This window comes from Myotis myotis, unplaced genomic scaffold, assembly GCF_014108235.1.
Source record: "Myotis myotis isolate mMyoMyo1 unplaced genomic scaffold, mMyoMyo1.p scaffold_m19_p_26, whole genome shotgun sequence".
Lineage (NCBI taxonomy): Eukaryota > Metazoa > Chordata > Mammalia > Chiroptera > Vespertilionidae > Myotis > Myotis myotis.
This window is the reverse complement of record NW_023416331.1, coordinates 1,662,826-1,723,545: the sequence shown is the minus strand read 5'-3', so window position 1 is coordinate 1,723,545 and position 60,720 is coordinate 1,662,826. Positions and strand designations below refer to the sequence as shown.

The window sequence follows — 60,720 nt, the reverse complement described above, 5'->3', positions numbered from 1 at the left end:
AAAAGATGCTCAACAGCATTAGAAAAGATATAGCAAATATGAAAAACAGAAATAAAGAATGTGATAGCACAAATAAAGAACACATTGGAAGGAATACACAGCAGATTAGGGGATATTGAGGATCGGATCAGAGAATAGAAGACAGGGTAAAAAAAAAATCACTCAATCAGAGAACCAAAAAGAAAAAAATTATAAAAACAGAAGGACACCTTAAGGGAGCTGTGGGACAACATGGAACATAACAATATTCATATAGTAGGTGTGCCAGAAGAGACAGAGGTAGAAAGGGATAGAGAACATGTTTAAAAAAATAATGGCAGAAAACTTCATGACCTGGGGAAGGAAAAAGTCACAAGTTCAGGAGGCACAGGGAGTCCCAAGCAAGAAGAACCCAAACAGGCCCACACCCAGACACATCATAATTAAAATGACAAAAAGTAAGACAAAGTGGGAATGTTAAAGGCAGCCAGAAAAAAGCAAACTGCTACCTACAAAGGAGCTTCCATTAGGCTGTCATGTGATTTATCATCAGAAACGCTACAGGCCAAAGGGATTGGTATGAAGTACTCAAGGTAATGGAAAGCAAGGATCTGAAGTCAAAATTATTATATCCAGCAAGGCTATCATTCAAAATAGATGGTGAAATAAAGAGCTTCCAAACAAAAAGAAGGCTAAATGAGTTTATCACCACCAGACAAGCACTGCAAGAAAGGCTAAAGGGACTGCTATAATGAGAAGACGGAAAGAGAAACTTAGGCATACAGAATTAAAATGGCAATAAATAAGTACCTATCAAAAATAACCTTAACCCAGCCAGCATGGTTCAGTGGTTGAGTGTCCACCTATGAACCAGGAGGTCATGGTTTGATTCCTGGTTGGGACACATGCCTGAGTTTTGGGCTCAATCCCCAATGTGGGGCATGCAGGAGGCAACTGATTGATGACTCTCTCTCATCACTATGTTTCTCTCTCTCTCCATTCTTCTCTGAAATTAATAACAATATATATTTTTTAAGAATAATAACCTTAAATGTAAATGGATTAAATACTTCAATAAAAAGACATAGGGTAGGAGGGAAAAACCAAGATGGCGGCATAGGTAGACACCAGAAATTGCTGCCTACCACAACAAATTCAGGAATATAACTAAAGACAAAACGGACATCATCCAGAACCACAGGAAGGCTGGATGAGTGGAAATTCTACAACTGGAAGGAAGGAGAGGAGCACACTGAGACTCAGAGGAGGTGCAGAAGTGAAGAGGTACAGAGGCGCACCCGGAAAGGCTGGCAACTGAGGACAAGGCTGTCTTTTTGAATCGGGAGGGAGTCACGAGCTCCCGACTGCTCTGAACTCCAGTTCTGGGTGAGTCTCTGGGGACCCAGACTCATACGGGGAGAAACTGGACTGTCTGGCTTTCGGCAGAACTCAGAACTTGAGGGCAGCTTTCTCTCAGAAGTGCTTGCAGTGATTACCGGGACACTGAGACGCGGGGCCCCTTGGGGCAGGGCTGAGGATCAGCCATAGCTGTTTGCTCTGCCCTGTTGATTCCCTGAGACCCCGCCCCACCCAAGCTGTGTGCAGAGGCTTTTGCATATGAATTCCCTGGCCCTTTGCAATCTGAAAATCACCTAACAGACTTCAGCTGGGCCAGACAGACCCAGAACTTCCAAGAGAAGGCCCAAGACCCCACAGCAGCTTGCATTGCTTCACAGCTGGGCCTCATCTGGGCACCTCCAAACCCCAAACAAGGAAGGGGAATCTGCAGATCTCTCCATAGCTCCTGCTGGGTAGCCTCAGGAAGAGGCTGAATTGGCACCTCCTTAGATCCAAGAGCCAGTGTACCCAGTGGTCAGGGTGGGACCATCCAATGACAACTCCCCATAAGGGACACACTCAGGGGGCAGACTCAGTGAGCACCAAAGCCCCACTGAAGCAAGTCTTGCCTCATAAGAGTGTCTTCAGCACAGAAGTTCTCCCACCATAGACACAGCTGACTCTCACAGCCAATTGGCCTCGAGGTCAATTCCGACCAGTGATACCTACAACAATCAAGGCTTAACTACAACAAGACTGTGCACAAAGCCCACAAAGGGGTGCACCAAGAGTATCCACCTCAGGTAATTGGGGAGGCTGAGCCACTGGGCCCTATAGGACACCTAGCACACAAAGCCACTCTATCAACACAGGAAATCAGCCAAAATGCGGAGACAAAGAAACAGTTCACAAATGACAGAAATGGAGGAAAGCAAACGACTGGATATAGAGTTCAAAACCACACTTTTAAGGTTTTTCTAGAACTTTCTAGAAACCGCTGATAAATTTAGTAAGACCCTCCAAAAGACTGGTGAGACCGCCGATAAATGTAGTGAGACCATCAAGAAATCTAGTGAGACCCTTGAGGTTATGAAAAAGGACCTAATAGAAATTAAGCATACGCTGACTGAAATAAAGGATATTATGCAGAGTTCCAACAGCAGACTAGAGGATCACAAGAATCAAGTCAAAGATTTGAAATACGAAGAAGCAAAAAACACCCAACCAGAAAAGCAAAATGAAAAAAGAATCCAAAAGTATGAAGATAGTGTAAGGAGCCTCTGGGACAGCTTCAAGCGTACCAACATCCAAATTATAGGGGTGTCAGAAGAAGAGAGAGAGCAAGATATTGAAAACCTATTTGAAGAAATAATGACAGAAAACTTCCCCTACCTGGTGAAAGAAATAGACTTACAAGTCCAGGAAGCGCAGAGAACCCCAAACAAAAGGAATCCAAAGAGGACCACACCAAGACGCATCATAATTAAAATGCCAAGAGCAAAAGACAAAGAGAGAATCTTAAAAGCAGCAAGAGAAACACAGTCAGTTACCTACAAGGGAGTACCCATACGACTGTCAGCTGATTTCTCAACAGAAACTTTGAAGGCTGGAAGGGAGTGGCAAGAAATATTCAAAGTGATGAATGCCAAGAACCTACAACCAAGCTTACTTTATCCAGCAAAGCTATCATTCAGAATTGAAGGTCAGATAAAGAGCTTCACAGATAAGGAAAAGCTAAAGGAGTTCATCACCACCAAACCAGTATTAGATGAAATGCTGAAAGGTATCCTTTAAGAACAGGAAGAAGAAGAAAAAGGTAAAGATACAAATTATGAACAACAAATACACATCTATCAACAAGTGAATCTAAAAATCAAGTGAATAATCTGATGAACAGAATAAACTGGTGATTATAATAGAATCAGGGGCATAGAAAGGGTGTGGACTGACTATTCTTGGCGGGTGGGGAAAGGGGTGTGGGGGATGCGGGAAGAGACTGGACAAAAATCGTGCACCTATGGATGAGGACAGTGGGGTATGGGTGAAGGCGGAGGGTGAGGTTGGAACTGGGTGGAGGGGAGCTATGGGGGGAAAAAGAGGAACAACTGTAATAATCTGAACAATTAAGATTTAATAAAAAAATAGCAAAAAAAAAAAAAGACATAGGGTAGTTGAATGGATACAAAAATGTGAGCCAATTATATGCTGCCTACAAGAGACCCACCTCAGAACAAAAGACTCACAGAATGAGAGTGAAGGGATGGAAAAAATTTTCCATGCAAATGGAAACAAACAAACAAAAAGGCTGGGGTAGCAATACTTATATTTGACAAAATAGACTTCAAAATGAAGGCCATCACAAGAGACAACAAAGGCCACTACATAATACTAAAGAGATTGATCCAACAAGAGGATATAACCCTGGTAAATTATATGCACCCAATACAGGAGCACCTCAATATATAAAAAAACTTCTAGAGGACTTTAAGGAAGAGATCGACAACAATAAAGCCATGATAAGGGACTTTAACACCCGCTGATTTCACGGGATAGATCTTTCAGATGAAAAGTTAAAAAGGAAACAGTGACTTTAAAGGAAACACTGGGTCAGATGGATATAATTGACATTTATAGAACATTTCACCCCAAAGCTGCAGAAAACACATTCTTCTCAAGTGCAAATGGGTCATTCACAAAGATAGACCACATTTTCAGACACAAAACTAGTCTCTACAAGTTCAAAAAAATTAAAATCATATCAAGTATCTTCTCAGATCACAATGGAATTAAATTAGAAATCAACTATAGTAAAAACACTCAAAAACATTCAAACACATGGAGGCTAAATAGCATGTTATTAAACAATGAATGGGTTACCAATAAGATCAAGAAAGAAATCAAAAACTTCCTACAAACAGATGAAAATGAACACACAACAACTCAAAATCTCTAGGACACAGCAAAGCAGTCCTGAGAGGGAAGTTCACAGCACTACAGCCCTACCTCAAAAAATAAGAAAAATTAGCAATAAACTATTTAACCCTACAACTTAAAGAATTAGAAAGAGAACAACAAGCTCTTACTGGTTTGGCTCAGTGGATAGAGTGTCGGCCTGTGGACTGAAGGGTCCCAAGTTCGATTCCGGTCAAGGGCATGTACCTTGGTTGCAGGCACATCCCCAGTAGGGAGTGTGCAGGAGGTAGCTGATCGATGTTTCTCTCTCATTGATGTTTCTAACTCTCTATCTCTCTCCCTTCCTCTCTGTAAAAAATCAATAAAAAATATATTAAAAAGAAAGAGGACAACAAGAAAATCCCATAGTAAGTGGAAGGAAGGAAATAATAAAGATTAGAACTGAAATAAATGACATAGAGACTAAGAAAACAATACAAAAGATTAATGACACCAAGAACTGGTTCTTTGAAAAGATAAACAAGATTAAGGAACCGTTAGCCAGACTCATCAAGAACAGCGAGAGAGGCCCCCAATAAAAATCAGAAACGAAAGCAGAGAAGTTACCATTGACACCACAAAGGATTGTAAGAAAATACTATGAACAACTATATGCCAAGAAGCCAGACAATGTGGATGAAATGGACAAATTCCTAGAAAAATACAATCTCCCAAAACTGAGTCAGGAAGAATCAGAAAACCTGAATAGGCCAATAACAACTGAGGAAATAGAAACAGTAATAAAAAAAACTCCCAGCAAATAAAAACCCAGGTCCAGGTGGTTTCACAAGGGAGTTTTACCAAACATTCAAAGAAGAACTAACACTTGTCCTCCTCAAACTATTTCAAAACATCCAAGAGGAAGGAATACTTCCAAGCTCTTTTTATGAGGCCAGCATTACCCTAATTACAAAACCAGGTCAAGGCACTACAAAAAGGAGAATTTCAGGCCAATATACCTGATGAACATAGATGCTAAAACTATCAACAAAATATTAGCAAATCATACTCAGCAATATATTAAAAGGATCATACAGCATGACCAAGTAAGATTTATTCCAGGGATACAAGGCTGGGACATATTCATAAATCAATAAACATGATATATCACAAAAACAAATTGAAAGACAAAATCACATGGTCATATCAATAGACACAAAAAAAGCATTACACAAAATCCAATACCCATTTTTTTCTTTATAAAAAAATATATTTTTATTGATTTCAGAGAGTATGGGAGAAGGAGAGAGAGAGATAGAAACATCAATGATAAGAGAGCATCATTGATTGGTTGCCTCCTGTACTCCCCTACTGGGGATTGAGCCCGAAACCTGGGCATGTGCCCTGACCTGGAATTGAACCCTGACCTCCTGGTTCATAGGTTGATGCTTAACCACTGAGACACACTTTAGAGTTGTGAGGGTGGTGTTAGCTGGCTGGGATGGTACTGGTCAAGGTCTGGGTAGTCAAATAACTTTATAGTTATTTTAAATTTACATCTTTGTGTCTCAGAATATTTAAAACTAGAGGCCCGATGCATGAAATGCATGGATTGGGGGGATGTCCCTCAGCCTGGCCTTTGCCCTCTTGCAATCTGGGACCCCCCACTCCTAACCACCCGCCTGCTCACTCCTTACCACTTGGCTCGCAGCTCCTTACCACCCACTGGCTCGCTCCTTACTGCTTGGCTTGCTGTTCCTTAGCGCTGCTGTGGAGGTGGGAGAGGCTCCCGCCACTGCCACTGCGCTCACCAGCCATGAGCCCGGCTTCTGGTTGAGTGGTGCTCCCCCAGTGGGAGCGCACTGCCCACCATGGGGCAGCTCCTGCGTTGAGTGTCTGCCCCCTGGTGGTCAGTGTGCATCATAGCGACTGGTCGTTCTGGTTGTTCTGCCTTAACTGTCGCTGGGCTTTTATATATATAGATGACCACAAGTTGACTCTACAGATGTGCCCCTTGTCTTGCTGCTCTGGTCCTTCTGCAGCCTGCTGCACATTGAATCCGTTTTTCCAGCTCCCTGCTGGACAGTGCACAACTCAACAGTCACAGTGGTCACCAACCTTTCGGACCTTACAGACCACCAGTTGTCCGCAGAACACTGGTTGGCAACCACTGGTCTAAAAGACTCCTCCCAAGACCCTCTTGTGATGACTGGGCTTTCTCCCCCACAACAGTCCTTGGGGAGGACTAGGATGCTCCTCCTCTCTCCTTACCCCTCTGTATGGCCTGGCTCTTCAAAAACCTACCGTGAGCTGGCAGGAACATGGATGGGCTTTTATTGAGAGGTGACAGGGTTGTGGATACCAGTCCTGACACAACCACACCCAGGTAATGTCCTGGGACAGGGGCTCGGGAGGGAAGAGAAGGGAACCAGTGTGAGTCAGCCCTTGACTCAGCCCTCTCAGATGACTCCACAGCCACACATGATCAGAAGCCTCGTCACCTTCATGCAGGAAAGGAAGTGGGGGTGGGCTGAGTCACCCTATAGCCCAGCGCCGCAGGCAGCTGGTTACCTTGGAGCCCTCAGGAGGCAGCTCTGTGTTGGTTGCAGTTGAAGCTCCAGTCTCTACATCGAACACTGTGGCATTGGGAGGGGAGGACGGAAGTTTCCCTGGGCAGGAATGTCCTCCCAGGAGCAGAGCCCTGTCCATGTATGTTCTCCTGAGGTCAGCGTAGCCTTTATGGGCACTGGAGCAAACATTACCCAACCTCCTATTTGTCAAACTTCCCTCCATCTTGAGGCAGATTTGGACCACAACCAAACCCTCCCTGAATCTTATCTGATGGCCTGTGTATATCCTTCTGCATGGCCAGTGCCTTCCCAGGCTCCCCAGGTGTCCTGAGTGCTAGAGTCCTTGGGTTCTGCTCTCAGCATCTCCACTTCTCACTGCAGCCTCTCTGTGCTTCAGACATCTCTCGTAGCAACTGTTGACTTAGTTCTCCAGCATGTCCTGCTGCCTCCAGGGCTTCTAGGCAACAGATGGCAGAAGGGCTCCAATTTGGTGGCAGCTGGGTGTGAGCGTGATCTCAGAGGTGCACAAAGGGAACTCAAAGGGAGGTGGAGCCTGAGGAGCCTCTCCTGTGCAGGGCGGGCTCTGTTCAGAGGCCCCTATGGAGTAACGAGTAATGCTGGCTTCCCGCATTTAGGACTTCCTTCCAGCCAGGCACTGGGCTACTTGCTCTGTGGTGGTATTTTATTTCATCCTCCCAATGGCCTAATTAATTACTAGTTTCCCTCTGTTACTAAGGAGGAAACTGAGACTCAGAGAATTCACCCCCCTAAGTGATTCCACAACCACACATGGTCACACTCTAAGTGCCAAGGTTGTGTCTTAGAATCAGGTTGGTTCCACCAAACTGGACCTTTTGACAGTGAAGCCCTTGAGGGGAACTGAGGAATGGAGAAGCTGCAGAGATGGTTTGAGGCAGCTGAGGGGGTGGGTAGGGACTGAAGAGGCCCTGGAAGCTAAGGTCTACGAGACCCATGGACTCGCAGGGCCAGACCGAGCTGGGGACCAGTACAGGGAGCTGGATGGCAGTTGGCAGTTGCAGCCCCATACTTCAACACCAAAACAAAGAACTCTCAGCAATGTGGGAATAGAGGGAGCATATCTCAACATGATAATGGCCATATATTAACAAACCTACAGCCAACATCATACTCAATGGGCAAAAACTAAAACCATTTCCCCTAAGAACAGGAACAAGACAGGGATGTCTACTTTCACCACTCTTATTCAACATAGTACTGGAAGTGCTAGCCAAAGCGATCAGGCAAGAAGAAGAAATAAAAGGCATACAAATTGGAAAGGAGGAAGTAAAACTCTCATTATTTGCAGATGACATGATATTATACATAGAAAACCCTAAAGACTCCACCAAAAACCTACTAGATTTAATCAAGAATTTGGCAATGTAGCAGGATACACAATCAATACCCCCAAATCAATGGCTTTTCTAATACACCAATAATGAATTCTCAGAAATATAAACTAAACACTCCCATTTATCATTGCAACAAAAAAATGTTGATACTTAGGAATAAACTTAACCAAGGAGGGAAAAGATGTGTACTCAGAAAACTACAGGATGTTGAAAAAAGACATAGAGGAAGATATACACAAGTGGAATAAAATACTGTGTTCATGGATTGGTAGAAGTAACATCATTAAAATGTCCATACTATCCAAGGCAATCTACAGATTCAATGCAATCTCTATTATAATACCAACAGCATATTCCACAGATCTGGAACAAATACTTCAAATTTTTATATGGAACCAAAAAAGGCCCTGAATAGCTGTAGCAATTTTGAGAAAGAAGAACAAAGTTGGAGAAATCACAATACCAGATTTCAAGTTATATTACAAAGCCACCATAATAAAAATGGTACTGGCACAATAACAGGCATGTAGATCAATGAAACAGAACAGAGAACCTAGAAATTGACCCAAGCCATTATGCTCAATTAATATTTGAAAAAGGTGCCGAAACCGGTTTGGCTCAGTGGATAGAGCGTCGGCCTGCGGACTGAAAGGTCCTAGGTTCTATTCCGGTCAAGGGCATGTACCTGGGTTGCGGGCACATCCCCGGTGGGGGGTGTGCAGGAGGCAGCTGATCGATGTTTCTCTCTCATTGATGTTTCTTTTTTTTTTTAATTAAATCTTTATTGTTCAGATTATTACATTTGTTCCTCTTTTTTCCCCCCATAACTTCCCTCCTCCCAGTTTCCGCCCCACCCTCCGCCCTCACTCCCCACCCACTGTCCTCTTCCATAGGTGCACGATTTTTGTCCAGTCTCTTTCCGCATCTCCCACACCCCTTTCCCCTCCAAGAAGAGTCAGTCCATTCCCTTTCTATGTCCCTGATTCTATTATGATCACCAGATTATTTATTCACTTGATTCTTAGATTCACTTGTTGATAGATGCATATTTGTTGTTCATAATTTGTATCTTTACCTCTTTCTTCTTCTTCCTGTTCTTAAAGGATACCTTTCAGCATTTCATATAATACTGGTTTGGTGGTGATGAACTCCTTTAGCTTTTCCTTATCTGTGAAGCTCTTTATCTGACCTTCCATTCTGAATGATAGCTTTGCTGGGTAAAGTAATCTTGGTTGTAGGTTCTTGGTATTCATCCCTTTGAATATTTCTTGCCACTCCCTCCTGGCCTGCAAAGTTTCTGTTGAGAAATCAGCTGACAGTCGTATGGGTATTCCCTTGTAGGTAACTGGGTTTCTTTCTCTTGCTGCTTTTAAGATTCTCTCTTTGTCTTTTGCTCTTGGCATTTTAATTATGATGTGTCTTGGTGTGGTCCTCTTTGGATTTCTTTTGTTTGGGGTTCTCTGCGCTTCCTGGACCTGTAAGTCTATTTCTTTCACCAGGTAGGGGAAGTTTTCTGTCATTATTTCTTCAAATAGGTTTTCAATATCTTGCTCTCTCTCATCTTCTGGCACCCCTATAATTCTGATGTTGGTATGCTTGATGCTGTCCCAGAGGCTCCTTACACTATCTTCGTATTTTCGGATTCTTTTTTCATTTTGCTTTTCCAGTTGGGTGTTTTTTGCTTCTTTGTGTTTTGAATCTTTGACTTGATTCTTGCACTCCTCTGGTCTGCTGTTGGGTGTCTGTATAATATTCTTTATTTCAGTCAGTGTATGCTTAATTTCTAGTTGGTTCTTTATCATAACATCGAGGGTCTCATTAGATTTCTTGAGGATCTCACTACATTTATTGGCGGTCTCACCAGTCTTTTCAAGGGCCTTACTAAGTTTATCGGCAGCTTCTAGACAGTTCTTGAGAGACCTTAAAAGTGTGGTTTTGAGCTCTATATCTTCCATTTCTGACATTTGCGTCCTGTTTCTTTGTCTCCGCATTTTTTTATCTTTTCTTGGTGCACCCCCTAGTGGTCTTTGTGCGCAGTCTATTTTTTTTTAATATATTTTATTGATTTTTTACAGAGAGGAAGGGAGAGAGATAGAGAGTTAGAAACATCGATGAGAGAGAAACATCGATCAGCCGCCTCCTGCACATCTCCCACTGGGGATGTGCCCGCAACCCATGTACATGCCCTTGACCGGAATCGAACCTGGGACCTTTCAGTCCGCAGGCCGACGCTCTATCCACTGAGCCAAACCGGTTTCGGCGTGCGCAGTCTTGTAGTTAAGCCTTGATTGTTGTCGGTAATACCAGGGGTGATTTGACCTCCAGGCTAACTGGCTATGAGAGTCAGCTGTGTCTGCAGTGGGAGAGCTTCTGTGCTGGATCTCTAGGGCGGTGCTAATCTAGCCTTTGCCTGAGGCTATCCGGCAAATGGCGCTGCGCAGGGCTTGGGCGGGGCGGGTCCCCGGGGATCTAAAGGGCGGGCCGGAGCGAGCAGTTATGGCTGCTCTCAGTTCCGTCCCTAGGGGCTCTGCCTCTCAGAGTCCCAGCAACTGCTGCAAACCTCGGAGAGAAAGCTGCCTTCGAGTTCTGACCGAAGCCAGACAGTCCCGCTTCTCCTGTTTGAATCTGGGTCCCTAGAGACTCGCCCGGATCTGGAGCTCAGAGTCTGAAACTCCCTCCCGATTGAAAACAACAACCGCGCCCTCCGCCACCAGCCCGCTCCGCGCGCGCACTCGGCACCTGAGTATTTCACTTCAGCACTGCGCCTCCTCTGAGTCTGGGTATGATATTCTCTTTCCTCCTAGTTGTAGAATTTCCACTCAGCCAGCCTTCCTGTGGTTCTGGATGATGTCTGTTCTGTCCTTTAGTTATATCTCTGAAGTGGTTGTTCGAGGCAGCAATCTCCGGCGTTAACCTATGCCGCCATCTTGGTTTCTCTCTCAGGACCTTAGAATTTATATCTCATTGATGTTTCTAACTCTCTATCTCTCTCCCTTTCTCTCTGTAAAAAAAAAAAAAATCAATAAAATATATATTTTTAAAAAAATATTTGACAAAGGAGGTAAGAGCATACAATGGAGTCAAGACAGTCTCTTCAATAAATGGTGTTGGGAAAATTGGACAGATACATGCAAAAAAATGAAACTAGACCACCAAGTTACACCATACACAAGAATGAACGCAAAACGGATAAGAGGCTTAAATGTAACTCAGGAAACCATAAAAATCCAGAAGAAACCATAGGCAGCATAATTTCAGACATCTCTTGTAGCAATATGTTTATGGATACATCTCCTAGAGCAGTGGTCAGCAAACTGCGGCTCACGAGTCACATGCGGCTCTTTGGCCCCTTGAGTGTGGCTCTTCCACAAAATACTGACTTCTGCGCATGGGCCACCAAGTTTCAATGGCACTGTACATGCGCGCCCGCACCTGGTATTTTGAAAGGGCTGGCAACTGAGGACGCAGTTGTCTTTTTCAATCGGGAGGGAGACACAAGCTCCTGGCTGCTCTGAACTCCAGTTCTGGGTGAGTCTCTGGGGACCCAGACTCATACGGGGAGAAACTGGACTGTCTGGCTTTCGGCAGAACTCAGAACTTGAGGGCGGCTTTCTCTCAGAAGTGCTTGCAGTGATTACCGGGATACTGAGACGCGGGGCCCCTTGGGGCAGGGCTGAGGATCAGCCATAGCTGTTTGCTCTGCCCTGTTGATTCCCTGAGACCCCACCCCACCCAAGCTGTGTGCAGAGGCTTTTGCATATGAATTCCCTGGCCCTTTGCAATCTGAAAATTACCTAACAAACTGCAGCTGGGTCAGAGAGACCCAGAACTTCCAAGAGAAGGCCCAAGACCCCACAGCAGCTTGCATTGCTTCACAGCTGGGCCTCATCTGGGCACCTCCAAACCCTAAACAAAGAAGAGGAACCTGCAGATCTCTCCATAGCTCCTGCTGGGTAGCCTCAGGCAGAGGCTAAATTAGCACCTCCTTAGAGATCCAAGAGCCAGTGTACCCAGTGGTCAGAGTGGGACCATCCAGATTACAACTCCTCAGATCCATAAGGGACACACTCAGGGGGCAGACTCAGTGAGCAACAAAGGCCCACTGAAGCAAGTCTTGCCCCATAAGGGTGTCTCCAGCACAGAAGTTCTCCCACTGCACACACAGCTGATTCTCACAGCCAATTGGCCTGGAGGTCAATTCTTCCCAGTGTTATCTACAACAATCAAGGCTTAACTACAACAAGACTGTGCACAAAGCCCACAAAGGGGTGCACAAAGAGTATCCACCTCAGGTAATTGGGGTGGATGAGCCACTGGGCCCTATACAGAAAGCCACTCTATCAACACAGGGAAGCAGCCAAAATGTGGAGACAAAGAAACAGGTCACAAATGACAGAAATGGAGGAAAGCAAACTACTGGATATAGAGTTCAAAACCACACTTTTAAGGTCTTTCAAGAATTTTCTAGAAACTCCGATAAATTTAGTGAGACCCTTGATAAATCTAGTGAGACCCTCGATGATATAAAAAAGGACCAACTAGAAATTAAGCATACACTGACTGAAATAAAGAATATTATATAGACTCCCAACAGCAGACTAGAGGATTGCAAGAATCAAGTCAAAGATTTGAAATACGAAGAAGCAAAAAACACCCAACCAGAAAAGCAAAATGAAAAAAGAATCCAAAAATATGAAGATAGTGAAAGGAGCCTCTGGGACGACTTCAAGCGTACCAACATCCAAATTATAGGGGTGCCAGAAGAAGAGAGAGAGCAAGATATTGAAAACCTATTTGAAGAAATAATGACAGAAAACTTCCCCTACCTGGTGAAAGAAATAGACTTACAAGTCCAGGAAGCGCAGAGAACCCCAAACAAAAGGAATCCAAAGAGGACCACCCCAAGACACATCATAATTAAAATGCCAAGGGCAAAAGAGAAAGAGAGAACCTTAAAAGCAGCAAGAGAAAGACAGTCAGTTACCTACAAGGGAATACCCATACGACTGTCAGCTGATTTCTCAATAGAAACTATGCAGGCCAGAAGGGAATGGCAAGAAATATTCAAAGGGATGAATACCAAGAACCTACAACCAAGATTACTTTACCCAGCAAAGCTATCATTCAGAATTGAAGGTCAGATAAAGAGCTTCACAGACAATAAAAAGCTAAAGGAGTTCATCACCACCAAACCAGTATTAGATGAAATGCTGAAAGGTATTTTTTAAGAAGAGGAAGAAGAAGAAAAAGGTAAAGATACAAATTATGAACAACAAATACACATCTATCAACAAGTGAATCTAAAAATTAAGTGAATAAATAATCTGATGAACAGAATGAACTGATGAATATAATAGAATCAGAGGCATAGAAAGGGAGTGGACTGACGATTCTCGGGGGGAAAGGGGTGTGGGGGGTGTGGGAAGAGACTGGATAAAAATCGTACACCTATGGATGAGGACAGTGGGTGAGGGGGTAAGGGCAAAGGGTGGGGTGGGAATCGGGTGGAGGGGAGCTATGGAGGGAAAAAAGAGGAACAACAGTAATAATCTGAACAATATTTAATTTAAAAAAATGGGCAAAGGACCTAAATGGACGCTTCTCCAAAGTAGACATACAGATGGTCAAGAAACATGAAAAAATGCTCAGTCACTGATCATCAGAGATGCAAATTAAAATGACACTGAGGTACCACCTCACACCTGTCAGAATGGCTATCATCAACAAATCAACAAATGACAAGTGCTGGCGAGGATGTGGAGAAAGGGAACCCTCGTGCACTGCTGGTGGGAATGCAGACTGGTGCAGCCATTATGGAAAACAGTATGGCGTTTCCTCAAAAAATTAAATATGGAACTGCTATCTGACCCAGTGACCCCACTTCTAGGAATATAGCCTAAGAAATCAGGAACACCAATCAGAAAGAATGTATGCACCCCTATGTTCATAGCAGCACAATTTACAGTAACTAAGATCTGGAAATAGCTCAAGTGCCCATCGGTAGATGAATGGGTTAAAAAGCTGTGGTACATTTACACCATGGGATACTATGCAGCAGTAAAAAAGAAGAATCTCTTACCCTTGGAGACAGCATGGAGGGACCTGGAGAGTATCATGCTAAGTGAAATAAGTCAGTCAGAGAAAGACAAGTATCACATGATCTCATATGTGGAATCTAATGAACAACATAAACTGATGAATGGAGTGGATCTAGAGACATGGAAACATGGAACAGAGTGGGGAACCTCAGAGGGAGGGTGGGAGAGGGTGAGTGGGTAGGAGGTAATCAACCAAAGACCTTGTATGCATATATGCATAACCCATGGGCATAGACCAGCCGTGGGCAAACTACGGCCCGCGGGCCAGATCCGGCCTGTTTGAAATGAATAAAACTAAAAAAAAAAAAAAAAAAAGACCGTACCCTTTTATGTAATGATGTTTACTTTGAATTTATATTAGTTCACACAAACACTCCATCCATGCTTTTGTTCCAGCCCTCTGGTCCAGTTTAAGAACCCATTGTGCCCTCGAGTCAAAAAGTTTGCCCACCCCTGGCATAGACAATAGAGTGCTGAAGGCCTGGGGTGGGGCGGGGTCAATGGGGGAAAAAGGGAGATATATGTAATACTTTCAACAATAAAAATTTAAGAGAGGTATAAAAATAAGTGAATAGAATGTCAATGGAGTTGTAGGCGAAATGGCTGACTGTGGAATGTTGATACTGCTGCCATTCAAGAGATTCTAGATCTGCAGCGAGAGGTTTGTAAGATGAAATTATAGACATAAATGAGGCTGTGGCCATGATGAAAACGTTGCAGATGTCCCAGGGGAAATGATGCCAGGAAAACATTTCACATTAAAGGAATTCTTGGAGGTCTTTCATGACAGTGAAAGTGAATGGATAAAATGTAGGAAATGGATGGAAACTTAGAGTATGGAATCTGCCAAGGCATAGAGTTGGCTCACTCCCTGCTGTGCGTTATATGGGAAGGTAGCAGACACTGTTCAAACTATTCTTGGTAAATTTCTTACAAAGGAATAACACAACTTAATTCTCAAAAAAAAAAAAAAAAAAAAGGCACAGAAAACCAAACAAGTGGAATGTGATGTGGAGGGCTAACAGCAAAGCTTGGGTGGCCAGGCAGTTTTTTATTGAGTGGATTCATGAAGTGTTCGCCCCAAGTGTGAAGAAATACCTCTGGGAAAAACAGTTGCCACTCAGAGCACTTCTTGTCATGGACAAGGCTCCTGCCCACCCTCCAGCCTTGGAGGCCGAGCTGATGGAGGAGCACAGCTTCATCACTGTGAAGTTCTTGCCACCTAACATAACTCCGCTCATCCAGCCCATGGACCAGCAGGTCATTTCTAACTTTAAGAAACTCTACACCAAAGCACTGTTCCAGAGGTGTTTTGAGGTGACCTCTGAAACTAATTTAACCCTCCGGGAGTTCTGGAAGGAACATTTTAATATCCTCACTTGCTTGAGGCTCATAGATGAAGCATGGGGGGGAGTGTGTTCCAGGACCCTGCAGTCGGCCTGGAAGAAACTGTGGCCCGAGTCTGTTGCTGACAGAGCCTGTGAGGGCTGTGAGGACAAGCCTGTGTCTGTTGTGGAGGACATTGTGTCTCTGGGCAAGTCCATGGGCTTGGAGGTGGATGATGATGATGTGGAGGAGTTGGTGGAGGACCACAACACTGAGCTGACCACTGAGGAGCTCCAAGACCTTCAGAGGGAGCAGCAACAGCCGGCAGCTGAGGAGCGCTCTTCAGAGGAGGGAAGGGAGGATATTCCTACTTCACTTATCAAGGGAATGCTTGGGAAATGGGGAGAAATGCAAAGTTTCATTGAGAAATATCACCCTGACAAAGAAGTAGCACACCGAGGAATAAACTTGTTCAATGACAATGCAGTGTTTCACTTCAGGCAAATGTTAAAACGCAGGCAAAAACAATCATTGGGTAGGTTTTTAGTGAGACAGAGACCCAGTGAACCTGAAGCAAGTTCTAGTGGAGCAAAGAGACGAAAGAGAAAGAACCCCAGAAGAATAGCTCCCTGATGTGTTTACGGAAGGGAACTCCTTCCAAACAAGAACACCCTCCTCCATATTCAGTCATCAGTAGCTCTCAGCATTCAAGGTAAGTTCTAGTGTGTACCTACATTTTCATTTTTTACTCTACACTTCCTTTCTTTTAATATATATTTAAAAATATCTTTATTGATTTCAGAGGGAGAGGGAGAAACAGAAACATCAATGATGAGACAGAATCACTGATCGGCTGCCTCCTACACGCCCCACACTTGGGATCAAGCCCACAACCTGGTCATGTACCTTGACCAAGAATCGAACTGTGACCTCCTGGTTCATAGGTTGATGCACAACCACTTAGTCATATCTGCCAGGCTTCCTTTTCATTTTTTAAAATATATTTTTATTGATTTCAGAGGGAGGGAGAGTGAAACATCAAAAGAGAGAATCACTGATTGGCTGCCTCCTGCACGCCTCCCCACTGGGGACTGAGCCCGCAACCAGGGCATGTGACCTTGACCAGAATCGAAACCGGGACCCTTCAGTCCTCAGGCCGACACTTCATCCATTGAGCCAAACTGGATAGGGTCCTTTTTGTTTTTAAAGTGTTTATTTATAGATTAAACACTATGTTAGACATGTACTGTATATAAGAGAGGTTATAACAGGGAATCAATTTGGGGGTCTGGGACAGATTAATTCAATTTACATTATCTCTAATGGGAAGAAATGATTTGGTTTTCAAACAAATTGCGTTTCGAACAACCTTCCGAAACAAAGTAAGTTGGAGAACTGAGGTGTACCTTACCAGACATCTTGTTTTCCTTCCAGACTCACTCTCTGCCCTTTCTGCTTCAGGAAGTGGGCCGACACCAATGCACCTCCGTGTTTACCAAGGGAGCGCTCTCCACAGAACTGCTCCCTTCTTTCTTCCTTTGGGCTTGGAGGGGTCATCACAGACCTGTGGGCACTGGGACGCTGCTTTATTCTTTGTCATTTCTCTCATCTCCACCTAGTTCTTTGTAATTTTCACTTTGTTCAACGCTCCCCAAATTATCCCCATTTGACTGTGCTATGGTTTCCCGCCAGGACTCTGACTGAGAGACACATTATACAATGTGCTACAAGCTTAGGATTCACTGAAGTTTAAGATTCTCTACAATTTTAAATGGAGGCACTTGAACGAAGTGGGAATGCTAAATGGGGCTATCGAGAGGAATCCCCTGAACCTTGAGAACAGAATTTCACACAGTGAGGCTTTGAGTTGTGCAATGGGACTAACATTTATTTGGATCTTACATGTGCCACACCTAATACAGCTGTGCTTAATATATTACATTAAGAGATTAGGTATATTTATTTATTTATTTTTTTAAAATTTTTTTTGAGGTTAGGTATATTTAAAAGCCAGCAGTGTTCAGCAAAGCTTATGCTATTTCTACTATACCAAAGTTTTCCAAACTTAGGTGTAACTTACCTGCAGAAAAATGCACAAAACTAATCAACAAAAATTTTTTTATTCAAGTGAAATTCACCTAAAATTAACCATTTTAAAGAGAACAATCCAGTGGCATTTAGGACATTCACAATGTGCACCACCAACTGTCTAAGTCCAAAGCATGCCTACCCGCTCACCACATAAACCTGTGCCCATGAGCAATCACTCTCCATCTCCCTTCCCTCCAGCCCCTGCAACCACCAATCTACTTTTAAAAACACACATATATTTTTATTGATTTCAGAGAGGAAGGGAGAGGGAGAGATAGAAACATCAATGAAGAGAATCATTGATCAGCAGCCTCCTGTACACCCCACACCGGGGATTGAACCTGCAATCTGGGCATGTGCCTCGGGACCTCCTGGTTCATAGGTCAATGCTCAACCACTGAGCCATGCTGGCTGAGCACCACCAATCTACTTATCTCCACGGATTTATCTATTCTGGGTATTTTGTAAGTGAAATCAGACCATGTGACCTTTTGTGTCTGGCTTCTTTCACATAACATGCTTTGAAGGTTCATCCTCAGAGCACTGTGGTATAAATCAGTATTTCAATTCTTTTCGTGGCTGAGTAATAATCCATTGTATGGGTATGCCACAATTTGGAACATTTGTTTTTATCTTTTGGCTCTTATGAAAAGAGTTTATATGAACATTTGTGTACAAGTATTTGTGAACATCAATTTTAATTCAGATATATACCTACAAGTGGAACTGCCGGGTCATTTGGCAATTATATATTTATCTTTTTGAGAAACCATCAAACTGTTTACCACAACGGCTGAACCATTCTATTTTTCTGCCAGCAATGTATAAGGGTTCCAATTTCTCCATATCCTTGTAATCAACCTTTTAAACTTAAATTTAAGGAATGTCATATTAAAAAATAACAACTACACTGCCCTGGCCAGATGGTTGGAGTGTCATCCTGTACACCAAAAGGTTGTGGGTTCAACCCCCTCCCCCGCCCCTCGATTGGTTGGGACGTACTGATCAATGTTTCTTTCTCACATGGATGTTTTCACTCTCTCAAACCAATAGAAAAACATATCCTTGGGTGAGGATAAAAAACAAAAACAAAAAACTGCACTATACCATAAGGCACAGAGTGAATATTTATTTATCATAAAGTTTAAGCCTAAGCTCTAATTTGATACATACTGGAAAAGCAGGCCTGAAAAAGGGCAGAGACTTGCTCAAAGTCCAAGCTAAAGGATCTTCTAACAAGATGGGGCCAGGAGAGAGGTAAATCTTTTTGTAGCATTCCATAACCACCCTCAAACTTACTCACTCCAAGCATCCCTTCAAGTTTCTGGCATTGAAATTGTTTCTACTATGTTTTGGAGGATAAGTAAGAATTCCAATAACGAAGAAAAGTGAGATGGCTTCCGAATGGGAGGCAGGGCACGGAGCAGTAGGTAATCAGTCCACCTAAAGATGAGCACACTTAAGGTACCTGTGGCTCCCAACCTCCCTATCTTTGTTTTCCTATAAGCCTTTTCAGCCCCACCCATGTTTCAAGACAAATCAGATCAGTACACCCCAATCCTTCCTAAAGCCCTAAGTTCTTCTCCCCAGTGTTTTCTGTTTATTGATCTGGGAAGAAAAAGGGTACTGGGGAGGGGTTTTCAGGGGGATGCCATTTCCAAAGTGGAGAGAACAAAGGCCTCTGGCTTGGCTTCCTGCTTCAGCACTCCTGTCAGCAGGAACTCTGGTGAGAGGATGGGCAGCCCAACGCGAGAAGGCGTGGTGCATCGAGGGGCGTCCTGGGAGCATGTGATCACAACTCTCTGAGGCTGGGAGGACACAAAGCAGAGGCAGAAAGTCAGGGGAAAAAGAACCCTAGAAGTAGGTTTAGGACCCACTCATCAGTCCAGGCATCACTAAGACAGGAGCTCTGGATACAATGCCACATAAAGTACACTACGCTGTCTGTGATGTGCTCTTGCCAGAAATGTGGAACCTGAATTTATTCAAGCTTTTAAAACTGATTATCGTTTACATGAAATAATAGAAGATAGAGAATAAGGTAAGTGGTACAACCAGGGAGCAAACAGAAGAATCCAGCCTGAGGGACATCTAAAGGACATTGACCTAGTTTCTGCAGAAAATCACTGGCATAAAAAGGTGGGTGGGCCCTGGCCAGTTTGGGTGAGCATTGGCCCAAGGACCAAAGGGTCTCGGTTGATTCCCAGTCAAGGGTACATACATTGGTTGTGGTTCAATCCCTGGTCCTGGTTGGGGTTCATTCGGGAGGCAACCAATTGATGTGCCATCAATGTTTCTCTCTCTCTCTCTCCACTCCCCCACCCCCCGCCCTTCCTTTCTTCCTTCCTTCCACTCAATGGAAAAAATATCCAAATATCCCCCGGTGAGGAATAAAAAAAAAGCCGGGCCGATGTGGCTCAGTGATTGATCACTGACCTATTCAATTCCCGGTCAGGGCACATGCCCGGGTTGCTGGCTCAATTCCCAGTGTGGGGCGTGCAGGAGGCAGCCAATCGATGATTCGCTCTAAAAAAATAAGCTATTGCACTAATCCAGGAAATTATACAAAATTAAAAAAAAATCAATAAAAACATATTTAAAAAAATAAAATGCAAATTAAAACAAAATCCAGCAGGTATCAGCAGAGCTCCTCTGCCATTCCTATCTCCCTCTCCCTTTTTTTAAAAAAAAATATTTTATTGATTTGTTACAGAGAGGAAGAGAGAGGGACAGAGAGTTAGAAACATTGATGAGAGAGAAACATCGATCAGCTGCCTCCTGCACACCCCCTACTGGGGATGTGCCCGCAACCCAGGTACATGCCCTTGACCGGAATCGAACCTGGGACCTTTCAGTCCACAGGCCGACGCTCTATCCACTGAGCCAAACTGGTTAGGGCTCCCTCTCCCTTTTTAAAAAAAAATATTATTGATTTCAGAGAGGAAGGGAGAGGGAAAAAGAGATAGAAACATCAATGATGAGAATCATTGACTGGCTGCCTCCAGCATGCCCCACACTGGGGACTGAGCCTGCAACTTGGGAATATGCCCTGACCGGGAACTGAACCCTGACCTCCTGGTTTATAGGTTGATGCTCAACCACTGAGCCACACTGGCTGGGCTCCTATCCCTTTCGTACCATAGGTCTCCCCCAGCCCTCTCACTACAGTGTTCCCATCTGCAGCTCCCCAGATAAAGAACACACTCCCCTCTACCTTGTAGGACCGGGGCATGCTGGGTAGGACAGTGCCTCCACAGCAGCTGATGATCTCTCCCATCTGAGGGGGTGGCGGCTGGACTCCAGGGGTCACATGAATCTCATAGCCCTAGGAGGAAGGAAATGGCGGAGCCAGTGGAGAGCTGCACTGAAGCCATGCACTGCTGGGAAACTTCTGGAGGGAGGGCTAGCATGCGGAGGAAGACAGTCCCTCACCTCTAGCAGCCTTCGCTCACGAGCCCGGCTCAGGGAGTCACGGAGGCTGAAGCCAAAGTTCTTTTCCTGCTCAGGATCAGTCACCACATAGTCATCCGGGGGCAAGAAGCAACCGGCCTTGCGGGACTAAGGGTGGCAGCAGTCAGTATCAAAGCCTAGCATTTACAGGGGGCTCACAAAGTGTTTTTGAATGAAGGCTTCTGCTCATTCACCCTGGCCTTCCTGCACCCCTCTTCCTCCCGCCACTTTCTCTATTGGTCTGCCACCATCTCCTGGCCTCTCACCTGGTACAGCCAGTCCAGGGAGAGGATAGGGATCCCCCGCCCTAGGGCACACAGGAACTTGACTGTCCGGCAGATTCGATCAGTCACCAGGTGGGACGCCTCTGCCACTGAGCTGGCCAGACTTCCCCCCAGGGCCAGCACTGCCTGCTCTCCACGGGCATCCACCACTCCTGTGAAGAGCACCTGTGGAGCGGATGGGCCTACGTTGGTCACAGCAAGCCTTGCACCAGTGCCTATCTCCCAAGGCCCCAGTCCCCTCCCATCCCCACATCTGCTCCCATGAAGCCCCAGGCCCCTTCTCTCCTACTTTGGGGGCTGCGGACTCATGGTTAGGTTTAGTCCGTCGGAGGCCGCGGACTGGCATTCCTTTGGGCTCTTCCTCAGCCTGGTCTCTCTTTCTCTTGCCTGGTCCTGGCATCACCACATCCTGGAATTGAAAAGGATCCTGGTGGGAACTTCTGAGCCCCCAGCCCCTTCCCAGCTCGCAGCCCCAGCCTTCTCCTTACCTCTTCCTTCCCTGGCTGCTCTGCCTCTTCTTCCTTGAGGACCACTGTCTTCTGAGGGACTTCTCTTCGCAGCCGTTTTGGAAGTGGGGGTGAATCCACAGTATCTGAAGGCTTCTTGTGGTTTTGAAAGGCCTTAGGCTGGGACCCTGGGCTGAACTCATATCCACCTGTTGCCTCTACCTTTTGGATCTGGAGAGCATGAGTGGGTGCCCCAGGAAGCTGGGCAAAGGCAGGCTCAGGAATGGTCCTAAGGGACTTGGTTGCTCTCACTGCTCCTCGCCTTTGGCTCCTTGAGGACCAGGCGTTAGGTTCAAGGGGTGCAGAGCAGGGTTCATAGACAATGGGAGCTGCGAGGGGCTGCCTAGCGACCCTTGGCCTCCTGCTACAACTGGCTTGAGGGATGGGCTCAGGGGGAATAGGCTGGTTTGTGGGGAAAGGAGACTGGGATTCAGGGATGGTAGGAACTGGCACAGCACTTCTTGTAGACCTCAGTGTCCTGCTCTGACCACCCTGAGCTATGGCCTCGGGGTTGACAGGCTGGTCTGTAGGGGTCGGAGGTTCAAGGTCAGGGGCTGTGGGGACAGTCAGTTCAGGGGTCTTGACAGAGGCCCTGTGTGCCCTGCCCCGTGTGGCCCGAGATGTGGGCTCAGGGGTGACAGGCTGGTCTGTGGGGACAGTCGGTTCAGGGGTCTTGACAGAGGCCCTGTGTGCCCTGCCCCGTGTGGCCCGAGATGTGGGCTCAGGGGTGACAGGCTGGTCTGTGGGGACAGTCGGTTCAGGGGTCTTGACAGAGGCCCTGTGTGTCCTGCCCCGTGTGGCCCGAGATTTGGGCTCAGGGGTGACAGGCTGGTCTGTGGGGACAGTCGGTTCAGGGGTCTTGACAGAGGCCCTGTGTGTCCTGCCCCGTGTGGCCCGAGATGTGGGCTCAGGGGTGACAGGCTGGTCTGTGGGGACAGTCGGTTCAGGGGTCTTGACAGAGGCCCTGTGTGTCCTGCCCCGAGAAGTGGGCTCAGGGGGGACAGGCTGGTCTGTGGGGACAGTCGGTTCAGGGGTCTTGACAGAGGGCCTGTGTGTCCTGCCCCGCGTGACCCGAGATGTGGGCTCAGGGGTGACAGGCTTGTCTGTAGGGGTCAGAGGTTCAAGGTCAGGGGCTGTGGGGACAGTCGTTTCAGGGGTCCTGACAGAGGCCCTATGTGTCCTGCCCTGAGAAGTGGGCTCAGGGGGGACAGGCTGGTCTGTAGGGGTCGGAGGTTCAAGGTCAGGGGCTGTGGGGACAGTCGGTTCAGGGGTCTTGACAGAGGCCCTATGTGTCCTGCTCCGCGTGGCCCGAGATGTGGGCTCAGGGGTGACAGGCTTGTCTGTAGGGGTCGGAGGTTCAAGGTCAGGGGCTGTGGGGACAGTCGTTTCAGGGGTCCTGACAGAGGTCCTATGTGTCCTGCCCTGAGAAGTGGGCTCAGGGGGGACAGGCTGGTCTGTGGGGACAGTCGGTTCAGGGGTCTTGACAGAGGCCCTGTGTGCCCTGCCCCGTGTGGCCCGAGATGTGGGCTCAGGGGGGACAGGCTGGTCTGTGGGGACAGTCGGTTCAGGGGTCTTGACAGAGGCCCTGTGTGTCCTGCCCCGAGAAGTGGGCTCAGGGGGGGCAGGCTGGTCTGTGGGGACAGTCGGTTCAGGGGTCTTGACAGAGGGCCTGTGTGTCCTGCCCCGCATGGCCCGAGATGTGGGCTCAGGGGGGACAGGCTGGTCTGTAGGGGTCGGAGGTACAAGGTCAGGGGCTGTGGGGACAGTCGGTTCAGGGGTCTTGACAGAGGCCCTGTGTGTCCTGCCCCACGTGGCCTGAGATGTGGGCTCAGGGGGGACAGGCTGGTCTGTGGGGACAGTCGTTTCAGGGGTCCCGACAGAGGCCCTGTGTGTCCTGCCCCGCGTGGCCCGAGCTGTGGGCTCAGGGGGGACAGGCTGCTCTCTGGAGGGGGCAGGGTGGAGCTCAGGGGCTACAGAAGCTGGAGAGGGTGTCACCCTGGAGCACCCCTGGGGCCTGCATTTGGATTTTGCATGCAGAGGGTCCAGCTCTGAGGACAAGGGATTCTCCAGAGCTTCCTGACTCCCATTTTGCCTGGAGCTGGGAATGGGCGACTCTAAAGGTGGAGATGGAGCAAAGAGGGGCTGAGAAGCAAGATGTTTTTGGCTCTGAGGGATGAGGGGGTTTTGGACTGGGGCTGAGGCTTCAGGGACTGCTGGAGGCAGACAAACATCTAGGGATCCTGGATCACCCTGGGGAGAAATAGAAGCCCGTGAGGGAGGGAGAGAGGACTGGACACTGTTCTCAATACTTGTTACAGTGGAAGTACGCTCACTGGCATTTCTCTTTCTGTCTCTGACCATCTTCCATTAGACTGGGACTTCTTCCCACAGACCTCTCCCCGTAAGGCCAGGATAGTGCTGTCAATATATGGACGATGGGTGGTTGGGAAAAGAGGGAAGGGACATGAAGAAAGGGATGTTCTTTCTGAGTCAGGGAGAGGGAAACAGAGCTGGAACAGATAGATTGAAAACAACAGGTGCCAATGTAAAGGGCCAGAAGCCAACTGAGAGTGGTGGAAATGACGACAGTGGAGAAGATGGGGCAGAGCAGGTGAAAGCAAGGTCTGGTAAGGGGCAGTGGAGGGGAGGTAGAGAAAGCAGCTCTCACCCTAGAAGCCTTCTCAGCCGGGGACATCTTGCAATTCAGGGGTCCTAGACAGAAAGTAAAGACAAGTGTGGCTGAGGTCCAAGCAGGCAGTTACTTAGGGGTTATCATAAGGCTTTGTTAACACCTGGGTGGGTCTTAACCTCTGCCTTCACTCACCTCTCTGCTGCCTCCTGGGACTTACCTCCCTCCCCCTGACTGGCTCCTAGACGCTATCAGGGCTAATGATAGTCCACAAGGTCCCCTGCCCTTCCTTCAGGGTCCAGTGTTGGACTGGAGGACTGCCCTTTCTGGTCCTGGCTCCCTCTCTGTGCGCCTCCTTCCAGTATTACTTTGGATATGTTGACTTCTAACCTACCTGGCTCACAATCTTTCTCTGGTGCTAGTTTCCCTGCTTCCTTCTTAAATACTTCACTTGCAAAAGACTGCTTTACCACCTCTTGTAGTTCCTTGGGTGTCTCAATTTCTACCTTCAAACTCTCTATATCCCTTTCCATACTTGCACTTTCCAGTTTTATTGGACTCTTGTGTCCGAGTGTCTCTAGCTAACACCTGCTTTTGTTCCCTGTCCTTCATCACCCTGGCTAATTCTTCCTCTCCCATTACATCTTCTCTTGACCCTGCTGGTGGCAGTTTTCTGGTTTCCCTCTCTAATGGTTCTCTCTTTGGGGTCACCCTCTCTGCTGCTTCTCTTGGTGTACCCATGCCTTTCTCCGAAGTCTGCAACCCTCCGCCTTGAATCCCCAATGGCTCTGTGTGAAATGGGTTTTCCAGATGTTGGTCTTGAGGTGTTGGCCTGGGCGACAAGGGGCAAGATCCATGGGCCTCCAGGTGGGTAGCAATGGGCTGGGTCTCAGAGGCCTCAGATTCTCTTAGACAGAATGGCTGTGTAGCCAAGACTTCCCAAGGCTCATCCAGGGCACCTGGAAGTAGAGAGTGAGAGTGAGAGTGAGAGTGAGAGGAGGTAACAGGTTGAGAAAGAATGAAGGTAAATTCATGAACAATAAATCTATATGGGCTATTTATAAAAAGCTACGAGTAAGGAGGATAGTTGTAACTTTTAATGCTTGTTTCAAAAAGTAAGACCATACTTCATATAAAAGCTCTCACAGCAGTCTCTTAAAAACTATGCTACAGAACGCTTCTTGGTCTTTTGGCTAAGATCAAGTGTAAAAGTTATGCTAGACAAGTTGCTCTATGGGTCTAACTAAATATGACTTTCTTCCCTTAGTAAGATGGAGAAACATCAGCAAAAAAATAAAATAATATGAAAGAAACATGTATAGGGAGAAAACAGGAGGCAAAGTTAGGGGCACAGAGGAGGGGAGTTTCTTATACCTGAGGCCTGGAAGCTGCAATGGGAAGAAGGGCCAGGCTCTTGGGGTGGAGTAAACAGGAAGACCTGGGTGGGCTCATCCTCCATGCTCGGGACTGCTGCGCAGGAAAAGGTGGCCTAAGCACACAGCTCCAGGCCATTCTCAGTCCCCTGCCCTGCCTTGGCCAGCCTCACACCCTTCAAGGACCACCAGTGTAATCTCCCTGCTCCTGCTGTGCACAGCGTCCCCATGACACAAATGCCCTCACCGTCCAGGCTCTGGCTCTCTCTCTCCACAAAGCACTGGGTAGCTTGTTGGTCTAGATCTTCAGAATCTGGTGGTGGAGAAATACAGAATAAAAAATCACATCTGACCCATGTCTTACTTTTTCTCTACAATTCTCTCCCCAACTCAAATCCCTAGGCAAGACTGAATGTCTGTGTCCCACCCCACATTATTTTTTCTTTTTTTTGTTAATCCTCACCCAAGGATATTTTTCCATTGATTTTTAGAGAGAGTGGAAGGGAGGGGGAGAGACAGAAAGGAACATCGAGGTGAGAGAGACACATTGGTTGGTTGCCTCCCACACAAGCCCTAACCAGGGCCAGAGATTGAGCCTACAACTTAGGTGCATGCCCTTGATTGGAATTGAACTGAGGACACTTCAGTCCACAGGCTGACACTCTAGCCCAGCCGTGGGCAAACTACGGCCCGCGGGCAGGATCCGGCCAGTTTGAAATGAATAAAACTAAAAAAAAAAAAAAAGACCGTACCCTTTTATGTAATGATGTTTACTTTGAATTTATATTAGTTCACACAAACACTCCATCCATGCTTTTGTTCCGGCCCTCCGGTCCAGTTTAAGAACCCATTGTGGCCCTCGAGTCAAAAAGTTTGCCCACCCCTGCTCTAGCCACTGAGCCAAAGCGGCTAGGACCACACATTCTTTAAAAAAAAAAACACCACCAAAACTTTCATTTTATGCTAAATTTACTCCCGGGTCTTACGTTTTTGTTTCCTCACTTTCTTCTGGGACATGTTTTTCTTCTGTGCAACCTCTTCTGGTTTAGGAACCATCTGGTCCTTTTCTGTACTGTCTCCTCCAGGTGGCATGGAGAGCTCATGTTGGGGGGTAATCTGCCATGAGCGCTGCAAATTCTATGCCACATCTTGGGGACTTTGTTCACTTGGATGTGCTCAGTGACCAGAGAGTCTACAGCTAAACCCGTAAGTTAAGCTCTCTGCATTTTAAGCGTGTGTAGCAAAAATCAGCACTCTTTTTGGGCCACCGACTCTGTGTCCAGCCCCACTGTTTGGCCTGGGCATACCTACCAGCCCAGGTAGGTATTGCAATGATGGAATGACACCTATTGCTCCTGTCAAGCGACATCCTCAGATACTTGGTGACTTTTTAGACAGGCACCCCCTTGACGGCCTGGGCAGTTCACGGGTGTTCTTAAAGTGAACACGAAGATCTGAACCTCTTGATTTGCATGATTTTGTGGGGTTTTCTGGGTCAAGTGAATAGTGAACCATTTTCAGGGGCCACATTTGGCCCCTTTTGGGAAGAGTCCACCCCACATTCTTATTTCTAATATCCCCATGAGATAGTACTAGAAGGCAGGGGCCTTGGGAAGTGTTTAGGTCCTCAGGGTGGAGCCCCCATGAATGAGATTAGTGCCCTTATAAAAGAGACCCCAAAGAGCACCCTTGTGCCCTTCTGCCAGTTAAGGATATGGTGAGAAGTGGACCACCTATGAACAGGAAGCAAGCCCTCACCACACACTGAATCTGCTGGTGCCTTGATCTTAGACTTTCTAGCCTTTAGAATTGTGAGGAATGTTTCCTGTTTACAAGCCATCCCCTCTGGTATTTTGTTGCAGCAGCTTGAATGGATTAAGTCTCCCTGTAAGCTTTCTTTATCTCAGAGATCAAGGAAGGAGAGCAGCCCAGCACTTACCATCATCATGGCTGTGTCCACAGTCCTTGGTCATGTCCACATGTGGTTCTCCCCTGCTTTCTCTGGGGGGCTGGGCTCCCTTTCTCTGTGCCTGGGTGGGTTCCCCTGCAGTACCTGTGTCTACCAAGAGATCTGTCAGGTTCTCCCTTTAGACAAGGAGATGGTCCTATTCTACTTGTGCTAAAGGTGATCCACCCTGGGCTGCCGCCTCAAGAGCTCTCTCTGGCTGAAGGACAGGAACAACCCACTCTGTCCCAGCATCCCCTTCTGCTGGAAGCTGGCTCTTTCTCACACCTGCCACTGCGGAGGATGCACCCTCCGCAGCATCTGTTCCACAGTACCCACCTGGAGGAGGCTGGGCTTCCTCTAGGCACAGGGCAGGCAGCTTTGCTGGGCCCCCTTCTGCTTCCACATTTGTTGGATTTGTGCCTGCCACAGGCACCTCATGCTTCTCTGGGAGCGTAACAGCTGGCCCCGGGGAGACTTCCTCTTCCACGTGTGTGTTGGTGCCCACTGTGGCAGAGGCCTGGCTTCTCTCCAGGACTCCGGGGGAGCTCTTCTCTTCTTCCACTTCTCTGTCACCGTCCCCGAAAGGAGGCGGACTCTTTTCTGGCTGAGCTTTGTCTGTGTGACTCTTGGGAACATAGCCTCTCTTTTCTACTGGGAACCCCTCCACCTCCATGTCTGTGCCACTGTTTCTCCCAGTAGCAGTTTGGCTTTGCTCAAGAAAAGCCGGAGGCTGGGCTCTGTCCTCTTCCACATCTGTATCTCTGTTCCAGGCAGTGGCTCGGCTCTCCTTCAGCTGCACCAAAGTGAGTGCTGCTGACACTCCTTCCTCATCATCTGCATTGCTGCTGCTCACCACGGAGGCTTGGCTTCGCTCCAGAGGGACCGTGAGTGGGGCCTCAGCCTCCTCATCTGTCTCACTGCCAGCCGGGCTCTCGTGAAGATGTGCCAGGTCAGGTCCCCCAGGACTCTCTGCATTAACTCCATGGAAGATCTGCCTTCTTTTCATGGGCACCACAGCTGGGGTCGTGGGAATCCCCTCTTCTTCCACGTCAGTATCACTGTCTATGAAGCCAGAAGGCTGGGCCCTTTCGAGATGGCCCTCAGCTGGCTTTCCTGGAGGCCTGCTTTCATCCTCCACATCTGTCTCACTGTCCTCCCCAGGGGGCTGGCTCCTCTCCAGAATCACCCCATTGCTTGCATCTCTCTTGACTCTTATGTCACTGTTCCTCTCCTGCCCCAAAGACTGATCCTTTCCAACCTGGATTTCAGTTCTGACAGCCTCAGGCTGTCCTGTCTCTGCGGCAGCATCTCCTGTGGCAGCTGCGGAGGCCCACCCTGCTGCTGGCTGCTGACTTTCTTCCTCATCTGTGTCACTGTCCAGGTTGAAGGCATAAGGTGGCCCAGGACCATCTGGGGCAGAAGAAGGCCCCTCTTCATCACTATAAAGGGAAGAGAAGAGAAAGAGTTTATAGAATCATTTCCCAGGAAGGGACACCTGACTCAAGTGTGAGCTCCTGGAGAGCAGAAACAAGGTAGTATTTGTTTTTCTATCTCCAGCAATTAGTTCTCCACTTGGAACATCAAAGGTGCTCAATGAAAATTCAGTTAATGAAAGATGACGATTTCCATGACGATTCTCTCTTACAGATGGATCATTCAGTCCCAGGTTCCTTCTCTTTCTGAAGACTCAGGTGTCTGGCCCTCAACACTCACCTCTCTGGAACCACTGTTGCCAAAAGGGAGGACATGGTCCTTGGTTCATTCACCATATTCCTTTCAGAAAGAGGATCTGCCAAGAGTAGAAAGAAGTTGACAGTTTTACATTCACCATCCCCGTCTCCTTGCCCACCCTCCCAAATACATGCACTTACCTACTTCCTCTTCTGAGTCCTCAGCCAATAGGATCCCCCAGGGTTGAGTTCCTCCCTGTACCCTGGGTGTCTCCTCTACAGTTAGGGGGCCCCGGGAGACAAAGGGCAGGGAGACATCCAGGCGATGGTACTGGCAGGGCAAGTCAGCAAAGACAACCAACTCCTGGTCCCTCAGACGATGACTCACCCCAGGGCTCAGGAACTTAGGAGGCCTCAGGATTTGAGTACCATTGAGGCTCCCACAATCCCAGAGGACAGGTGCCTTGTCCCAGGCCAAGATTTCAATCACTGCATGTTGCTTGGAGATGGATGGAAAGGGCAGGGCCACAGAGCAATCAGGCATTCGGCCTACCACGTTTTTCCCGAGGTAGAGTGGGAAATCTAAGAATTAGAGGGTAGATAGGTTCCAGGCCACATTCCTGGCCTGCTACTGGGAAAATTTCTGGTTAAGTACCCAACTACTCATTCAAGGTCCTCACACGCAATAGAAAAATAAAAGGCCCTAGGACATCTAAGTATTGAAGATTATATGCAATACATTATTCATAGGCAACACTCCACCCATCCATACTGGATTTTTTCTATTGTGATAAAACAAACATAAAATATAGCACTGTAACCCTTTTTAAGTGTACAGTAAAACCATCCCAAGTCCAGGGCTCTTGCCTGCAACAAGTCAATTAGCCCCCTCTTCTCCATTCCCAGTAAAACATTTTTTCAGATCTCCTTGAAAACAAGTTTTGCCCTGGCTGGTGTTTCTCAGTGGTTAGAGTGCTGGCCTATGCACAAAAGGTTGTGGGTTTGATTCCGTGAAGGGCATGTACCTGGGTTGCAGGTTCGATCCCAGGCCCCAGTCAGGGCACATGCGAGAGGTAACAAACTGATGTTCTCTCTCTCACATGAATGTTTCTCTTTCCTTCTCTCCTCTCTAAAAATTAATGGAGCCTGGCTGGTGTGTTCAGTGGTTGAGCACCAACCCATGAACCAGGAGGTCACAGTTCCATTCCCAGCAGGGCACATGCCCAGGTTTCAGGCTTGATAAACAGAAGGGGGCATGCAGGAGGCAGCTGTTCGATGATTCTCTCTTGTAATTGATGTTTCTCTCTCTCCCTCTTCTTTCCTCTCTCTCTGAAGTCAATAAAAACATGTTTTTAAAAAATTACTAAAAATCAATGGAAAAAATATTTTCAGGTGAAGATTAACAAAATGTATACGTAAGTTTCTTAGAGCCTCCCACTCCCTCCCCACAGAAGAAAGCCTACACCAGTGCTTCAGCATCACTACCCCCGACCTTTTTCTGGTCCGTGGGCACTACTGAAGACATGCAGTCGCCCCAGGGGCTCCAGGCTACACCCCACGGAGTCACTGGGTCTCTCTGTCTCCTCCTCCTCTTCAACCTCCCAGTTAACAGCCTGAGTGTCCTCCATGACCTGGGAAGGAAACACATTATCATCTCTATCATTGTTCATACAGTCTCAGAGAGGAGACTCACAACTAGGGGTAAACCTGGATATTTATTCAGTTTGATGCTTCTCTTTATGCCAAGCATTCTGTTGTTATCCTTCTAAAGCACTGAAAAAATATTTCTGACCAGAACATGGAATAAGAAATAAGTATCATAAGGCCCCAAGTTCACAAGCAAATATTTCTCAACTTACAATGTAGTTACATCCCGATAAATCCCTCATAAATTGAAAATACTGTAGGATGAAAATGCATTTAATACACCATAGCATAGCCTAGCCTACCTTAAACATGCTAGGAACACTTACATTAGCCTACAGTTGAGCAAAATCATCCACTACAGAGCCTATTCTATAATAGAGGGTTGAATATCTAATGTAATATATTATGTATACCACTTTTACAATATTGCAAAAAAATCATAGCTTAGAGAATATGTGTACACATATTTATATAGACACATTTATATAGACAGCTGTTTTGAGAAACAATGCTCAGCCTTGCTATATGTAATAGGTTTCGTTGTTTTTGTTTTTAAATGCGATTTGCAATCCCTAAATTGACTTCAATATCCACTATTGGGTTGCAACTTAGTTTGAAAACACCATTTCAAAGGGAGTTAACTTTTGCCAAGCATCAACTACATGTTGGGCACTGTGTTATGCGTCAGGCATAGTAGCCACGTGAGGCAGGCCTTTAGGAAACCAAGGATAAAAATATTAAATTCTTTGCTCTGGATAACACAGCAGGTAGTGTAAAGGACGGGACTAAGTATGTGTCTGGCTGCAACGCCCGTGCTTGGTGCTGAGACTAAACGGACTCATTTAATCGTCTGAATCTGTAAAGTTTTATTATCATGTCCTATTTGATAAAGGAATGCAACACAGCCCTGGCGGGTGGCTCGGTTGGCTAGAGCACCATCCTGATAGGCCAAGGTTTTGAGTTCGATCCCTGGCCAGGGCACACACAAGAATCAACCCACGGTGCACAAATAGGCGGGACAACAAATCGATGTTTCTCTCTCAAATCAATTTAAAAAAATACAAAGAAAAGAAAGAGCCCCGGCCAATTTGTTCAGTGGCTGGCGCGTTGGCCCACACACCGAAGGCCCCTGGTTTGATCCCGGCGGGGCGGGCAGAGCGGGAAGCAGCCAATCGAGGTGTCTCCCCCCCTCCCCCCACTCTGTCTGAAGAAAAAAAAGACGCTGAAACACAGATGGGTAAGGAACTTGCCCAAGAGCACCCGGCTGTCTCTCCTGTTTAATGTTCTCTAATGGCTTTCCATGTCCACAGGGTAAAATGGCATGTAAGCTCCTTGGCGGGAGCCACCGTGACCGAAGCCTGTGTCCCCGCCACGCGCGGCTCCCGGTCCCTGAGCACGGCCCGCCGGCCCGTCTGCGCGCCTCGCCCCGCGCTTTCCGGCCCGGCCCCTCCGACCAGCGCACCGCCGCCGGCGGCCCGACCGCTGCGCGGAGAGCGCGCGGACTTCTAGTCACTAGAGCTCCCGGTCCTCGCAGCGGGCGGCCGGGCCCGCGGGACTGTCTCTCCCTCCGGGGTCCATCCTCTTCGCTCACCAGGACTTACCGCGCACCTGGCGCCGTTCGAACTATTAGAGACAGTCATGAACCGAACCGCTAGCCCTGCCCTCCTGGCGTCACAGCGCCGAGTCTAGCGGCGGAAGAACAGTGAGAGGAGCCGGGGCGGACTTCACTGAGAGATGCCACCCTAGGGAGAAGCCGCTGACAGGGACAGGCGGGCTCCCACCCACCGGCCGCCCTCCGGGCCCGTCTCCCTGCGCCCGCACCCCCAGCTCGGGGCCGGGCGTCGGGCCAGGATGAGTATTACAACCCCACCAGCAACTTCCAAGGATCCTCCGCCCAGTCGCACCAAAGCACACCCCTCCCGCCCCCGGAGAAACAAGATGGCACCGGGCAGGGGCGGGCTCGGCCCCCAGAACTCACCCGCGGTGAGACCCGCGCGCGCCACCAGTAACGGTCGCGACGCGGTGGCGCGAGCGCTCCCGCCGAGCCGAGCCGGTCCGCTGATTGGTTCCAGTCGCTGTCTTTCACAGCCCGCTGCGAGCCGATTGACGCAGCCCAGGCGGAGGCCCCGCCCCACCCCGCCCCTACCGCTCTCACGGGCGGCTCTCCCGGGGCCGGAAACCCGCTGAGAGAGGCGAGGCCGCCGCGCGCGTTCGGAAGAGCGCACCTCGATTGGGCAGGTCCAGGAGCCACCCCGGCCGCGTCACCGCCCGCCGCCCATTCCCGCGCAGACACCCAAACCACGACCACAGAGTCTCGCTGCGGGCGGCGCCTAGAGCGGCTCCTGCCAAGGCCTCCCAGACCTGGTGGTTGCTGACTCAGGGAAATGGAACTGAGTTGCTGTCGTGGCCGGAGGCTGCAGTTTGGAGAACAGCCCGCAGGCGTGGCGCTTGAGGACTCCTCACTGCAATGGAAGTTCATTTCCTTTTGATTTGCTTGTGTGGAAGTCATGTCATTTCCTCCCTGAGAATATAGCCCTGATGGATATTTTAGATCGTTTACCTAAAGCAAAGATCCCTAGGCCAACAGAGGGAACCCTTTTTGCTATCCTCTCAAGGCTGACCGAGGTATTTCAAGGAATGAAGAAAGGATAAAACCATTTATTTCATTATCTCATACTAAGACAAGCAAGAAGAGGATAGTAAAATTTGACATGTGTATAATGTAGAACGTCCTTTTCCATTCGCTATCTCACTTCATTCTGACCACAACTATCAAATACAGAAGTAGATTTTACAGAGAAATTGAAGCTCTGCTACGTTCAATGACGTGGCTGGGTTTCTACAGCTCATATAAGGTAAGGACTAATTGAAACCAGTCCTTTCATTCTAAATTCTAAACTCTTTCCACTATCACAAAAGAACCACTTTCATTGTGATTATGCCCCAAAACATTCTATTTTAAGTGGGTAGAGGGGTCTTCTTACACAATTGGATGTTCTTTTATTTGTGACTGAGAGATGTGTATTGACTCCAAGAAGTAACGATGATGACCTTGATATCACGTGTCCTCTGTTATAGTGCCTACTATATTCTTTGTCCACTTTTCACCCGATTGCAAGGTCCTGGAGGCCAGGGGCTAATTCATAATCATTTTTGTATCCCTTGCCCCTGGCCTGGGGGACACTCAGAATCTACCGTGAGTTAATCCGGGAGAAAAAGCTTGGCACTTTGATTTGAACCCATCCAATTTTCTCCCGTGAATACCCTCTCCCCATTTTGAAATGTATATCCTGAGGCTCTTGAAACCCGCGAACTGAAAAACCACGGACTTCAAAGTGTGGAAAGGCAGGCTGGAAGGAATGAAATTCTGGCAGGCAGCTCACCCCATGGCTCTGTGTTTGACAAAACCACGGAGTCTCCAACGCTGCTCTAAGGCCCAGATGTCCTACGTGGACGGAGACTTCTGGCTTCCCAGATCCGGATATGAGCTTTTCTCAACCATTCGTTTGTTCTTTGAACATACCCTCCAGACAATTACATCTCTATCCTGTAAAAGCCCTTGCTGCAATTTTGTTTCTCTTTCTAAATGTTATCGTTAGAAAACTCCCGAGGAAATAGCAGGAAGGCAATCCCCTCCTGCTTGAGGTATCTGGGGGAGCAGCGGCCTAGCGTTCATGTCTCGGGTCACCCAAGGGCCAGTTGTTAGACAGCAGAGCCGAGGGCCGGTGCTCCTGCTTTCGCTGAGCTCAGCAGCCCCGTCTTCCCCGGAGCTACCGCAGCGGGGAGCTTTCAGGGCGTGGCCACCCCACCTTCCAACGCCAGCACCCTGTGGTTCCTAATTCCTGCAGCCCCGAAAACGACTCCCTCTTTGCATTAAAAAAACTCAGACCTAGAGGAAAGTCATCTTGGCAAGGTCATTTTCATAAAACGCCCCAAATCCCAAACACCCCAAAGCAGTATCCACCCATCCGCCCCTTCCTTTTTGCAGTGCGGACAACAATGGAGGACTACAACTCCCAGAGAGGACTGCGCTCGTTCGCCCGAGCAGAGGCCAATGGTCGGCGGCTGCCTGACCGGCGTCGACTAATCAGGGCCCGCCTCGCGGAGGCTTTGTCTGGGAGCGCGGCGCGGCGCGGCGCGGCCAGCTCCCGCCCCCGCCGGCGACGCGCCCCGCCCTCGCTGCTTCGCCCGCGCCCCGCGCTCGCCTTTCTGCCTCTCGCAGCCTGCCAGCCGCGGCGTGCGGACTCCCTGCTCCAGCCTCCGGCCACGTCCCATCCCACCGCCTTGAGCAGCGGAGAAAAGATTAGAGATTTTCTTGCCCCATACACTTTTGAAGCGGGCAAAATTTTTAAATTTGAACCATGAGGGAAATCGTGCACATCCAGGCGGGTCAGTGTGGCAACCAGATTGGTGCCAAGGTAAGGATTTAAAACCTCTTTTAACTCTATTTCTTTTTGTGAAGAAAAGAATCCAGATAAACTGTGCAGAATGGTTGTGGGCTGTTTGCCGTCTCCAGCCTTAGCCAACCTTTGCCAAAAGGAAATTTTATATGTATAATACACATTTGCAGTAGAATTTGCTTTTGGAAAATGGGGATTTTTTTTTTTTTTTTTTGGCAGAATCATTTTGGGGGAGCTATCAAAAGCACCCTTGAAGTTTGGGGGACTGGAAGACCGAGGTTCTGTAAGGTTTTACCTAAAGGGAATCTCCTAACGGTCCGAGGGTCGGGGAGGGAAGGAGATGCGGAAACTGCCCGAGACAAAGCGAGGCGAGGTTCCTCCATGTGCATCCCCCTGGGCGGGGTTTCGCAGGCCAAGCCCGAGGTGAAAGGGGCCAGGATGGGGGGACACCTGCAGACCCCGGTTCCCAAGCTGGGGACGCGTTACCTCCACGAAAGACCAGGGGTCTCGGCGCGCCTCTATGATTCCCGCGGGGCAGGCCCGTAGTTTTTCGTGGATGGAAGACTAATATGAGCTGGATTCATTTTGCTTCCTTTATTTCCGCTTAGAGACCCTTTTAGGGCTTGAACAGATAAGGTGAAAAGGAGGGCTTCCTTTTCTTTAAAGGGTCCCCGCAGGACTAAATTGTGGGAGAAAGCAAGACAATCCTCCTTTAAAGCAAGAGGAGGGGAAGTTGGCCAAGGGATACAATTCCGAGGCCAAGGGGCTATTTCTTTCTTTCCTTTTGCGCGCGGCTACAGTGTAGCGGGGGAGAAAGTGCGGCCGCTATCGGCAGCTACATTGTAGCAAAAGGGCTGGGCTCAGGGGCGGGCGCTGTGCCCCGCGGGCCGCCAGGGGGCGCGCTAGCTCAGGGCAGGCCCCGCCCCTCGCGCTGAATTCTCGCCTCGGCCCCGCCCACGCGCGACGCCTCCCTTTGTCAGCAGCTTGGCGTTCAGCAGCTTGGCGTTCGCTACCTCCGGGCGGAGGGCGGGGGTCGGTCACTGCGGCAGCTGGTTTCTCTGGCTCTCTGTGCGCGGCGTGCATGCCCTGCGTGGGGGCGAGGGGTGAGCTTACCTAGTTAGGTTAGCCACCTGCGTCCACCCCATCTGTGTCTGCGATCGCCGGTCCCCCCAGCTGGACATCATTTCACATCGCAAGGCGGCTTTCCCGTGGGTGGAGGTGTCAGAGGGAGGGGCGCGCAGGCAGATGGAGGGGATGCCTGCACAGTGTGTTTGGAATTAAAGTGGTGGGAGCAAGGGCATAATTGAGGGTTCACCGTTCTTTCCTGACAGTTCTGGGAGGTGATCAGTGATGAACATGGCATCGACCCCACCGGCACCTACCATGGGGACAGCGACCTGCAGCTGGACCGCATCTCCGTGTATTACAATGAAGCCACAGGTGAGGGGAGGAGCCGGGAAGATCAGGCGCCATCTCCTCCTCCTGGCGTCTCTTTCCATTCCTAGGGAACCCTTAACTCCTTTGAATGAATCTCTCCTTTTCCTTTGTAAACCTTCCTCTAATTTCTCACCATGGGGATCAAAGACTAGCTCCACTGTCACTTAGCAGCCCCTGGAGTCACACGTTTGGGTCCCTGGCTGTCATCCAGCCCCAATTTATTTACCTTCTGCCAATGTTCATTCCTCTACTTTTCTTCCCTGAAGGTGGGAAATATGTCCCTCGTGCTATCTTGGTGGATCTAGAACCGGGTACCATGGACTCTGTTCGCTCTGGTCCTTTTGGCCAGATCTTCAGACCAGACAACTTTGTTTTTGGTAAGTTATACAGATACATGCAGATGGCATCATATTCCATTTATTTGGGTGCAAGAGGGCAGGAAGAGTTAGGAAATGATTATTGTGCTGGAGAGCTTTTATAGGGCCATGTTCTGAGAGCTAATGGAGGGTGGGGGGTGGCTGCCACACTTGGTAAACTATTAGGGACTTATATCACAGGTGAGGGAGAAAAGATAGTCCCCGATCCATTATCCCAAGAGGTGCGAGGTGAAGATGTGATGTGCATGTACTACACTTTACTAATCAAGCTTGCCTCCTGGCCCCATTCCAGGTCAGTCTGGGGCCGGGAACAACTGGGCCAAGGGCCACTATACAGAGGGGGCTGAGCTGGTCGACTCGGTCCTGGACGTGGTACGGAAGGAGGCTGAGAGCTGCGACTGCCTGCAGGGCTTCCAGCTGACCCACTCGCTGGGCGGGGGCACAGGCTCTGGGATGGGCACCTTGCTCATCAGCAAGATCCGTGAAGAATACCCCGACCGCATCATGAACACCTTCAGCGTGGTGCCTTCGCCCAAAGTGTCTGACACGGTGGTGGAGCCCTACAACGCCACCCTCTCTGTCCATCAGTTGGTGGAGAACACTGATGAGACCTACTGCATCGACAACGAGGCCCTCTACGACATCTGCTTCCGCACCCTCAAGCTGACCACGCCCACCTATGGGGACCTGAACCACCTTGTCTCGGCCACCATGAGCGGGGTCACCACCTGCCTCCGCTTCCCTGGCCAGCTCAATGCTGACCTCCGCAAGCTGGCCGTCAACATGGTGCCCTTCCCCCGCCTCCACTTCTTCATGCCCGGCTTCGCCCCCCTCACCAGCCGGGGCAGCCAGCAGTACCGCGCCCTCACTGTACCTGAACTCACCCAGCAGGTATTTGATGCCAAGAACATGATGGCTGCCTGTGATCCCCGCCACGGCCGCTACCTCACCGTGGCTGCTGTCTTCCGTGGGCGGATGTCCATGAAGGAGGTGGACGAGCAGATGCTCAATGTGCAGAACAAGAATAGCAGCTACTTTGTGGAATGGATCCCCAACAACGTCAAGACAGCCGTGTGCGACATCCCGCCCCGGGGCCTGAAGATGGCGGTCACCTTCATCGGCAACAGCACGGCCATCCAGGAGCTGTTCAAGCGCATCTCGGAGCAGTTCACGGCCATGTTCCGGCGCAAGGCTTTCCTGCACTGGTACACGGGCGAGGGCATGGACGAGATGGAGTTCACCGAGGCCGAGAGCAACATGAACGACCTGGTGTCTGAGTACCAGCAGTACCAGGACGCCACGGCCGAGGAGGAGGAGGATTTTGGTGAGGAGGCCGAAGAGGAGGCCTGAGGCCGTGCCTGCACTACGCTTCTCTGCTCCCTCAGCCTTTCCCTTTCTCCTCAGCTGCCCCTTTCGTCTCCCTCAGAATTTGCATTTTTGCCTTTTTTTCCTTTGTTTTAGGGGTGTTCTAGAACAATGCCTGGCACATAATAGGGCTCAATAAATATTCATTGTTTCTTGAATGTCTCCTCTCTTGTTCCACACCGGGAAATCTATATTTCTGGCATTCTGCGGGGTAACTTTTATTTCCTTCTGGTGCCTATTTCCTCCTATCCAGTTAAATTTTTTATATATATATATACACACACAGGAGGGGTCCCTAGGCCTGGCCGGTGGGGGTGTGAGGGTGGGGGAAGGGACCGTGGGAGGGTGGCTGTGGGACTGCACTGACCATCGGGGCAGCAGCATCTGCCAGCCGGTGGTCAGTGCGTCATAGCGTTCGGTTGACCTGTTGTAACAGTGGCTTAGGCTTTTATATATATAGATTTTTAAAATGGTTTTTTAGAGGAAGTGAGAAACATTGATGTGAGGACATAACATGGATCAGCGGACTCCTGCATACCCCCTATCAGGGATTGAGCTTGTGCCCTTGACCTCAAACCAAACCAGCAACCCTTCCGTGCATGGGATGGTGCCCAACCAACCCAGCCACACCAGGCAGGGCCCAGGTACTGTTTTCCTGTTTTCAGCATAATTATCCAAGAAAGCTGGATGTCACCTGGTCCCACTTAGACCTGTACTGAAAACGCCCCCCAAGCCCGCAGGCAGCCACGGGAAAAAACCACGCTAACCAGCCAGTTGAGGTTCCTATGAAGAGTGGGTAGCGTTCACCCCATTTTGGAGAATGGGATTCAGGTTGTTCGAGTCCCAGTTCCCAGGTACGTGTTCCTGCTCCACCTTCAGCTTTGGGGGAGGCATTAACAGTATTATCTCCATTTTCAGTCGTGAGCTGTTTCCAGGGTCTGCCCCACTCCATCCAGTAGGATCCTTCCCTCTTCCACTTTACCTCCACCTCACATCGAATCCCTTCCTTCCTCTGCATGGAGACGGGGTTCCAGGGAGAACCAGGACCCCTTGTCCCTAAGCCTCCTGAAAGGTCCTCCCCGTCACCGTTTCTTACCCAAAGAGGAGTATCAGTCCGTGTATGAAAGGTACACACTGTCGCCTAGATGTTGGAGTCATTCCCCGAGGAGAGGGGACAGGACACCTTTTGTCTTTTGGTAACATTTGTTATTGCCCACCCCCTCCCCCACATCTTTGGTTTTGTCCTATCCACACTTAAAATTTGTTGCGTTGAACTGTTTTTTCATATTGAAAAAAATAACATTGCCCCCAAAGCCAAAAATACATGGGAACTGAAAAAATATTTGCAGCTCATTTAGCTGACCGGTTCTCTTACATATGTATTCTGTTCTCCGCGAATGGGTGAGAAAATCCTTAATTGACCCTCAGGTCTTCATCCCTGGTACCCACCCCACCCCCAGCAGTCTTAACTAGAGTGGGCATAAGCGCACATACTCGGGCAGCATGTAGGAATTGAAATGGACTGAACCAAAACCAGGTTGGATCCCAGCAGTCTCAGATGCTCCAGAAGAAGCATGAATGAGAACAGTGGTCGGCAAACTCATTAGTCAACAGAGCCAAATATCAACAATTCTTCTTCAAAATAGACCTGCCCAGGCCCAAAACCGACTTCTGTGCATGAGCCATGAAGTTTCAATCGCACTGTACGTGCGTGCCTGCAGGTGGTATTTTGTGGAAGAGCCACACTCAAGGGGCCAAAGAGCCGCATGTGGCTCGAGAGCCACGGTTTGCCAACCACTGAGTTAGAAGGCCACTGCTGCCCATCCTCCGTGCACAACACCCAGGATTCCTCGGGTCGCATTTGCAACCATGTGGGTTTTCTCAGACAACCTGAGATGCAGGTAACGAGCATGGGATGCCACCCGTGGGCCTATTCTACACACTGCTGCTCTAGTATGTTCTTTTGTTGAAGATTTTTTTATTGATTCCTAGAGAGAGAGGGAGAGGGAGAAACATCCTTGTGAGAGTGGAACATGGATCGGCTCCTTTGTGCCCATCCTAGGCTGTGCCCTGGGGATGCACGCGGCAACCTCTGGGTGCACGGGCTGACACGGAACCAGCTGAGCCACTCTGGCTGCGCACTATCTCATACTTTTAAGTTGCACAAAATAAGCCTCAAAGTTACCTGGAAATTTAAATTTCCCTTGGCCAATTTTCAGTAATTCTAGGGACTAATGCAATTCTTACATTCCTTCCATATCAACATGCTTTCTGACTAAAGCAGTGGTTGGCAAACTCATTAGTCAACAGAGCCAAATATCAACAGTACGATTGAAATTTCTTTTGAGAGCCAAGTTTTTTAAACTTAAACTATATAGGTAGTACATCGTTATTAACTTAATTAGGGTACTCCTAAGCTGGCCTTTGCTAAAAACGTCCTCAGTCTGATTTAGGTACGTTTGCTGAGGTCGACCCCTTCCAACTCTCCCATCCACACTCGTCTTGTATACATCTAAAAAAATGTTTCATTTTATAATAATAAAGCCACCAACACAAAATAATTACAATTCTTAAATTGATGACAAAAATACCTGTAGTATTTGCAGCTGGTTGGAAAAATACAGGTAACTTTATGCTTTGAGTAGGTACTTTTGTCACCCGCGCGCAATTTGCGGACGTGACTAGCACTAACCACTGCACAGACTGCGGACTGACTGGCTCATTCAACTGGTGCATGAATCGCATGTGCCTCCCCCAACACTGCGTATCCCGCGGCCCGCCTGTGCCGCTCCTCCCGTGCCTGACTGACCGACACCCCCCACTTCTTCTAACGCCACTTCTTCAAAATAGACTCGCCCAGGCCGAAAACCGACTTCTGCACATGGGCCACGAAGCTTAACCGCACTGTATATGCACGCCCGCACGTGGAAGAGCCACACTCAAGGGGCCAAAGAGCCGCATGTGGCTCGAGAGCCACGGTTTGTCGACCACTGGACTAAACCAAGATTTTTGGGGGGAGTTAATTCCACCACCCCTCAGTGTACAAGTAACTCTCCCATTCTAAACAGCCTAGTGGAGGGAAGCAAGCTGTGTCCTAACATTCACTTCAAGTGAGTTCTGTTTTACCTTCATTGTTCACAAGTGTCAAGGCTTAACAGCAATTTATCCGGCGAGTTGAGAACCGGCAGCTATCCCTCAGTCTTGATCAGAAAACAATTTTGGGCCACAGGCTCAGTGTAGTTTAATTAGGAAACCAAACAAGCTGGGTGGACTGGGATGACCGGACAGCTGGCGTGGACCCCCGGGGGACTGGCAGTCTCGGTGGTATGGGCCCGGGCAGGGGGCAAGGCACGGCTGTTTGGCAAGGAGAGCTGAGCAGCGGAATCCCACTGCCCAAGGACTGCTCTGGGAGGCCAGCTGACATGCATGCAGCATGGGGATCGTGCAGGCAGCTCGAACATGAGGCGAGGCATCGGCGAAGGTTGAGGGCTCAGGCAGTTCGCAAAGGCTTGTGGTTCACCTGGTAAACAGACGACAGCGGGTGACACGGGAACTTCCCTCACGCCCCATTTGGATGAATGCACACCCAGAATTTTTCTAGTTTTTTCTTTTTCCCTAATTACAGTTTACATCCAATATCATTTGCATGAGTTCCAGGCAGACGGCACAGTGAGGGGTCTGCTAGCTTTCCGGCAGCCTGCCTCACCCCCTCGCCCCGCAGCGACTTACTGAACGGGTGTGGGAGGGGCCAGAGCGTGGCTTGAAGACCCAGCCCTCACTGCGGGCCTCAAGGAGGCTCCAAGGCACCCCCGGAAGTGGCCCGATGCTTTTACTTATACATGAACTTCTGTTTCACACACTCTTCTATGGTGCCTACGTACCAGGCAGTGTTCCAAACACTCTGCAAATACAGTAGGTCCTCGGGTTGCGTCGGAGATCCGTTCCTACGGTGCGACTTTTCGCCGTAAGTCGGAACCCACCTACGTAAGCACCTACCTCACTCACGTGGAGCACGTACACAGCAGTAATGAATGAAACAGTAAAAAAAAATTTAAAAGATAACAATTCCTGACCTTTACTTGTGGTAAATAAATAATAAAAAACATAAAGCACATATGTACATACGTCAAAATGTTGGAACTTTTTTTTATAAATAAATGGGAGATGGCGACATAACCACGAAACGACGTACATCGAGTCCAACGTAACCCGAGGACTGTCTGTATTACGCATTTAATCCCTGTAACAATTCAACAGGCAGTTGCTATTATTAAGCTGTGAGGAGACATGTACAGAAGTTGAGAACGTCTCCGATCACGGCACGCACTAGGATTTGCACCCCAGCAGGTTTCAGAGCTGCTCTCTGACCTCTACCATGACCTCCAAGTGAGTCAACAGGCCGAGAAAAGCAGTGATATGCCTTGGAATTAACTGCCAACAGACTCCCAGTTCCTGGTGCTGGACAGGGGCTGGGTGGGAAGCTGGCTTCCCAGCTGCACGATGTGGGCCAAGTTACTAACACGTTGGCATTCAGTTTCTCTACTTTGTAAAACACTACGTACCTCAGGGGTAGTTCCATTAAAACATTCTTTTATAAAAAAAATTTATGTCAAAGCTGAGCACTGGCACAAAGAGAGCAACTGATACATGTCCACGTGCAGGGTGCGCGTCAGGGCCGGAGCCTCACCTGGGAGATGCTGACGCCCGTGAGTCTCTCCACGCTCTCCGGCAGGCGGCTCAGGATGTCCAGTACCTCCCCCGTCACTTTGGCCGCTCCCACGGCCCCACTGCCACTCGACACCAGTGTGATCTTTTTGGTTGAGGTCAAGGGACCACTGATCTCCTCTGCCACCTGCGGGTGAGACGCCCACTCAGGGCTGTGGCCCGACCACACCCTCCTAAAAGGCTTTTCCCTGGGGTTTTGTGAATCCTCATCCGAGGACATTTTTCCATTGATTTTTAGAGAGTGAAAGGGAGGGGGAGAGAGAAACATCTCGATCGTGTCCTGATAGCCAAGGGTCAAACCTGCAACCCAGGTACCTGCTCTTGACTGGGAATTGAACCCACAACCCTTGGGTGCATGCTCTTGCCACTGAGCCACACTGGCCAGGCTACCCTGGGCTTTTTAAGATCCCGTCTTACAGGTCATCCTTTTTCACTTTGGTCATTGGCTTATAACTCCCCTCCCTAACTCATGGCCCCTAGCCTGGCTCTGGTGACCCCTGGCACATGCCTGACCTGGGGCAGCTTCTCCAGCAGCATGTCCAGCTGAGCAGCCTCCTGGTACAGCTGGAACGCTTCTGCCTTCTTGGCCATCTGTTCGGCCTCAGCCCGGGCCCGGGCCCCAATGGCGAAGGCCTCGGCCTCCCCCCGCATCTGGGGAGGGCACAGGACACTGTGATGTGAAGGGAGCAGGTGAGGGTGAGAAACCCCAGCTCCGCAGCAACACCTCCAAACTCACCCTCACAGACTCTGCTTCGGCCTCCGCCTGCATGATCTGCTGGGACCTGGGCAAACAGGGGTGCAAGGAGCTGAGGCCCTGGCTACAGGGGGAAGGCCCGAGCGGGGTGGAGGCTCCTACCACCTGAGCGCCACAGGAGGAGTCCAGGTGGTGAAGACCTGGGTCTCTATCTGGGGGCGGGAGGGGCGGGAGGGCGTTTACTTCTCAGCCTCCGCGAGGCGCTCCAGCCGATAGCGCTCCGCTTCCGCCGGCTTCCGCACGCGGGCCTCCAGCTCCTTCTCCCGGCGGGCAATCTCCTGCTCCTGCACTGCCACCTGCTGGGCCCGCTCCACCACCTGCACCTGCACCCGCTGCTCCTCGATCTGCTGCTTGGTTTTGGCCACCTGGGAAGGATGCTCGGCGTCAGGGCGAAAGGCAAGTGCCCAGGACCAGGGAGGCCAGGGGAGGACTCTGGGTCGGGTAGGTGGAGTGGTCCCAGGACAGTTCCGCCGGCCCCGTGGAGTCCGTTTCTTATACAGACCCACGCATGCACGGCCCGATCCTCCTCAGCCCGCACCCAGGACCAGGACTCCCAGGCAGCCTGTCCAAGCTGGACAGGGCGGGGACCAGTGGCCTCTGCAGCCAGGCAGGCCGGCCGCAGTCCCTCCAGGAGCTCCCACGGACTCGTTTCCCACCATCTCTCCCTCTAGTGTGAGCACCTGGTGGCATGAGGGCAACCCCGTCGGGCTCTCTCCACCCCTCTCCCTCTCTCCACCTTAGTGCAAGCCACCCACTACGCCCACTCCTGCAACAGGTCCTGCTTCCCTTCCGGGGGCTGTGCATGGGTGCCTTTTCACTTTTATTTTTGCATCTGATACAAAGTCAAGAGAGAAAAACACACGGTGAGAAGTCAGGCTTCCAATATTTCTGCAAATGACCTGGTTCCCTCCCGAAAGCCACCAGTGCCCAGCGTCCTGTGTACCCTTCCAGGGGCACTCACAAGCACATGCAGGAACCTGCATACAGATGCCTCTTATTTAGGCAGGTTTCAGCTCTTCCTCCTGGCATCCAGGGAGCAGAGCGCCCTTGCTGGATGCAGGGAAGAAGCGCACGTCCTTCCCGTCTCGCTGCTCCAGCCCCGCCATCACCATCATGGCTGGGGTGTCCCTGCCTGGACTGGCCCCACCTGAAAATGTCAAGCCTTTTCCAAACTGGACTTGCTGCTCCCGGGCAGCATAAGGCCACCTTCTGGAGGACTCCACCTCCAGCCACTTCCTTGGACCGAGGCTGTGGGCGGTAGATTTTCTAGGCCCGCCTTCTCAGACTTACTCTGCCCTTCTATTTGAATTAGTGAGGTTGAGTACAGTTACTATGTTGAAATCATTCTCATCAGAATTTTGAAGGCATTGCTCCATGGCCTTCTAACTTCTTAAGAAATCTAGTCATTTTGATCTAGTCATTTTGACCTTTGAGAAAAGGTCTCTGGAAGCTTCTGGATCTTTTCTTGTTCTCATGAATCTGAAATTTCAGTGATGTGTTTCAATATAGATGTTTCTCATTAATTGTGTTGGGCACTTGGTGGGTTGTTTCAATTTAGAAACTCACACTCTTCAAAACAGATAAACATTTCGCAAATTTTTCACTTGGTTATTTCCTCCCCCTTTCTTTGTCTGTTGGAGCTGCTGGCCTGGCCGCTCCTCCACCCGTCTGTTCTTTCTATTTTTCTGGGGAGTTTTATTAGAATTTCTCTTCCAAAGTGATTTGGAAATTTATGCCATTTTATTACTGCCCCCCTTTATTGAATTTATTGGGGTTTATTAATTTCTAAGAGCTATTTCTTGTTTTCTGTTCTATCTCCTGACTTTCTAGATGTGGATCCTTCTTTTATCTCACTGAGCACATTTATTTTTTCAAAAGCTTTCTTTTCCCTGCAGAGCCGTCGCCTCCACTTGGCCTTGCTGTCTCCCTCTCAGACAGGTGCCCTTGGCTGCCTGCTCACAGGCCAGAGGCTGACCGCACTGGAAGGAGCTCCGGGCTGTGTGTGGGGCCTGTGGACTGAGAACTTCACTCTGGGCGGCCTGGGCAGGCCACAGCTGGGAAACCTCGGCTCCAGGATCTTCAGGTCTCTCCCGTGGGGCGGTCATGTTCCCAGGGCGCTCTTCTCATCTGTCCTTTGGAAGACGGGGCTCTGGGAGCTGAGTGGCCCGGGGCGAGAAGGGGCCAGCGTGCGGCGTGCGACGGGTGCATAGTCCGTTCATGCCCTGCGGCCGACGGCCAGGCCTCGCCTGTGTCCGGCTGCCCCACGCCACATCCTCTGGTCTACTCTCACCAGACAACCCTCCAGATGTCTGCTGGGCAGAGAGACCAGGAAAGGGACCCACAGGCAGGGAGTCAGCAAGGGAGTCGGAGAAGTGGCTCTTCACCTGTTTTTACTGATTGTGACAGTCTTCAGGCCATGGCTGCACCGGCTCCTGAGCCTCCGACACGGCGCCTGTCAGCCCTGCTCAGTTAACTACCATGCTTTCCAGCTTCCAAAGTGATGCTACGGTGGCCATTCCTCCCTTTCTTCTCTCTCAAAACCACTCTATGTGGTTGTAATGAGGTTTTAGCTGCATTTATTCAATCCATCATCTCTGAAAACGCTTCCAACTCGTCTCCCTACTGCCTTTCTTCTGACCATCGATTCTCCACGCAGCAGCCAGTCTGATCCTTATACAAACATAAACTGAACCACAGCACCTCTCTGGTGCTTTGAGTCTCTTCTAAGTGCCCATCATGGCTCCCTGAGCCCTCCGTGACCTAGCCTGGCCCCCTCTCCCTCAGCACACCAGCCACACCAATCAGAAACCCCCTTTCTGCTCCTGGGACATGCCAAGCTCTTTCCTACCTCAGGGCCTTTCCACCTGCTGGTCCCCTGCCTGGCCACTAGCCACATACGGCTATTTAACTTTAAATTAATAGTCACTAAAACGTAAAATGCAGTTCCTCAGTCACAATTTCACCCACCGCATTTCAAGTGCTCAGCGTCACAGCAAAATGCAGACCATTTCCAGCAGCACAAAGGCTCTGTGTGAGCATCACGGGTTTAGAATACTCTTGGCCCACAACTCTCTACATTGCTGGTTCTTTCGCATCTTCAGGTTTTATTTCAAATATCATTTGCTTACAGCACTCTTCTCTGAGCACCCGACCTCATACGGTAACGCCGCCGCTGCCGAAGCCCGGCGCCTTGAAGCCCGCCGCACGCTGGCTTGCTCTGTACGCTCTCTGAGAGCAGGAGTCTCTTCTGTCTCACTCACACGTTTATCCTCGCCTCTAAAACAATGTCTGGCACATAGTAGGCACTTCATAGGTATTTATTGACTGAATCATTATTTCATGATTACCTAGCACAAAGCCTGGCACAAAATGAGGAACTCACTAAAGGTAAACAGAGCCCAAACCAGCCCAATCTGTTGATCTGCAGACAGAAAAAAGCCATGGTTAGATTAAGGACCTTATCCATAGTCCTACCCATGCTAGTGGTTTCCTTTATGTTACTGCTTCTCACACTTCAACGCATGCATGAGGCAACCTAGGGATTTTTGTTAAAATGCAGACTCTGATTTGGTCTGGGCTGGAGCCTGAGACTTTGTATTTCTAACAAACACTCCAGGGCTGCTGCTGCTGCTGCTGCTGGTAGGCAGACCACACTTCAAGTAGCAACGCACAAGCCAGGGACTTATCCCCGCAACCAAAGATGTTTTGCACTTATTATGCTTTTAGCCTGTACCAACGCTTGGCAAAAACGAACTTCCTAATTTTACTATCCTTTGCGTAAAGGCTACTCAAAGTTCAGTGGACTCTCGTTCTTCACGGTAGTTCTGCTGTATAAAGTAGAACAAAATACTTATTTTGTTCCCAGGAAAATGTGTGGTTAGGTGGCATGAGCCTCTGGCCACAACATTTTTACCAACAGGCCAATGTAGAACCTTGTTTTATGTGTTTGTTTAAAGCAGGGGCGGGAACATCCTGGCCCTGCCAGGGCATTGGGGTGAGTTATTAAATGATTGACCATTGCCCTGGCGGGAGTTTCTCAGTGGTTAGAGCACTGGCCTGCGAACCAAAGGGTCGTGGGTTCGATTCCTGACCAAGGGCATGTACCTGTGTTGCAGGTTCCTGGCCCCAGCCCTGGTGGGGGTGAGTGTGGGAGGGACCAATTGATGTGGCTCTCTCACATCGATGTTTCTCTCTCTCTCCCCACCTCCCTTGTACTTGCTCTAAAAAAAAAAAAAAAAAAAAAAAAATATATATATATATATATATATATATATATAATCAATGGGAATGGGAAAATATATATAATCAATGGGAATGGGAAAATATATCCTGGGGTATTAACCAAAAAAATAAACGTTTGGTCAAATACAGCAGGCTAGTTTTTAGGCTGATAATTTTGTATGGCCCATGAATGATGTATAAATATCCGAATGGCCCTTGGCAGAGAAAAGGCTCCCCACCCTGGTTTAAATCCATCTTATGTAATAAATGTTGGTTCATTACCAACGAACTTCCAGCCAACACCAGAGCGCCTGAACGAAGGAGGAGATGCACATGCACGACACCACCTCCCCGCACCTGGGAAAGCCGGACAGCACTCAGCACGATGCTCGGCCATTTCCGCGGTGAAATCACCAACAGAGAACACCAGGTGAGGAATGTGGCGGTGAGTATGCTGTGAAGTACACACTCTATGGAGACAACACTGCTTATAGCATGAGCGTTTCCAGAAGCAGAACGTCTTGCTCAACCTCAACTGGGAGCTGTGCGCCAGGCCCTCGGGTGGCTGCCTCTCCCTGCACGTCTGCAGGCAAACGCAAAGGCGCCGCGAGGGCTGACTTTGGAGTTTCAATACACTTTGCGAGCAGGCACTGCTCAGCGCAGAATCTGCACACGAGGACTGACTGCACCTCCTTGCAACGCCCAGGGCTGCCGGCCTCCCTCGGCAGGGGTCACAGCCCCACTTCAGGGTTTCCTTCCTCACACCCTTTGGTCACCAGGGCTGCCCTGTGCAAATGCGAAACGGCGCCTCTTCCTCTGGGGGGTGCAGAACGCACCGGCTGGTGAGGGGCGTGGGCTGGACCTCAGCTCTGGCTCACGCCCATCCAGGGGCCATTACACAGGGCACAACCTGCTCCAAACACATGACCAGCCCTGCAGGTCATATACCTCTTGACCTTTTCTTTGCTTTTTAGCTGAAATGTGTAGGTCTTTTAAATTTCCCTCCTACGGAAGAGGTGGGTCAGAAATAGGGCGCGAGATACGGGGATCGGAGTCAGAACACGAGAGAGGGGAGCCGGAGAGAAGTGGGCGGGCGGGGCGGCCGCGGCTGCCTGCCGGTGGCTCTGACCTGGAGCTGGTAGGCCAGGTCGGCCTGCGCGCGGCGCGTGTTGACCTCGATGTCATAGGTGGCCTTCTTCAGCTCATAGTCCCTCTGGGCCTTGGCCATCTCGATCTCACTCAGGTACTGAGCAGACACTTTCTCCTGCTTGGCTTTGGCCTCCTGTCCATACAGAGCCCAGGTGAGGCGTCAGAGCAGGATGGGCAGGCCCCAGGGCGAGGGCCTGCTTCCCACCAGCTCTCCTGCCTCGGCCCCAGCCCTGGCCTCATCTATTTCCTCTCCAGACCAGTTCCATCAGCCCCCGTTGTGCACTCCCCCCAAGTGCTCAAGTGCCATGGGGACCACAGACCACCCCCCATTTCTCTCTCACCCGGATCCCAGCATCTCGCTTGGCCTCCGCTTCTCCAATCCGAGCATCTTTTTGGACTTGAGCGGTCCGAGCCTTCCCCAAGGAGTGCAAGTAGTCCTGTGGGAGAGACGCGGAAACTGGAGTCCTGAAGAGGGTGTAAGAAAGGAGCAGGGGCAGAGAGGGCCACCTGTGCAGGTTTACCTGGTCGTCATGAATGTCCTTCAGGGTGTAGCTGACCACACTGATGCCCATGTTCACCAGGTCTGAGGAGGCCACTTTGAAAACCTGCTCTGAGAACTTCTGCCGGTCCTTATAGATTTCCTAGGACGAAGGAGGGTGGGAGGAGGAACTTAAGCTCTGGGTCCTCTGGCTCTGGCTCCCACAGCTGGCTCAGCTGGGCCCCCTGCCGGCAGGCCCACCTCCACAGTCATGTGGGCCATGATGGCCCTCTGGTGGCCCTCCAGTGTCTCCAGGGCGATGTGGGCGATCTCAGCCTCCGTCTTCCCCAGGAACATCTGGCAGGCAGCCGCCAGCATCTCTTTGTTCTGCCCCTGGATTTTCACCTGCAGGCAGAGGAGGGGTGGGAGGGTGAGGTGCGGGTCTGGAGCAGAGAGGATGAGCCAAGGGCTTGGAGAAGCCGCGACTACAGAGGGGGTGGGGGCGTGGACCCCGGGAAAGCTCTGAAAGCCGCACCTGGGCGATGCCGGTGACGGAGATGGGGACCCCATGGCGCGTGTAAACCTTCTCACTCTTGACATTGAGGGTCAATGTGTTGAGAGAGATCCTAGAGGGAAAGAGAAGGGGGCAGTGAGAAAAGGAGGAGAGGATACGGCCCTCGGGCTCCCCCTACCCACCTCTGGATCTGCTGGATGCAGGGCAGCACGAAGACGCGGCCGCCGGCCACCATGACCGGGGGGCTCCGGCAGAAACCTGCAAGGCGGGGGCAAGGGCGGGCGTCGCGCTGGGATGCGGGAATGCGGGGGACTAGGGAGCTGGGGGGGGGGTAGGGGATGGGAGCGAGGGGTGGGGGTGGGGGGGGCAGGGGCGGGCATCGCGCGGGGATGCGGGGACTAGGGAGCTGTGGGGGTAGAGGAGGGGGGGGTGGGGGTGGGCGGGCCGGAGCCTGGGCGCAGGGGCGCTGGCGGGAGGGAAGGGCGGAGCCAGGCTCCCGGGGCTGGGGCGCGGGCCGAGGGGCGCGGCGCTTACCGGAGACCACCATGGCCTCGTTGGGGCCGCAGGTGAAGAACATGGCTCCGAGGGAGCTGGCGGGGAGCAGAGAAGGCGTCTCGGAGGCGGGAGCGGCTGTTTCCCACCACCACCGCCCAGTCCCCTCGCACCCGGGCCGGCTGAGGCTCCCCCACCCCAGCCCCGGGAAACCCGCAGACTCCGGCGACGCCCGCCCGCCCCCGCCCGCGGCGACGGCGGTTCTCCGGGATCCGCCCCCCGCCGCCCCCCGGACCTGGGAGCCGAGCCACGGCCGCCGCGCACCACCTTCCTGCAAGCGCACCCCGCGCCTCCGCGCCCGCACCCTGGGGCCGCCGCAGCCCCGCCCCGCCCGCCCCGTTCCCGGCAGCCCCCGCTCCCCGCCCCGCCCGCCCCGCTCCCCGCCCCGCTGCCCGGCAGACCCCGCCCCGCCCGGCGCGTGACGCGGCCTCGTCACTGGGGTGCCCGCGGCGGCCGGGAGCCGCAGACTGAGCCGCGGACGTGGGCGCCGGGTCCCGGGGTCCCTGCGCCCGGAGGGGACTCGCCGCTGTCAGAGACTCACTCGGATGCCGCATCAATCACCGGTTTATTTGTGTTCACAGAACATACCGCTGCCGGGGCCCGCCCGCCGCCCCGCCCGCAGCCAGCCCGGGGCCGCCTCCGGAGACGGGGGCACCTGGACCCGGCCCGGTCCCACCGCTTCCCAGTGCCCAGGGGCCGGGAGGGGCAGCCGCGGGCACGCCCCGCGCCCTCGCATAAGTTAAATAAATATTACAGACACCCCGGTCGCCAGGGGGACATATAAATACACAATAAATATAAATAGGAGCTGCAGCAGGAGACAGTTGGCGCCCTCCCACCCGCCGGCGTGTCCGCGCGCGTCCCGTCGGGCGGCTCCCGCGGGGCGAGGGCCTCGGAGCCCGCGCTCGGCTTCCAGGGCCGCCGGGCGGGCGGTCAGAGGGCGGCCGGGGGGCGCGGGAGGAAGGCGCGGAGGTCCAGAGCGCGGTCCGCGGGCTCCGCCGTCACATTCCGGGGCTCGCGCGCGGGGGGCGCAGGGGCGGGCGCAGGGGCGTCCTCCGCGGTCGGGGGCGCCGGCACCCCTTCTTCCGCCGTCAGGACCTGGCAGAAGACGACGGCGAGCAGGAGGAAGAGGAGCCTCCTGGCGGGGCTGGCGTCCTCGGCGGGCAGCTGGCGCCGGACCTGCGCGGAGACGGCGAGGGAACAGGTCAGCCGGGCCCGACGGCGGCCGTGCCCGCCACCCCCGGCCCCCACTTGGGCGACACTCACCACTCGGGGGTAGAGGACCCTCCGGCTGCGCTTTCTGTGCCCGCGGGAGACGCTGGGGCGCGAGGCGCTGGGGCGCGAGGCGGGGGCCGCCGCCGGCTCCGGGAGAGGATCGAAGGTGAAGACCTCGGGCCCAGAGCCCCGCCGGGGTCCCGGGCTGGCGGAGGGTGCCGGGGTCGGGGCCCGCAGGACGGTCATGGTGGGGAGGGAGCAGCGGGAGCGACACATGGCAGCTGAGCGGTGAGCGGTGGGAAAGATGAGTGGGGCCCGGAGCCTCCCGGGCGAGTTAAGTACAGCCCCGCTGGGCGGCCCTCACTCCGCCCCCCCTCACTCCGCCCCCCTCAAGGCCGGCTTGGAAATTCCAACAGTTCAGCAAAGGGAGGGGGTGGAGACTTGGCCTGTGACACATAGCTGCGCTGGTGTGTGAGCTGTGAGTGTGAGCTGTGTGTGTGAGTGTGAGCTGTGTGTGTGAGCTGTGTGAGCTGTGAGTGTGAGCTGTGAGTGAGCTGTATGAGCTGTGAGTGTGAGCTGTGTGAGCTGTGAGTGAGCTGTGTGAGCTGTGAGTGTGAGCTGTGAGTGTGAGCTGTGTGAGCTGTGTGAGCTGTGAGTATGAGCTGTGTGAGCTGTGAGTATGAGCTGTGTGAGCTGTGAGTGTGAGCTGTGAGTGTGAGCTGTATGAGCTGTGTGAGCTGTGAGTATGAGCTGTGTGAGCTGTGAGTGTGAGCTGTGAGTGTGAGCTGTGAGTGTGAGCTGTGAGTATGAGCTGTGTGAGCTGTGAGAATGAGCTGTGTGAGCTGTGAGTATGAGCTGTGTGAGCTGTGAGTGAGCTGTGTGAGCTGTGAGTGTGAGCTGTGAGTGTGAGCTGTGAGTATGAGCTGTGTGAGCTGTGAGTGTGAGCTGTGAGTGTGAGCTGTGTGAGCTGTGAGTGTGAGCTGTGAGTATGAGCTGTGTGAGCTGTGAGTATGAGCTGTGTGAGCTGTGAGTATGAGCTGTGTGAGCTGTGTGAGCTGTGAGTGTGAGCTGTGAGTGTGAGCTGTGTGTGTGAGCTGTGTGAGCTGTGAGTGTGAGCTGTGAGTGAGCTGTATGAGCTGTGAGTGTGAGCTGTGTGAGCTGTGAGTGAGCTGTGTGAGCTGTGAGTGTGAGCTGTGAGTGTGAGCTGTGAGTATGAGCTGTGTGAGCTGTGAGTGTGAGCTGTGAGTGTGAGCTGTGAGTATGAGCTGTGTGAGCTGTGAGTGTGAGCTGTGAGTGAGCTGTATGAGCTGTGAGTGTGAGCTGTGTGAGCTGTGAGTGAGCTGTGTGAGCTGTGAGTGTGAGCTGTGAGTGTGAGCTGTGAGTATGAGCTGTGTGAGCTGTGAGTGTGAGCTGTGTGAGCTGTGAGTGTGAGCTGTGTGAGCTGTGAGTGAGCTGTGTGAGCTGTGAGTGTGAGCTGTGAGTATGAGCTGTGTGAGCTGTGAGTATGAGCTGTGTGAGCTGTGTGAGCTGTGAGTGTGAGCTGTGAGTGTGAGCTGTGTGTGTGAGCTGTGTGAGCTGTGTGAGCTGTGAGTGTGAGCTGTGTGAGCTGTGTGAGCTGTGTGTGTGAGCTGTGTGAGCTGTGTGAGCTGTGTGAGCTGTGTGTGTGAGCTGTGTGAGCTGTGTGAGCTGTGTGAGCTGTGAGTGTGAGATGTGAGTGTGAGCTGTGTGTGTGAGCTGTGTGAGCTGTGTGAGCTGTGAGTGTGAGCTGTGAGTGTGAGCTGTGAGTGTAAGCTGTGTGTGTGAGCTGTGTGAGCTGTGTGAGCTGTGTGTGTGAGCTGTGAGTGTGAGCTGTGAGTGTGAGCTGTGTGTGTGTGCGCTATGTGTGAGCTGTGAGTGTGAGCTGTGTGTGTGAGCTGTGCATGTGTGAGCTGTGCATATGCTGTGAGTGTGAGCTGTGCATATGCTGTGTGAGCTGTGTGAGCTGTGTGAGCTGTGAGTGAGCTGTGAGTGTGAGCTGTGTGTGTGAGCTGTGTGAGCTGTGAGTGTGAGCTGTGTGTGTGAGCTGTGTGAGCTGTGTGAGCTGTGAGTGTGAGCTGTGAGTGTGAGCTGTGAGTGTGAGCTGTGTGTGTGAGCTGTGTGAGCTGTGTGAGCTGTGAGTGTGAGCTGTGAGTGTGAGCTGTGAGTGTGAGCTGTGTGTGAGCTGTGAGTGTGAGCTGTGTGAGCTGTGTGAGCTGTGAGTGTGAGCTGTGAGAGCTGTGTGAGCTGTGAGTGTGAGCTGTGTGTGTGAGCTGTGAGTGTGAGCTGTGAGTGTGAGCTGTGTGTGTGAGCTGTGTGAGCTGTGTGAGCTGTGAGTGTGAGCTGTGTGTGTGAGCTGTGAGTGTGAGCTGTGTGTGTGAACTGTGAGTGTGAGCTGTGAGTGTGAGCTGTGTGTGTGAGCTGTGTGAGCTGTGTGAGCTGTGTGAGCTGTGAGTGTGAGCCGTGAGTGTGAGCTGTGTGTGTGTGCTATGTGTGAGCTGTGAGTGTGAGCTGTGTGTGTGAGCTGTGCATGTGTGAGCTGTGCATATGCTATGAGTGTGAGCTGTACATATGTGAGCTGTGTGTATGCTGTATGAGTGTGAGCTGTGTGAGCTGTGCGTGTGAGTTGTGCATATGCTGTATGAGTGTGAGCTGTGAGCTGTGTGTGAGCTGTGCATGTTTGTGTGTGTGCTGTGAGTGTAAGCTATGCGTGTGTGAGCTGTGCATGTGAGCTGTGTGTGTCAGCTGTGCATGTGTGAGCTGTGCGTATGCTGTGCGTGTGAGTTGTGCATATGTGAGCTGTGCGTATGCTGTGAGTGTGAGCTGTGAGTATGCATGTGTGAGCTGTGTGTGTGTGAGCTGTGCATATGCTGTGAGTGTGAGTATGAGCTGTGCTTGTATGAGCTGTGCGTATGTGAGCTGTGTGTGTGTGAGCTGTGAGTGTGAGCTATGCATGTGAGCTGTGCATGTGAGCTGTGCATATGCTCTGCGTGTGAGCTGTGCATGTGAGCTATGCGTGTGAGCTGTGCATGTGAGCTGTGCGTGTGAGCTGTGCATGTGAGCTGTGCGTATGCTGTGAGTGTGAGCTGTGAGTGTGAGCTGTGTGTGTGCTATGTGTGAGCTGTGAGTGTGAGCTGTGAGTGTGAGCTGTGTGTGTGCTATGTGTGAGCTGTGAGTGTGAGCTGTGCGTGTGAGTTGTGCATATGTGAGCTGTGCGTATGCTGTGAGTGTGAGCTGTGAGTATGCATGTGTGAGCTGTGTGTGTGTGAGCTGTGCATATGCTGTGAGTGTGAGTATGAGCTGTGCTTGTATGAGCTGTGCGTATGTGAGCTGTGCGTATGCTGTGCGTGTGAGCTGTGCGTATGCTGTGAGTGTGAGCTGTGCGTGTGAGCTGTGCGTGTGAGTGTGTGGGGAGGTGAGATCCTGCACTCAGGCACAAGTCTGGACATAGTGCTGAGGATGCCCGTGGGCAGTGTCAAGAGAAGGCTCAGCCCCAGTCCCACCTGGGAGGCAGCAGGACACAGTGAGGAGGTCTGGCCACACAGACCCAGCGAAGTCAGGGACCCAGCACACAGGTGCACTCGCACCCCTTAGATACATATAGAAAACACCCCACACAGAGGTCCTTACAGAAATAGCAAAGCTCAGGAAGAAAAGCGCTCAGCACGCACAGATCCCGCCCTGTGGCAGAGCGCGCAGGACACACGCCCACGGGGGGGGGGGGGGGCGGGGGGGGGGCAGGGGGGCATTCCCCTTCTTTCCTTCTGGGTTCCTGGCGCTCTAGTCACTAAATGGACGTAAGACGTTAACAGGGGAAACACATTGAATTGTGTTCGTACAGGAAGGGCCCAGGTCGCCTGAGACTCACAGGTGGGCGGGACTGGGTTCTGTGCCTCCTGAGGAGTGTGTGTGTGTGTGTGTGTGTGTGTGTGTGTGTGTGTGTGCGTGTGCGTGGGGGGGGGTGTGGGGCGAGCGCTGGGTCGTCAGATGCACCCTCACCAAGCAGGCAAGTCTCTCGGAGGAAAGGCCGCCCTGGGACGGCCCCTGCCTGGCGCTCAGGCGGTTAAGGAGAGGCAGAGCCCCGAGTCCCCTGCGTCCCCATGGCGCCAGCGGGTCACCACACGCCAGTGGGCCCTTCGACATGCACATCATACACACATGCTGTGCAGAGCATGGTGCCGGCCGGCATCTACCTGCCAGTGTCCACACGACGCTGGGGCAGGGGATCACCGAATGCAAAGCTGGGTGGTTAGCCGGCTCCCAGATTTGCCCCTTGTGTGAATCAAATGACAAAATTCACGTGAACATTTTAAACTGCGAGGCGTCATGCAACGCTTGTGGTAATGGTGGTACCTCACGACGCATCAGCATGTTCTCATAACTGCCTGAGAGACAGCTGCTCATGGACAAGAGCGAATACCTCTGACACTGATGGTGCCAGGCACCCTGTTAAAGGAGCCGCTGAGAGTGCTGAGCTGGTGTCGGGGCACCTGCTGTGGCCTGGCCCGCACTCCTGGGTCCTGAGAATGGAAGACAGTGGAAGGGGGACCCAGAAAGCTGGTGTCCAGGCATCAGTCAGGCAAGGCCTCCTGGAGAGTGGCAGGTGAGGTGGCCTGGAACCGTGGGTGGAAGAGGACTGTGAGGACGAGAACGGAGCCAGCCCTGAGCTGGAAGAGTACAGGATATGTGTGGGGAACCACAAAGAAAGCAATCCCGGAGGAAGTCCCGAAAAGGAGTGGTGGGAGTCTCGGGGCGGGGAAGGAGCTGGGCAGAGGGACAGCTTAGCCGCGGCCAGGAACCTGGGTGTGGCCACCTGTGGTGCTTGTGGGCAGGGGTGATACAACAGGAGGACAGTTCAGGCTGGGAACGGAGTGGGCCCTGGACGAGGAGACACTGAGGCAGGGGCAGGAGCTGGTGAAGGGGTGCAGCGAGCGGGTAACAAGGACTTGAAAGGGGCCATGGCAGAGGGACCAAGAGGAGGGGTGGCTGCAAGGGACATTCTTAGTATGAAATCACCAGCATTTTAACAGTCAGATGGTCTCACTGGTGTCAGGGAGCACGGACAGTGGGGGTGCTGCCAGCAGAGAAGGAAGGGAGCAGAGCTGACCCCAGGGAGCTGAGGTGCATGGGCTCAGGTCTTTCCGGCGGATCCCAGGGTGCCGGTGCCCGGGGAGCACACACCTGGCCCTCCCATTGGAGACGTGTCACACATGTCTTTGCTTCTGCCGTGGAACCCAGCACCCCAGTGCCTTGCACATAGTAGTTGCTCAATAATCTTCATAAATGAACATGAAAATCCAGAACTGCAAATGTGCACACTGGCTGGGCCACCCCAAGCTTCTGAGACATGGATACCTTCCTTCAAGCTCCACATACAAGACTGATAGCATTTTTAGAAAAGCTGGTGTTTGTTCCCCCCACGTCCCGCCTGGTTCAGGGCTCAGGGTCTGGAAGAGGGCCCCACGCAAATGAAAGAGAAGAGACAAGAGATAATTTGGAAATACTGGGGGGCCAGGCAGGCAAGTCCAACTCAAGGGGAAGGACTTCCGCTGGTGCTCAGGCCTCGCCAACCATTTATTGGTTTGGGATCCACCCATGGCCCTTAGGCAGGCAATTTCCAGTAACAGGCAGACTAGCCCACCAGCAGGGATTTACATAATAGTAAATGGGGAAGTTGCTTCAGCTGCCATCATCTGGACCAGTGATGGCGAACCTCTGACATGTGAACTCATTTTTTGGGTTGATTTTTCTTTGTTAAATGGCATTTAAATATATAAAATAAGTATCAAAAATATAAGTCTTTGTTTTACTATGGTTGCAAAAATCAAAAAATTTCTATGTGTGACATGGCACCAGAGTTAAGTTAGGGTTTTTCAAAATGCTGCCACGCCGAGCTCAAAAGGTTTCCCATCACTGGTCTGGACTAACAGTGGGTGCACAGCCCTGACCATTGCCAGAGCTCAAGGGTTGCGAGCCTTCCGGGATCCTTGTCCACACCTCTCTGCTAGTAAAGACAATGGGTGGCTTCCCACAAGCTGGGATAATTCTTACACTGACACCAAACCAGGACACCTGAGGGCATGTCTCAGCCAGGACAAGGGGACAGCCGCACAGCTGGGCCAGGAACCGATGCACCATGGCTGTGCACACAGTGGCTTCCTGGGGCTACAGTGACATGCTTTATGCCCACTACTGTCTGAACACACGGGACACCTCTGCAAAGACACAGCCTTCCCCACACCTGCCGTCCCCCTGCCATCATCCTGACATGTAACCAAGCACAGTGAGCCTGCACACCCCCTAAACCCTCATTCCAGGCAGCCTGCCCACCGCCTCACACCCAGCTCCATGCGTGGCTACCGACGTGTGGACCGGCCCGCATGCTCACAGCTGTAAACTGGGGGTGGCAGAGAGGGGGGTGTCGTCCCAGATCAGGAGTGCACCCTTGTTTATGATGGAAAGTTTCTCCAGGCCACTAGACAGGGAGGGGGAGTGAAGGGAGGACGCCAGGCTCTTTTCTGGCCGCTGCCGCCCACGTCTGGAACCAGCTGGGCCTAGTTATTGTCCTTGTCCTTCAGGCACAGACAGACCTTTAAGGCCAGAATGGAACAAAGAGAAGGAGCAAAGAACCCCATTCCCTCTTAACCAATGTCCTCCCCAGTCCCGCTACCCTTAGAGACTCAGGGCTCTGCTCCCCCCACCCCCGCCCTGCACCCCTCCACGCGGGAAGCCAGGGCAAGGTGGGGAGCGAATCATTAAGCCAACGAGTGGGTTCTGAGGTGAGGCTGAGAGCTGAGGGCTGAGTTAAGGCCGGAAAGGGCCAGGGGCCGAGACCAGCAGCTGGACCGGTTCTCCCCGCCCTAACCTGGGAAAGCAGGCCCCGGGGCCCTGGCGTGGCCAGCATCCTGTTCCTCCCGCTCCCGGGGTCACCGTGCCCTCCAGTCCCTGCTCTGACCTGTTCCGTCGACCTCCCACTCACCTCCTGCTTGGCCCCTTGTTGGCTTTCCTCACACACTCGCCACACGGGGTCCTTTCCTGCTCCTGGGCTTCTGGCTGCTGTGTATCCACTGGAATAGGATCTCGGCAGCGCCAGGCCCACGCCTGCCGTCTCCTCACCATTCCCCTGTGGTGGCCCCAGCACTGGGCTCTCCCCATCACCCTCTCCTCCTCCCAGGAGCTCCCCCCAAGGGCAGCTGTTTGCGCAGCTGTGTCCCTTCAGAAACCCCCACGCTTCCTTTTCAAAGATGAGGTTGTGGGGTGCTCAACCGAAGCTTGGGGTGATGTGTGATTGGGAAGAACCGTGCAGGCAAGGGAAGCAAACCCTGGCCCTCGCCCTCCTAAGTCCCTGACATAAGGGCACTATGCCTGCTGGCTGCCAGCTCAGGCTGCAATGGGACTCGGCCCAGGGACTGGGGTGGGGGTGGGGGAGGAGGCCTGTGGGGGGGGGGGGGGAGGCTGGTCTTTGGAAGCTAGAGCTTCTGAGAGAGGGAGGCAGGGACTGGGGATGGAGCAGGGTCCTGGGGTCACCGAGTGAACACTGACCGCTCCCAGCTGACGCTGGCGTCAGGCGTGCTGGCTGGGGCCTGTTGGTGACGAGGCGGGTTTGCGGTAGAAAGGAGACACGGGGTAGCAGAAGGAGCACGTGGCGTCTCGGAGGCAGAGGGAATGGGTTTGAATTCCAGCCCTGCTGCTTATTAGGTGGCGATGGCGCCAGCCAGTTCACTCTCTGCGGGGCGTTTCCTCCACGGAAAAGTGTGCAGCTTGGCCTGAAGGTCGTCGTGAGGGTGAAGGGTAGGAAGGTACTGCTTCTCGGCACGTGTGGGGCTTCCTCTGTGGTGGCCGTGGCTGCGGTCCTGGGAAGAGGGCTGCTTGGGAGCTGATGTGCGCAGCTGCAGCCACCCAGGAGGCCCAAGGGGAAGCTGCCTGGGGGCGGGGGGGGGGGGGGCGCGGCCTCCTCCAATCTCAGGCCGATTTGCGGTTTTTCTTTCTCTCAGGAGCAGGGACTCTCCTGCATTCTTCTTGTTCAGGCCACACCTGGCTTTTAAACACTGGCCGGCCCTCGCACGCACACCTGCTGGCCAGAACCGTTCAGGAGGCGGTGGGGTGGTGAGTTCCTGGCAACGAGTTAATAAATGACCCCTAAAGGCTTGCTTTAGCCTCAGGGGAGCGGATCAGGCCATGGGAGTTTCCCTGACGCAGAGAATGGCAGGAGTGCCTGGGGCGCCAGGGCAAGGTCACAGAGCACATGTCCCAAGGTCACAGAACCCGTGTCCCTGCCCGGATGCAGCTCGGCCCAACTCAGCCCCGATTCCCTGGGGGCTGCTGAGAGTTGGCAGCTGGGAAG

The 60,720-nt window shown here is 51.2% G+C and overlaps 4 protein-coding genes across 16 annotated transcripts; 1 reads left to right on the top strand and 3 right to left on the bottom strand.

Annotated features, from left to right (window-relative positions):
• Positions 1–18,776: 18,776 nt before the first annotated feature.
• On the bottom strand, positions 18,777–33,245 carry MDC1 (mediator of DNA damage checkpoint 1). 10 transcript variants are annotated; one of them, XM_036356644.1, is made up of 17 exons: positions 33,153–33,245; positions 31,020–31,158; positions 29,729–30,109; positions 29,571–29,646; positions 28,194–29,296; positions 27,849–27,968; positions 26,896–26,988; positions 26,157–26,222; positions 25,911–26,006; positions 25,274–25,495; positions 24,576–24,619; positions 21,890–24,157; positions 21,691–21,810; positions 21,384–21,566; positions 21,100–21,225; positions 20,882–20,992; positions 18,777–19,475 (listed from the first exon to the last, which is right to left on the bottom strand). In XM_036356644.1, exons 2-17 carry the CDS (start codon positions 31,153–31,155, stop codon positions 19,308–19,310), a joined length of 5,313 nt encoding a protein of 1,770 aa, XP_036212537.1. In that variant the 5' UTR covers positions 31,156–31,158; positions 33,153–33,245; the 3' UTR covers positions 18,777–19,307. The 10 variants fall into 10 exon arrangements, with proteins under 10 accessions (XP_036212537.1, XP_036212536.1, XP_036212546.1 ...); XM_036356643.1 differs by lacking the exon at positions 33,153–33,245 and adding an exon at positions 32,776–33,103 and having other exon boundaries at positions 27,849–27,962; XM_036356653.1 differs by lacking the exon at positions 33,153–33,245 and adding an exon at positions 32,776–33,102 and having other exon boundaries at positions 21,890–22,078.
• Positions 33,246–35,372: 2,127 nt separating this feature from the next.
• TUBB (tubulin beta class I) lies at positions 35,373–38,911 on the top strand. The gene is made up of 4 exons (XM_036356654.1): positions 35,373–35,592; positions 36,906–37,014; positions 37,278–37,388; positions 37,681–38,911. Exons 1-4 carry the CDS (start codon positions 35,536–35,538, stop codon positions 38,736–38,738), a joined length of 1,335 nt encoding a protein of 444 aa, XP_036212547.1. The 5' UTR covers positions 35,373–35,535; the 3' UTR covers positions 38,739–38,911.
• Positions 38,912–41,977: 3,066 nt separating this feature from the next.
• On the bottom strand, positions 41,978–51,475 carry FLOT1 (flotillin 1). 4 transcript variants are annotated; one of them, XM_036356655.1, is made up of 13 exons: positions 51,382–51,475; positions 51,129–51,184; positions 50,777–50,852; positions 50,616–50,706; positions 50,342–50,485; positions 50,124–50,243; positions 49,944–50,039; positions 49,583–49,735; positions 44,416–44,597; positions 44,215–44,260; positions 43,992–44,129; positions 43,441–43,605; positions 41,978–42,273 (listed from the first exon to the last, which is right to left on the bottom strand). In XM_036356655.1, the coding sequence occupies exons 2-13, from the start codon at positions 51,169–51,171 to the stop codon at positions 42,244–42,246; spliced, it is 1,284 nt and encodes a 427-aa protein (XP_036212548.1). In that variant the 5' UTR covers positions 51,172–51,184; positions 51,382–51,475; the 3' UTR covers positions 41,978–42,243. The 4 variants fall into 4 exon arrangements, with proteins under 4 accessions (XP_036212548.1, XP_036212549.1, XP_036212550.1 ...); XM_036356656.1 differs by having other exon boundaries at positions 51,414–51,432; XM_036356657.1 differs by having other exon boundaries at positions 51,411–51,428.
• Positions 51,476–51,692: 217 nt separating this feature from the next.
• Positions 51,693–52,693, bottom strand: IER3 (immediate early response 3). The gene is made up of 2 exons (XM_036356662.1): positions 52,413–52,693; positions 51,693–52,325 (listed from the first exon to the last, which is right to left on the bottom strand). The coding sequence occupies exons 1-2, from the start codon at positions 52,635–52,637 to the stop codon at positions 52,080–52,082; spliced, it is 471 nt and encodes a 156-aa protein (XP_036212555.1). The 5' UTR covers positions 52,638–52,693; the 3' UTR covers positions 51,693–52,079.
• Between the last annotated feature and the right edge of the window lie 8,027 nt (positions 52,694–60,720).

What these genes read in the sequence shown, in the direction of transcription:
- TUBB (XM_036356654.1), top strand. Translation starts at nt 35,536, where the DNA reads ATGAGGGAAATCGTGCACATCCAGGCGGGTCAGTGTGGCAACCAGATT. An exon ending in GTATTACAATGAAGCCACAG is followed by an intron (nt 37,015 to 37,277) that starts GTGAGGGGAGGA and finishes TCTTCCCTGAAG; the next exon opens with GTGGGAAATATGTCCCTCGT. An exon ending in ACCAGACAACTTTGTTTTTG is followed by an intron (nt 37,389 to 37,680) that starts GTAAGTTATACA and finishes GCCCCATTCCAG; the next exon opens with GTCAGTCTGGGGCCGGGAAC.
- FLOT1 (XM_036356655.1), bottom strand. Translation starts at nt 51,171, where the DNA reads ATGTTCTTCACCTGCGGCCCCAACGAGGCCATGGTGGTCTCCG. An exon ending in CCGTCACCGGCATCGCCCAG is followed by an intron (nt 50,486 to 50,615) that starts GTGCGGCTTTCA and finishes CTCTGCCTGCAG; the next exon opens with GTGAAAATCCAGGGGCAGAA. An exon ending in TGCTGGAGAAGCTGCCCCAG is followed by an intron (nt 43,606 to 43,991) that starts GTCAGGCATGTG and finishes TCTCACCCGCAG; the next exon opens with GTGGCAGAGGAGATCAGTGG.
- IER3 (XM_036356662.1), bottom strand. Translation starts at nt 52,637, where the DNA reads ATGTGTCGCTCCCGCTGCTCCCTCCCCACCATGACCGTCCTGCGGGCC. An exon ending in GGGTCCTCTACCCCCGAGTG is followed by an intron (nt 52,326 to 52,412) that starts GTGAGTGTCGCC and finishes GTCTCCGCGCAG; the next exon opens with GTCCGGCGCCAGCTGCCCGC.
- MDC1 (XM_036356643.1), bottom strand. Translation starts at nt 32,814, where the DNA reads ATGACTGTCTCTAATAGTTCGAACGGCGCCAGGTGCGCG. An exon ending in GACTTCGGAGAAAGGCATGG is followed by an intron (nt 24,620 to 25,273) that starts GTACACCAAGAG and finishes CTTTCTGTCTAG; the next exon opens with GACCCCTGAATTGCAAGATG. An exon ending in CGGCTGAGAAGGCTTCTAGG is followed by an intron (nt 24,158 to 24,575) that starts GTGAGAGCTGCT and finishes ATTTCTCCCCAG; the next exon opens with GGTGATCCAGGATCCCTAGA.